This window comes from Pelobates fuscus, chromosome 5 (genome assembly GCF_036172605.1).
Source record: "Pelobates fuscus isolate aPelFus1 chromosome 5, aPelFus1.pri, whole genome shotgun sequence".
Classification (NCBI taxonomy): domain Eukaryota; kingdom Metazoa; phylum Chordata; class Amphibia; order Anura; family Pelobatidae; genus Pelobates; species Pelobates fuscus.
This window is the reverse complement of record NC_086321.1, coordinates 13,449,886-13,521,974: the sequence shown is the minus strand read 5'-3', so window position 1 is coordinate 13,521,974 and position 72,089 is coordinate 13,449,886. Positions and strand designations below refer to the sequence as shown.

Here is a 72,089-nt window from a genome sequence, read left to right as displayed (position 1 = left end):
CGACATGTCCCTGTCCGGTACTCCCCCCTCCATGAGATCGTTGAACAACGTCTCCAGATGAGGTGTAAGCTCTTCACGAAAAACTTTATAGTAGCCGCCTTCAAAGCCATCCGGGCCTGGGGCTTTATTGCCTTTCAACGTCGTAATTGCCGCGTCTATTTCGTCGTCCGTGATCCGCGCTCCCAGGACAGCAATGTCTCCGTCCCCCAGCTTCGGCATAGCCAAGCGATTCAAGAAAACTCTCGTTTCCTCAATCTCGTGATGTTGTTGAGTGCTGTCGCCGCCGTCAGAGTGGTTTTATAATTTAGAGTAATACTCTGTGAAAACCTTCGCGATATCGGTGGGGTCTGTGCGATACGTACCTGTGGCGTCTTTAATCCGTGTGATATGGGAGTGACCCTGTCTCTGGTGAAGAGATCTAGCTAGCAACGTGTCCATCTTATTGGACTTTTCATAGTACGTCCTCTTAGACCATACCACTGCCCTAGCCGTATCATCCACAAGTGTCTCGCGTACTGATGTGCGTAGTTTCTGCACGTCCACCAGCATACTGGCGGACGGGGCAGCTTTATGTTTCTCCTCAGCTTTTCCCAAAGCCTCTAGGAGGGATGACAATAGTTGCATTTTGCGTTTCTTCTTTAAAGTAGCTTCACGGATAAGTATGCCCCGTATGACCGCTTTATGAGCGGCCCATACCGTAGCCGGGCGGACGTCGGACACCGTATTCCGAACGAAGTATTCCGATAGTTCCTTGCGGACTGTCTCCACTACGACCGGATCTTGTAGCAATGAAGTATTCAGTTTCCAGGACCATGGGGACGCTGAACACAAGTTGTCCATTGTCAACGTGACTTCAGCATGGTCCGACCATGTGATGGATCCAATCGCGGAGTCCGAAACCCTGGACACCGCATGAGAGTTCACCAGGAACAGGTCGATCCTGGAGTAAGTGCCGTGGGGCGCAGAATAGTAAGTAAAGTCACGGTCATCAGGATGGTGGGCCCTCCAAACGTCCAATAGGCCCGTGCGCTGAATAAATGTGCGGAGCAGCTTATCTTGGCCCCCCCTACTGTGTGACCTTGGTATCCCGCTTCTGCTGCTGGACACGGGGCAGCATTAAGATCCCCTCCTACGACAATCATGCCATGGGGTAAACCATTAACAGTTTGGGCCATATTGTCCCAAAATGCAGCGGAAGGGTCATTGGGGGCATAAATATTTAGAAAGTGGATCGTGTGGGAATACAGACTCCCTGAAAGCAGTAAAAAGCGTCCAGCCGGATCCATTATCACATTTCCTAATCGAAAAGAGCATCTATGGTGGATAAGAACAGCTACTCCATTCTTTTTATTTAGGGCTCTCGCCTCAAATACAGTCCTGAACGTATGATCCCTCAAAGTGAACTTCGCTGGTGCTGGCACATGTGTCTCCTGCAGGAATGCTATGTCCGGGTTCATGCGTTTAAGTTCCCGAAACATAAGGCGCCTTTTTCTTGGGGCATTAAGGCCCTTAACATTCAAGGATAGTAGTTTCAACGGCATTACGGTGGGCTAAAAGGCGAGCTCGTCTCCACAGGCAGACCCGCCAGGGGTCGACCCATATAAAGCATATGAGGCACAGCGACAACCCCTCCCAAAGGGATGTGAGCAGGGAAGGGGAGAGAGGAAGGGGGAAGACTGGGGAAGGTAGAATAGAGGGGAAAAAGAAGAAGAGAACAATAGAATAATATAAAGAACAATTGCCTGGTCTTACCCATCGCCAGGACAGGACGGGGTATATGTTGAAGCTCCTCCAGAGCGCCAAAAGGGCGCCGGAAATGCCTAAACATAGACCAACTAAGCAAAGCACTGGGGTGCCAAGCGAACCTATATTAGAGACAAAAATCGAATAAAGGGGCACGAAAATCCCCATAAAGGCAGGGGAAGTCGGACGGGCCGCAGGGAATGGGATCCTGAGGGCCTTGCATCCCGCTCCCCCGGCTCACGATAGCGAGCTATTGGGGGAGGCATCTTTATGGTAAAACTGCAAGGCCTCAACAAAGAGGGGGAAGCAACATAGGATGCCAAGGAGGAAGGCTACCATAGCAGGCCCAGTTGCAAGAGGGCACAGCCAGTAAATACACGGGTAATATGCAAGGGGCCACATAGCGCGATAACATGACCTGAGCTAAACATGTCAAACGTCAATATTAGCATGAATAATAGCATGAATAATAAGATTGGCTACATATGTTAAGTGCACAAACGGATACAACCAGTCCAGTTTAAACCATTATCCCCTGTTGCACAGTGTCTTGTGGCCGCTGAGGGCATTCTCAAGCATACGGGGGGGGGGGGGGGACACTAGCATTATTAAGAAGCCTAAGGCCAAAACCACTGGGGGTCTGCCTGCCCCCCAATAAAACCCTTTTTGCAACAATACCGTCAGCTGGGAAGCTATTATGTAGGGGAGTGTCAGGATCGGGACAGGGATCCAACACGCAGAGTACAAACAGTAGCCAGATACGTATACCGGACCTTAGAATGGCCGGACTAACGTAAGTAGTACTGAGAGAATAGTCAAAGACAAGCCGAGGTCGAGGGTAACAGAAGGCAGGAGAGCGAGAGACAAGCCAAATCAAGGATACAGAGGTAAGCAGAGCAGAATAAGCAAGCCGGGTCAAAACCAAAGGGAATAAGCAGAACACAAGCACTGAGTGACTAGAACAAGCCAGAACCACGACAGGGCAATGAGCTGACGAGAGAAGCTCCGTTAAATACCCTGTTCCGGAAAGTAACCACGCCTCTGAGGCGTCCTGATTGGTCCTGCAGCATTTGACTGACAGGTCGTTCCGGTAGTCTCCTGACGACTTCCGGACGTGATGCTGTAAAAGGCAGTCACTCCCACGCGGCCGGCTTTGCACGACCGGATAGACCGCGAGGAAGGAAGCCATCAGACCGTCCGGATGAAGGAACTGCTAAGTCTCTACCTCTTTCGGAGGTAGAGACCACAGGTACCCTGACAGGGAGGTAGGAGCATAAACAGCTTTCTTCCCCGCAAGCGTAGACTTGGACCCCGTATTACAGAACGGACAGGAGAACACAGCATGCACAGTTTCCCACATAAGATCCCCCGCCGCCCCGGGTCCCAACCCCTCCCGGCGAAACACCCCACCGCCACACAGTGAGCATACAACACAATCGGTACCCGGTATAAATATATTTGCAATTTACATTCCGAGGGTGCCAGGTGACTGCCTGGAGCCCAGCCCGCCGCCCACCGCCCGCCGCCTGTTACCGATCCCGCACCCCAACACAAACACTATCAAAACGAACATGAGTCCCCAACCTCGAGGAGCCTAACAATAAAATTATAAACAAAAGGGTATGGGGGCATAACAAGCCAACAGTCTATGGAGTCTGCGGATGAGGGTCAGCCCAAGGAAGCTAGCGCGGGAGCCAAGGTGAGGCCCAGGGACATTAAGCAACCCTAACCCACCCCAGGAGAGCCGAGCCCACCCTCGAGACCGGAAACCCGCTGACCCACAGGAGCTTTATCGAGGATCCCGACATACTGGGCCCCAAAAAAGAAAACATAGGAAGCGGGGCTCCAGCACCACCCTCCCAAACAATTTTATCCCACCCGTGAGGCCTTACCAGCCGGTACAACAGCCAGCCAGCCTGGAATTTCAACGGGAGATCCGCCCTCCTCAGTCATCTGCCGCATACCACTCACGGGGGAGAGCGGCGAGGACCTCCGCCGACGCCCCCGGAACCGCAAAATCATCAGGAGTTTGGATCCCAAATTCGCTAAGAAATTTTGTCGGATCGCCATCCGGGAAGAGAAGCTTCGTGCGGCCATCTTTAACCCCTTAAGGACCAAACTTCTGGAATAAAAGGGAATCATGACATGTCACACATGTCATGTGACCTTAAGGGGTTAAAGGCCATCAGCCGAAAGGGGTGCCCCCAGGCATACCTTATGGAATGGTGCTGCAACAGTTCCGTAATCGGGCGCCAGTCACGCCGCCTCTGCAGGGTCAGCGGGGTGAGGTCCTGGAAAAGAGCAAGGCTTACCCCCTTGTGAACGATCGGGCGGTCTCTGCCATACTTCATCAGAGCCTCCTTCGTTTGGTAGGAAAGAAATTTAATTATCACGTCCCTGGGACGCCGGTCATCCGTCCTCCTAGCCCGGATTCACCTATGCGCCCGTTCGATATGCCACAGATGATCCGGGATGTCGGGGAGCAGCGGTTTAAAGATCCCCAGTACGACTTCTCCTAGAGACCCTTCCCCCTCTTGCTCCGGTAAGCCTCGGAGGCGGACGTTATTTCGTCGCGATCTATTACCGAGGTCATCAATTGCCGATTCTGCGGTAAGTAGTTGGGAGGTTAGACGATTGATTTGGATGGCGGCAGCATTGTGGGCCACGACCGTGGATTCCACCCGGTGCTCGAGCGCTGCTGTCCGCACCCCCAAGGCCTGGATTTCGGCCTTCACTTCTGCCGTGTTGCGGGTAATCTCAGTGGCCAGGTACTCACGGACTTCCGCCAATTTAGCCAGGATTTGGCCGGTATCGGAGTCCGAAGAACCCATGGCCACGCCGCTCGCTGGGCTCGAGGGTGAACGGGGCGCACCATGACTGTCCCGTCCGCCATCTTGTGTGCCTGAACGCACTGCTCGAGAGGCCGCGAACATATCGGTCACCGTAACACCTGTTTCCGTCACTCTTTTCGTTCGTTTTCTCGAGGCTTTCTTATCCATCTTGCTTCCCCCACCGAATTCAGATGTTTTTAGGGATTTGTCTCCGCTTTTGTTGGCTGTTGGCACCGCGGTCGCAGCAGAGCTTTACCCGGACACGTCCAGCTCGTTCGGCCACAAACCACGCCCCCAATGTTTTTAATTTTAAAACTTTTTTTTCGAGTCTTTGGGGTGTGTGAATTCCCTAATTCCTACACGCTCCACATACCCCACAGCCGTAAAAGCCCATGGGTTCGTTAACAGTTTTTGTGTTCGTGTAGTTGTTTGTAAGGCTGGTGCGTAAATTCGGTACCCCTCCCTCCCCCCGATAAAGTATTCTCGGTTTATCTGGTAAACGTGCATTCGGTGTGCCATCGTTCTTTACAATGGGCCAGTGTTTCGAAATTACTAAACACATTTTATTATTATGTAATATTATACTGATAGTTATTATTATCATGTTATATTATACTGATAGTTATTATTATTATTTTATCTCCAGGGTATCTATCAGTGTTACTGAATCTTCATTCCCTGTAATATATAATTATAGTTATTAACCCCTTAAGACTGCAGGACGTTCTATGCCGTCCTTATTTTGGTGGCTCTGATGTAGAATTATTAAAAACCTGTATTGAACCTGTGTTGAATTTTTGTACTAACTCCATTTTAACCCACATTACCTGACAGAATCCTCCATTTCAAATTACATTACATGACAGAATTTCCTAACAGCATTTAGTGTAATGAATAGAGACTGTATTTTCTATATACAGACATGACTAACCCCGGAATTATTGAAATTTCCTGTAACATGCAACAAAGTATAACCAAGGCCATAGCCAAGGCCGTGAGAAGCTGGCCTAATGAAATGTTCTATTCATAAAAGAACCCTGCACCTGACCACGAGTCTGACATCACTAACTACCCAAAATGACGCTCAAGCCCCCCTTCCCACCGAGTAAGCCTCGTGCTGGGCAAGATGGCGCTTGAGCCATCTGTCCACACCCGTGTCCAGAACAATACCACCTCCCGGTGGGAGGACACCTAGCTAACCACTTAATTTTAGAGCCAATTAATAATATTGATGGGTGGACATTGACATAGCCACTTAACATTTAATCCAATTAATGATGTTTATGTACTGATATCTCAATAATCAATGATGATGTAATTTCGCTCTTATAAGGGTCTGCAAGCCCGCTTTTCTTCAGATGCCATTACATTTTCTCGAAGTTATTTTAACCTGAACTCCGTGTGTCAGTGTGAATTTACTTCTGCGTATACGCAATTTAATCATCTCAGATTTGGACAGGAACAGATAGATTTTTAAACATATTTGTTTATTTCTAAATTAATCTACATCAATTTGGCGCCCAACGTGGGGCACCGGGCTATGGCCTCTGGCCGGTAAGCCGTCCTAAGGAAGACGCTGTTGGACGGAGGAATCCGGGGGGAAGGAAAGGAGATTGATCACCTCCCTGTACACGGTAGAGACTACTGCAGAGTTTATCCGGTATGTTCCAGCCCCTTTGATTGACCCGTCCACGTGTCTGTGACTGCTACCGGGAGGACATCAAAGACAGGTAATATCTTGCCCGGTGTCTTGTTGTTACCCACCTGTTTACCTGCATTTAGTCTATCTGTTGCCTGGGAGTGTTTGTACTGGCTTGTTTAGCTTAAGTGCCCGGGTGGAGTGTTTGACTGTGTGTCCCTTTTGGGATAAAGGGGGGTGGACCTGTGGTGTTTGCCTGGGGGTCCTCTGTTGCCTGTTTACCCCTTTTAGGAGCCACGTGGCTGTGGCTGTAGGGAAAAAGGGGGGTGGACCTGTGGAAGTTTTCCTGGGGGTCTTCTTTGCCTGTTTACCTCTTTTAGGAGCCTCGTGGCTGTGGCTGTAGGGAAAAAGAGGGTGTTGGATCTGTGGAGGTTGTGTAGACTCATAGCTTCCTGGGGGTCCTTCTGGTGTCACTTTGATAGCCTAGCTAGCCTCATTGTGCACATAGCTCTGCTTGCAGAGAGGTGGTACCCTCCAGCTTCGAGCGCTGAGGCTGGTGGCATTCCAATTGTTATTTGTGGTGCGTGGATTCGGGCAGGAATTGCTGTCTCCATCACCACGGGGTAGTGAGACTTATGAGTGGGTTCATAGGGGCGCTACGAGGGTGAGGATAGTGGTGGCCACACTTAGTGGACTGCTGTAACGAGGGAGGCATATGGATTTCGGACCGGTGTTAGCTGTTATCCTTGGCCGCTGGTAGTGAGACTTGAGGAAGTCATTCTCCGAGCGGGGACACTACGAGATTGAGGGAGGTGACTTTGGTCACATGAGTAAAGGAAAGGGATTACTGTTGATTTTATTTGAACTGTGATGCATGCACTGTATTTCAATTGTATTGTTGTTTTTGTTTAATTGGGAGTCATTCAAACTCCTGTGTCTGTCTCTAAAATTTCACCTTACTTTTACTTTTACTCTACTTCCTGTATTATTTACACCATGGTTCGTCAACCTGGTCCCTACCGCCCACTAGTGGGCGTTTCAGGATTCCAGGTGGGCGGTAGGGATTTCCAGGTTGATCGGGCGGGTGCGAGCCGGCGGTACCCGTGCGACTGGGTACCGCCGTGACCATTTGCGGCTCCGGCCCGCCCGGTAAACCGCCGGGGCCGCCTTCCAAAGTGTCCATCGGGTGGCCCATGCTGTCAGGGCCACCCGATGGATGCGGATTGTAAGGGGGCCCGGTCAGCGCTGGGCGCTTTAACAGCGCGACCGGGCCCCCTGTGATGACATCAGAGCTGGGAGGAAGTGATTCCCCGGTCACTCCTCCCAGCTAAAACTGAGAGCCGCGCGGGAGGAAGGAGGAGGAGGGAGTCAGAGTGGGAACTCTGACTCCCATCCACCTGAGCCACCACTGGACCCCAGGGAAAGTCACCCTCCTGCACCTTAAAGGTAGGAAACAGGAGGGTGACTTAAATATAATGTGTGTGTGTGTGTGTGTCTTTGTAGGTATGTCTTGTGTGTGTCTGTCTGTATGTGTCTTTGTATGTATGTCTTGTGTGTGTATGTGTCTGTCTGTGTATATGTGTGTGTGTCTTTGTATGTATGTCTTGTGTGTGTGTATGTGTCTGTCTGTGTATATGTGTGTGTGTCTTTGTATGTATGTCTTGTGTGTGTGTATGTGTCTGTCTGTGTATATATGTGTGTGTGCGTGTGTCTCTGTATGTATGTGTGTCTTGTCTTTGTATGTATGTCTTGTGTGTGTGTCTGTCTGTGTATATGTGTGTGTGTGTGTGTGTGTCTTTGTATGTATGTCTTGTGTGTGTGTATGTGTCTGTCTGTGTATATATTTGTGTGTGTGTGTCTGTATGTGTGTCTTGTCTTTGTATGTATGTGTCATTGTATGTGTGTCTTGTGTCTGCATGTGTGTGTGTCTATGTATGTCTGCATGTGTGTGTGCATGTCTGTGTGTCTGTTTGTATGTATGTGTCTTGTGTGTATGTGTGCCTGTCTGTGTCTTTGTGTGTGTATGTATGTGTGTCTTGTGTGTCTGTATATGTGCCTGTCTGTGTCTGTATGTATGTCTTGTGTGTGTCGTATGTGTGTCTGTATGTGTCTTGTGTGTGTATGTGTCTGTCTGTATGTATGTGTGTCTTGTCTTTGTATGTATGTGTCATTGTTTGTGTGTCTGCATGTGTGTGTGTCTATGTATGTCTTATGTGTGTGTGCATGTCTGTTTGTATGTGTGCCTGTTAGTTTGTATGTATATGCTGCGAGACTAAATATTTGATATCTGGTTCGATTTTCGTAAGGAACAAAAGAAGGTCTCTTTCAGTGATATTCAGACGACTTCTCTGTTTGCGCATAATATGATTTCTCATTTGTGCGTCAGCTCATCTCCTCTCCCTCCTCAATTCCCCTCCCCACCTTTTTTCCCCCTTTTTTCTATTTTTTAACCATCCTTATAGCAATGCCCAGTAGGAAGGCTGAGCTAGGTAGCCCACTTACTATAGTCCACTATAACATACAGACACACACATACAGACACACACACACAGGACACACACACACAGGACACACACACACAGGACACACACACACAAGACACACACACACAAGACACACACACAAGACACACACACACACAGGACACACACACACAGGACACACATACAAAGACATAGACAGGCACACATACGTGTGTGTGTGTGTATGTGTGCCTGTCTGTGTCTTTGTATGTGTGCCTGTCTGTGTCTTTGTGTGTGTGTCCTGTGTGTGTGTCTGTATGTTACAGTGGACTATAGTAAGTGGGCTACCTAGCTCAGCCTTCCTACTGGGCATTGCTATAAGGACGGTTAAAAAATAGAAAAAAAGGGGAATAAAAGGTGGGGAGGGGAATTGAGGAGGGAGAGGAGATGAGCTGACGCACAAATGAGAAATCATATTATGCGCAAACAGAGAAGTCGTCTGAATATCACTGAAAGAGACCTTTGTTTGTTCCTTACGAAAATCGAACCAGATATCAAATATTTAGTCTCGCAGCATCAACCTCAAGGATCTCATTAATCACTAGTAAAGGTAATTTCAATTTACCTTATAAACCTGCATTAAGTAGAAATAAAAAGATAAATGTACGTACATTTATTTTTTTAAAAAACACCCCCCTTTCTTAAAAATATTCTGCATTTGCGCGAAAACTGGTGGGCGGTAAGGAAATTTTTTCAACCAAAAAGATGCATTAGTGGGCGGTAGGTAGAAAAAGGTTGACTACCACTGATTTACACTATCCACTCCTATTTCTCTTGTGAGAGAAGTGATTGGTCACACACTTCTCACCCCGCTCCAATCCGTGACTACCACCTCGGGTAGGCGGATTCAGTGACTAGTCTACGTTTTGGGAAGACGCACTTGAGGGGGACCCACCCTTCTTGAGTGGCAGTCGAGCATTGTAGACATTCTGTTTCATTTTCCTTTCCCTATATCTGGGACGCCTTTTATAGGGGGATATGGGACAGGAATTGAGTAAGCCCAGTAAGGGCTGGCTAGCGTGTGATTTAGTTGAAGATAGAGAGGGTGAAGAAATGGTTAAAGGAGTTGAAAAGATTGCTAAAGTGTGTAAAATTGCTGTGCCTTCATGTGGTAGATTGCAGCCAGAAAGCTGGCGTAGATTACTGACAGAGAAGAAAGGCAAACTTACAGATAATGATTTATTGCGTACTGCTGAAGCATGGTACAGAGTAGCGAAGGCTATTCAGCAGGAAGGTTGGGTTGAGGAAGAAATAAATCACAAAGGTGTAAAATTGTTTGTGTACCATAATAATTGTGTTGCTGGGGCATTCCCTCAGCCAGCGCCCCAAAATGGCGCCCAGGGGATGTCCATCCCCAAGGTTCAGTCAGCAATAAGTGACAGCCAGCTGACCATGTTCCCCGCTCCCAATCCTCCCAACACCCATTCCGTGATTTCCCCTGTTTGTCCGGTCCTGAATTCTGATGGATCATTATTTTCCCCATCATCATCCCTAACATTCCCATCATCCTCATCCATCCCTGCACTACCTTCTCTGCCTAATCCAAGCATTTCATCTGCCATTCCTTCTCTACACTCTCTCTCCGTCAATAATCCTACCCTCCCGTCTGCATCCACCCAGTTTACTAACCCCTCCTCTCTTGCTATTGTCAATCCTACTACACCCGCTCCGGCTCCTCCTACTACACCTGCCTCTGCTAATCCCTCTCCGCTCTCTCCCCTTCCCACTCCGCCCACAGCCCAGGTTCCCACCCCTTCAGTTTCTTATCCGTATCCCGGATGTCCCACCTCCTTCCCTAATCCCTGCCCAACTAACCCACCCTCCCCAGGTTCCGCCCAAAACCCTACCCAGTTGTCTTGGCCCTACCCCTTCCCTTACCCCTTGGCCCTGCCCTATTCAAACCAAGCCTACTTCCTTTCCCAAGCCACTCCCCAGACCCCGGTCATGCCCAGTCCGGCACAGTCTGCCCCGGATGTGCCCACATCCAACATTGCCGCCAATTCTTCCCTTAACCCTAACGCAGCTTCCTTCCACGCCTCCAATATGGCGGCCCCCAGTCATCCAGCACCCTTAATGCCGGTACTTCCCGGTGATTACTCACCCCAAGCTTATAATCCACTGGCCACTCCAGCTTCTGGGATTCCCTCATTTCCCCCCGGTTCTGACACCTCAAGTGGCCCCATTACTCAGAGGGATCCCAGAGCTCACAGGATGCCACGGGGCCCCCACCCCGCCGTTCCCTCGATGATCCTTTCGGACATACAGGCAGGGGGGATCGGGCCCCTCCTAAATATGTAGCTTTTAATCCTACTCAGGCTAGTGCCCTGATGAAATCACTCCCTGACCCAGAAAAGCAACCTATGCCTTTTTACCGAGGGATAGTTCAGATTCAAAAGACTTATTCCGCAGCATGGCGTGATTTACTGAGCATTTGTGCTATTAAAGCCGGGGGTGCATATTGGCCCAGCATGGCCCGCCACCTCAGTACAGACCTGCTCATAAGTGACATTGATTACCCCTCCGGAGTAACTTTTTGTAACCAAATAAAAGAATGGGCTAAGGACAAACTTGCAGATCAGGCTGCCGGCCTTACTGATATTGTGCAAGACAAAGGAGAATCAGTGGAAAGGTTTCATGCAAGACTGTTTCAATTGTTTACAGATTTGGGATTTGATCTTACAGACAAGATCCATTCTCAAATGCTGTCTGGTGCATTTGTCCAAGGTGTTAAAGACTCCATACGCAAGGGAATCATTGCTGCACGCCCTGAATATAAGGTAGTCCCTCTGGATACCTTACTTCTAGTTGCTAGGGGTCTGGAATCTGCCCAGACTCCTAGAAGGCCCAATTCAGCTCCTCTCATGGTGTCCCGCACCGGACCTGTCCCTAAAGGCACCAAACCCGAGGATGGATATTGTTTCAATTGCAAAGCCAAAGGACATTTCAAAAATGACTGCCCTGAACCAAAAAAGGTGTCCAAGCCTGCCCCTAGCCCCAAGGCCTCAAAAACAGTTCCAATAGTTGAGGAACCTGATGATTAGGAAATTGGTAAGCCTGTGTCATTAACCCCTGTAATGGCAGTGTCTTCAGGGGATAAGTGGCCACTTGCCACTGTGACTCTACCAATTGAAGGACAACCTACTACATTTCTTGTTGACACAGGTGCAGCCCGAAGTGTTCTACGAGAACAAGACCTGCCAGACCCATCATTTCTGTCAAATATTGATGTCTCTTGTGTTGGAGTGGATGGCCAACCAAGACACAGTCCTTTAAAAACCCCATTACGAGTTGGCAACTACCCTAGCTTGCTTGCTCGTTTTGTGGTATCCTCCACATGCCCAATTAACCTGTTAGGCGCTGATGTCCTTTCACGCCTGCAGGCATCTATCATCTTCACTCCAGATGGACAAGTAGAACTGTCTACTCCTCTATCTGAATCAGATACCTCGGCCTTGTGCTCCCTGCCTCTGATGCTGCATTTAGAAGAACCCCGTGGGGAAGCAAAGGAACAGAGGTCCAATTTTCCAGATGCACTAAAGACAAAGGTACCTGCAAAATTATGGTCCTCAGGCCCAGAGGACATAGGTCACCTAAAGGTTCCACCTGTGGTGGTAAAGCTCATTCCAGGAGCAAAGTTACCAAGAAAACCACAATATCCTTTAAAACCAGCTCAAGCTGCAGCTATTTCAATTCAAATCAAAGCACTCTTGGAGAAGGGTGCTCTTGTGAAATGTGAATCAAAATGCAACACCCCATTATTTCCTGTGAAGAAGAAAACTCCAAAAGGTGAACCAGAGAAGTATAGAATGGTTCAGGATCTCCGTGCAGTCAATGAAGCAACAGTCCTGGACACCCCTATTGTGCCTAACCCACACACTCTGCTCTCTGGGGTCCCACCTTCAGCAAAATACTTCACAGTCATTGATTTGGCCAATGCCTTCTTCAGTGTACCATTGGATCCAATTTGCCAATACCTGTTTGCTTTCACACATGAAATGCAACAGTACACATGGACTGTCATGCCCCAAGGGGCACAAAACTCTCCAAGTCAGTTTGCAAAGGCCATGTGCTCTATCCTTGATCCATGGCAAGCAGACCATCCAAAAGTTGTCCTGCTCCAGTATGTGGATGATCTACTGCTCTGTGTAGATGACATACCTACAACTGAAGAATGTTCAATTAGTCCAGGACCAGGATATGCCTTCTGTACCATGTGGTATAAGCCAAACAGCACTCCTGAGCCTTGCTACGAAGATGAGCTTTATCACCTAGTGGAGGTGAAACTCACTGCTCAAGACTTTTACTGTGACTCTGAAGGCAACAGCATGGCCTTGATTCAATTACCTTCAGAACTCAAATACTTGTACCGTCATTGGGATACTGCCATTCCACATGTCCCTGTCACCAAGCTGAAAACAAAATCATGGAATGATCTTGGGCCCATGGCAAAATTATGGGCCACCATGGATGAATCACAGCTACAGGAAAATGGCATTGTCAAATACCCAACAACTGACCATCTTGAAGCATGGCCACGCCACTTCCTGGAAAATGAATTTCAAGATCTGGTCATAGTGAATGATTATGACCCAGAGACACCTCATGACTGTTTTGAACAGATGAAAATGGAGACAATACACTTACCAACTGTACATGAGAATCCATTAACAAATCCTGATTTCACCCTGTTTGTGGACGGTTCAAGGTATGCTGATGAAGAAGGAAAATACCACACAGGATATGCCGTAAACCACAACAGATGAAGTTATCAAATCATCATCTTTACCACCAGCAATGTCTGCACAAGAAGCTGAATTGCAAGCCCTGACTTCAGCATGCAAAATATCCGAAGGAAAACGTGCCAACATCTACACAGATTCAAGATACGCTCTGGGTGTGGCACATGACTTCGGCCTAATTTGGAAAACAAGAGGATTTCTTACCACTGCCGGTACGCCAGTCAAACACAGCTCTGCAATCAAGGAACTAATGGATGCCCTCCTACTCCCTGAAGAAGTGGCCATCTTGAAAGTGAAGGCACATGGGAAGTTGGATACAGATGAAGCAAGGGGCAACCATTTGGCTGATCAGGCTGCTAAGCAAGCAGCAAGAAAATTGCAGGAAGTGGATGAAGAAGTGTCCGGACAAGAAGAAATTCCTATTTTTGCCTTGCAGACCCTTCCTACTGACCTAAGAATCTTACGGGAACAGCAAGCTACAACTACCCCCGAAGAAATACAGAAGTGGAAGAAGAAAGGAGCAGTCCTAAAGGATGGAGTATATTACAACAACTTTAGATTCTGCATTCCCAAGAATTTATATCCAGCAGTTGTCCAATGGGCACATGGACCTGCACATCTGTCAAAAGACTTAATGGCCGCCCTAATACAAAAGTATTATGAGGCACTTGGAATCACAACATTGATTAACAGCTTCTGTAGGGCCTGTGTCATTTGTGCAAAATGCAACCCAGGAAAACCAACCAAGGTGCCCTTGAAACACCTGGCTAAGCCCATGTACCCATTCCAGAGAATTCAGATTGACCACATACAAATGCCCAAGAGTGGGCCTCATGAATATGCACTAGTAATAGTGGACATGTTCTCAGGTTGGCCAGAAGCCTACCCAGTGGCCAATATCACTGCAAAAACAACTGCAAGACACCTACTTACAGATATTGTATGTAGATTTGGACTTCCAGAAGTCATTGAAAGTGACCAGGGCCCAGCCTTTACAGCAACAGTGACTAAAGAAATTTGGGCTGCTCTGGGGGTGACCCTAGCCTTTCACACCCCTTACCACCCACAAAGTAGTGGCAAAGTGGAACGCATGAATGGCACCCTAAAAGCCAGAATGCTAAAAATGTCACAGGAAACAAAGATGCCCTGGCCAGAAAGCCTGTCAATAGCTTTATTCAGCGTTAGGCACACACCTAGAGGGAAGCACTCATTATCCCCATATGAGATTCTATTTGGGACTGCACCCAGACTAGGTTGTTATTACCCGCAACAGTTGCAGCTTCAAACTGATGTTTTAGTAGACTATGTAACTGAACTTGCAAATGCCTTAAACAAAATACATGCCCAAGTTTTCTCTTCAATTCCAGATCCCGAATCTGATACGGGTACCCACAACCTGCTTCACGGAGATTGGGTTCTGGTCAAGAAATTTGTGCGGAAACACACCCTGGAACCAAGATTTGACGGGCCATTCCAAGTTCTCCTGATCACTGCAACCTCCGTCAAATTGGCCGGCTTCCCATTGCAAAAAGACTCCTGCCCCAGAGGAAGCAGATACCGCACAACCATGTACTTCTGGTACATCCTCTCCTTAATTAGCTTAATTAAGGCCCAGCAAGTAGCCATCACCAAAGATGCCAGTGGGTATACCTTCTGGTACAATTCTTCATGTACCCGTGTGGCTACTTATACTTTTGATTACTGTGACATTGTAGATTGCCCATTCCCTACATCACAGATTCAAAATATCTATAGTGATATTCCTCATTCAAAGGACCCCTATGTTTGTGTAGTTGACAAACAATGGGGGCACAATTGTAACCATTGGGGGGCGGCGGGATGGAATGCCGGGCCTGCCTGGGGTTACAAACCAAAAAGTGACTTATCCAAAGTAGATGACCATGGCAGATCCCTCCTCCAAAGAATGACCCTAAGGAAGCCTAGAGGAGGCACACCCATGAAATTAATCCTAAATATTGAGCATCCCAGTCCAACAGATGCAGATCAGTATGTAATGGGAATGTATTGGAAGAAAGGTTCCTATAACAAGTTAGGGCACTTCTACCTTAAAGATATGTGCCACTCTCCAGAGTGGCAAGGGGCCACCCATATGGTCTCAAATCCATTAAAACCACACATCCAGTCCTTTAAAGACATGATGGCCATTGCAAACCAAACCTTTGAAGATACCATGGCCGCTGAAACAGGTTTTAATGATGTTAATCTATGGTTGGAATGGATGAAATATAATGCCAACAAACATAACAGAACCGCATGCTATGTGTGTGGTGGTGCCCGGCCTCACCTCGGCACCGTACCTTTAACCTTACCAGTAGATATAGAAGAATGTGTTTTGAGTCTTTTTGCCTACCACTACAATTTCAATAGGTCCCTCTGCAAAGCATGGACAGTGGAATATCCTCTCTTAGCCAAGGATGTCAAACCCCCAGATGGTGTTACAGTTTATAAAGGTAACTACACTTGTTATGCTAATTATGATGGAATTGGTAAATTCTTGGGTAATTTCTCCAAAGGGTATTGTGCCACCTACAGAACTGTCTCCATGAACCTGCTGCAATTCCATACTAGGTCATTGGGGGATATTTACTGGTTGTGTGGGGATTTACAGCTAAGATCCAGGATGGACAAGGAATGGTGGGGGGAGTGTACTCTGGCTAAAGCCATCATGCCTATACATATTATCTCTGACACACACCAGCCAAGGTTAAGCGTGAAGCCCCAGTAAAAGGCAGTTTTGACCCTCACATTTATATTGATGCCATTGGGGTGCCTAGGGGGGTGCCCAATGAATTTAAAGCAAGAGATGAAGTTGCTGCAGGATTTGAATCACTTTTTACCATGGTTACTGCAAACAAGAATTTGAATTGGATAAATTACATTTATTACAACCAACAACGCTTTGTTAATTACACCAGGGATGCCCTCCAGGGATTGGCCGAACAGCTGCAGGCTACATCTCAAATGTCCTTCCAGAATAGAATGGCCTTAGACATGATTCTAGACGAAAAAGGGGGTGTATGTAAAATTTTGCCCGACACCATGACATGTTGTACTTACATCCCAGAAAACACAGGCCCTAATGGTAAAGTCACCTTAGCCATAGAAAAATTAAATGAGCTCTCTGAAGAGTTAAAAAGAAATTCTGGGATAAAATATCCCTGGGAAAGATGGTTTGGTTGGATGACAGGATGGCAAAAAGCTTTAATGCATATTGGTATGGCAATACTAATTTCTCTTTTTATCTTTGCTCTTCTCGTTTGTTGTGTCCTCCCTTGTCTGAGAAAATTCCTACAGAAGACTGTAGACCAAGCAACACCAACTTTTGCACATCTGGCAGTTGATGACCAAGATTTTCAAGATCTCAACTCACCCTGTATACCGCTGCAAACTATCCCTTTTGTTGATAAAGTGCAAGAGTTCTAGGAAGGGACCAGCTTAGGGACAGCATCCGTCAGTAATGGGTAAAGTCCCCGTGCGGAGAAGTGGTGGATAAGCCACCATGGGCCACCCATGGGAGTGAAGTGTTTGAGAGCCATGCTGACGGATGAGTTAGCCTACTAGGGTCAGATTAAGGGACAGAATTGCACTTTGCATTAACACCTAGCTAGCGGCCACGGGGTTTCTGTGCTTTTGGGCTAACAGGTCTTCTGGTATTAACAAATAAAGTTTATCTTTTTAGAATCTAACATTTCATAGGGGGGACTGATGTAGAATTATTAAAAACCTGTATTGAACCTGTGTTGAATTTTTGTACTAACTCCATTTTAACCCACATTACCTGACAGAATCCTCCATTTCAAATTACATTACATGACAGAATTTCCTAACAGCATTTAGTGTAATGAATAGAGACTGTATTTTCTATAAAGACATGACTAACCCCGGAATTATTGAAATTTCCTGTAACATGCAACAAAGTATAACCAAGGCCATAGCCAAGGCCGTGAGAAGCTGGCCTAATGAAATGTTCTATTCATAAAAGAACCCTGCACCTGACCACGAGTCTGACATCACTAACTACCCAAAATGACGCTCAAGCCCCCCTTCCCACCGAGTAAGCCTCGTGCTGGGCAAGATGGCGCTTGAGCCATCTGTCCACACCCGTGTCCAGAACAATACCACCTCCCGGTGGGAGGACACCTAGCTAACCACTTAATTCTAGAGCCAATTAATAATATTGATGGGTGGACATTGACATAGCCACTTAACATTTAATCCAATTAATGATGTTTATGTACTGATATCTCAATAATCAATGATGATGTAATTTCGCTCTTATAAGGGTCTGCGAGCCCGCTTTTCTTCAGATGCCATTAAATTTTCTCGAAGTTATTTTAACCTAAACTCCGTGTGTCAGTGTGAATTTACTTCTGCGTATACGCAATTTAATCATCTCAGATTCGGACAGGAACAGATAGATTTTTAAACATATTTGTTTATTTCTAAATTAATCTACATCAGCTCTAAACGCCCCAGGACGGCATAGAACGTCCTGCGATCTTTTGTACTTACCCGGTCGCCGGCGATCCCACGCCGGCGATCGTGGTATGGGGGACTTACCTGGGAGCCCAGGGAGTCCCCCTCTGTCCTCTTCGGCCCCCCAGGGCCATGTGATCGCGAGGTCCTTGCGAGGACCCCGCGATCATATGGACGGCATAGCCGTCCATGTCAATGCCAGCAGGGGGAGTGCCTGTAATGACAGGTACTCCCCCTGCTGTCTGAAAAATAAATGAAACATGTTAAATAAGTGTAAAATTAAATAATATATACTTAGATCATATATATATTTATTATATATATATGATCTAAGTATATATATACACATACACATATACACATAAATATACATACAATGTCTACGTGTATTTTAATATTAATATATACATAATTATATATATATATATATATTAATATCAAAATACACGTACAATGATATTGATTAAATATATATATATATAATTTTCATTATATATATATTTATATATAATAAAAAATAAATAAATATATAAATATGTTAAAAAATAAAATTACAAAAATAATAAAAAATAAATAGATAAAAAATATATAAACATGCGTCATTTCGTTCTAACTGTATTTTAAAATTAATATATATATATTGATATCAAAATACATGTAGAACGAAATAATATATATATCTATATACATAAGTATATACGTATATATCACTATATATTTATATACCTATATATAAATAAAAATAATAAAAAAATGATATACATATATATATATATATATACACATATATATATACACACATATATATAATAATTCTACGTATATATTTATGTAATAATTTTACATAATTAGGTCATTTCATTAATTACAATTTGCAGGACCTGCCTGACAACCCAGGCCGAAAGTTCAGGGAATTACATTTTCTAGCACTATATTTAACCCTGTAACTTTCCAAGACACCATAAAACCTGTACATGGGGGGAACTGTTTTACTTGGAAGACTTCGCTGAACACAAATATTAGTGTTTCAAAACAGTAAAATATATTACAACGACGATATCGTCAGTGACAGTGACATTTTTAGCATTTTTCACACACAAATGGCACTTACACTGACGATATAATTGTTGTGATACGTTTTACTGTTTTGAAACACTAATATTTGTGTTCAGCGAAGTCTCCTGAGTATAACAGTACCCCTCATTTACATGTTTTATGGTGTTTTCAAAAGTTACAGAGTCAAATATAAGGTTTGCGTTTCAGTTTTTTCACATTAAAATTCGCCAGGTTGCCTTTGAGACCGTATGGTAGCCCAGGAATGAAAATTATCCCCATGATGGCATACCATTTGCAATAGTAGACAACCCAGGGTATTGCAAATAGGGTATGTTCAGTTTTTTTTTGTAGCCACTTAGTCACAAACACTGGCCAAAATTTGCGTTCAAATTAGTTTTTTGCATTTTCAAATATTAACACTAACTTTGGCCAGTGTTTGTGACCAAGTTGCTACTAAAAAAAGACTGGACATACCCCATTTGCAATACCTTGGGTTGTCTACTTTTGCAAATGGTATGCCATCATGGGGGTAATTCTTATTCCTGGGCTCCCATACGGTCTCAAAGGCAACGTAACCAATCTGGCGAATTTTAATGTGAAAAAACGGAAATATGTAACACGCTATATTTGACCCTGTAACTTCCCAAAACACCATAATACCTGTACATAGGGGGTACTGTTTTACACGTGAGACTTTGCTGAATACAAATATGTGTATTTTATTGCAGTAAAAGCAAACAGTATTATTACATTCACAGTTAAAATGTCACGTAGAACTAAAACAATTTAAAAAAATCTTATTTTCTCCCATTTTTTAATATATTTTTTTATATTAAATTATGTTCCATACCTAAATATTTGATATTAAATTAAAGCCCTGTTTCCCCTGAATAAAATGATATATAATAACGGTGGGTGCATTTAAAATGAAAGAGGTGAATTACGGTTGGACAGACATATAGCGCAAATTCCAGGTTTTATTTACATTTTGTTTTGTTCACAACTTGTACATTTGGCTCAGACCTTAAGGGGTTAATACCATGTTATAATATATTTATAGTTATTATTATTATGTTATAATATATTCATAGTTATTATTATTATTTTATCGGATTATAACTCGGTGTTTAGTCTGTCACAGAATGCGCGCTCCCGCCGTGTTGAGGATGGGGGGAGATGGGGGTGCGCGCTCCCGCCGTGTTGAGGATGGGGGGAAATGGGGTGCGCGCTCCCGCCGTGTTGACTCCGCAGCGGGGGCGCGCATCTCCCTGACACGTGCGCATGTTTACGTTTCTGTCGCGGGCGGTGACGTCACTAAGCTCCGCCCACTCCCGCCGCCGGTACCGGCCTCGCGCTGCCTTTCACCGCCGCCGTCGAGTCGGCCAGTGCGTGGCGCCTGCAGGAGGGGTAGCGCAGCCCGTGAGAGGAGGTAGGGAGCGCCGAGCGGCCGTGACGGAGGAGGAGGGGGCGGGGCCAAGCGGCCGGTGACGGAGGAGGAGGGGCGGGGCCAAGCGGCCGGTGACTATCAACAAAGCGCGTCACGTGACATTCCCCATAACAACAATAGGGGCCATTGGGAGAGACAGCGCGAGACAGAGAGAGATCCGTCCGAGACCCCGAGCACTGACACGGGATCCCTCCGCCAGCCAGGACCCCGAGCACTGACACGGGATCCCTCCGCCGGCCGGACTCGCAGCATGGCGGACTCCCTGGAGGACTCGCTGGAGGCGGACTGGGTGGCCGTGCGGCCTAACGTGTTCGAGGAGAAGGAGCGGCGGAAATTCGTCTTCATCGTGGCCTGGAACGAGGTGGAGGGCAAGTTCGCCATCACCTGCCACAACCGCACCGCGCAGCGCCAGCGGAGCGCAGAGCAAGGGGCCCCGCGGAGCCCGGCCAGGGGCCACAGCAAGGAGACCACTCAGAGCCCCAGCAAGGAACCCAGGCAGTCCAGGAGTCCCAGCAAAGATGGGGGGCCCCACCAGGCCCCCAGGGACAAGGCTGGCCCCCACCAGGCCCCCAGGGACAAGGCTGGCCCCCACCAGGCCCCCAGGGACAAGGCTGGCCCCCACCAGGCCCCCAGGGACAAGGCTGGCCCCCACCAGGCCCCCAGGGACAAGGCTGGCCCCCACCAGGCCCCCAGGGACAAGGCTGGCCCCCACCAGGCCCCCAGGGACAAGGCTGGTGGCCGTAGCCCCTCGCGGGAGGAGTCAGCCGAGGAGGAATGCAGCTGGGCCGGCCTCTTCTCGTTCCAGGACCTGCGCGCGGTGCACCAGCAGCTGAGCTCGGTGAGCGCGGAGCTTGGGCCCCATCTCCCCACCTTCCCCGAGGAGCCGTCTGGCATGTGGTCCGTGCTGTTTGGGGCCCCTGAGATGAGTGAAGAAGAGGTGGAGATGCTCTGTGGCCAACTGCAGCTCTACCTGGGCCATGCCCTAGACACCTGCGGCTGGAAGATCCTCTCCCAGGTCCTGTTCACGGAGAGTGACGACCCTGACGAGTACTACGAAAGCCTGAGTGAGCTTCGGCATAAAGGCTACGAGGAGGTCCTGCACAGGGCCCGGCGGAGGTTACAAGAGGTGAGCTACTGATGGGCATCCTATGGCACAGGTGACGCAGCATGGGACATATTGTCCTCGTCCCCTGCGTAAATAACATTTAGTCGATTTATTAACTAATGTGTGAAATTTAGCAGCTTTAAATTTATTTCAAATTTTACGCTAAAATAGCAGGACTGAAACCGTATGAGGCTCAGGGAATTTGTTCCAAATAGAGATATTTTTAGTATACATCTTTTAAAATTCACTGTGAATTCCAAACAATTAACGTTAGATTTATTCACTAAAGTGTTAGGAGTACAAAGTAACGTTTTAGGTCAAAATAGTTAAAAACCAATTAATTTTCTGTGTCCTAAAAGGTGAAATGCGCTTAGTTCTTGACAGTTGACACAGCGGCTCTGTTCTTTATAAAATTAATTGACTGGGTTGTAATTTCGCTGAAATTGTAATGCAGTCAATAGATCTAAGACAAAGTAGGGGTTACTTTGTCTTGTGGTATATTCCCTATGGCTGACGATACTTGACCAAAAACAGAGCTGCTGTTGTCAAGTTTTGTCATTTCCCCCAGCCGTTACTAGTGTCAAACTGATAGGGCACTGACACTTGGGTCCTAGCGGGTACCACTCCAGCAGGCGACACCAGCAAAGTGAGCTGATGCAATGAGCCATCAAACTAAGCCCATGTAGGACTGTGCTCCTAACCTGAGAGAATTCGTTGATTGTGGTCCTGCTTTGCTCTAAGCAGTAACATCTGGATTTTTCAGCTGACTGTAGTTATCTGCTTATAGTGTTCCTTTAAATGCAAAATTTTGGACCCAATGATCCGATTGAAGTTTTATTCCAGTTCAGCCATTTTTGGCCTTTGATATCCATTGTCAATTTTTAACAGTTCTTTGCTTGTTGAAGGAAACCTCTTACAGGAACAGTTTGGGCACCATAACAACTTGAAAATAATTTGTTGTGGTACCAGAAGATCCGTTGCACTGGCTAGGGAGAGCGGTCAGCTGACACTCTACACCAATTGGCGGCGCTCCTGCCACTCTCCCAGGCTTGCGCTCTGAAGATTTTGTGTGTATGTGTGTATGTGTGTATGTATGTATGTATGTATGTATGTGTATATATATATATATATATATATATATATATATATATATATATATTATACCATACCAATGGAAAAGAGTGCACTCGGGAGGACTTCGTACAAAAAATATATTCAATTTATTTCACAATTGTGCCAATGTTCAAAGACTATCAAGTCGACGTTTCAGTCCCCATAGGACTTTTATCAAGATCAAGGTCCTACGGGGACTGAAACGTCGACTTGATCATCTTTGAACATTGGCACAATTGTAAAATAAATTGAATATATTTTTCGTACGAAGTTCTCCCGAGTGCACTCTTTTCCATTGGTTTATATTGACGGCTGAGGCAGCACCGAGGCAAACACAAGACCGGGACATTTGAAGTTTGTGTGTGTATGTGTGTATAAAGAGATTTCTCGTGTAATTATGTCCTGGGTCCACGAACACTGCATAGTTACTGTAGGGTACAATATAATGTTAATAATATTAAGAAATACACCTATATAAATTTAACACAGATCAGGTAAGAAATCTAATCACCAATGATTGATTATAGGTTATATGGTGGCTGGGTTGCAAAAATTTGAATAGTGAATAAATCCAAACTGAGTTCTTCCAATTCAGCAATTTTGCCCTAAAACCTGCATTGTCTTGGGAGTTCTCAGTATTTCCCAGCTAAGCGAATAACCCAGAAAACTAATGAAACTCATTCTGCATAAATCATGGACTCATGTTACAGTCTTGACTTCTTGTTATATTGTAAAGTTTTGTATTGATATTTACCAAATAGCCAAAAAATGCCACGGCCTGCCAATGTCACCCAGCGTCCTCTCCACTGTATCATTCTGGGGCAAGGTACAGAGAATGCTGGGTAAGATTCACCTGACCTAATGTTTCTACAGACTAAGCTCTCGAACTTTGTTCAGAATATGGCTCTGCTGTTTGCTCAGTGTGTGACAATCCCATCTTAACGGTAGTTGGAAAGCCAAACCCCATGCAGTTCTGAAGACGGGGCTGTTTCCTGATGCCTCTCTAAGTCATCATATTAGAAATAGCTATATGAAGGTCCTCTAAGACAAGTAATTGCTATCACCATGCCCATCGACCTTATCCAGCCTGGGACCTCCATTAAAAACCATACATGGCATAACTGTGGCATGGACTTGCTATTCCTGGATGCCTCAATCATGAGGCCTATAAAGCCTGTAACACGCTTTAGGTAAGATGTGACAACCAATCCCGAGGTTCCTATGCAGTGACTGACAGTTGATGCCCAGCTGCAGCAATCCATGCTGGGATCAGTGGGCTTTTGTTGCCCCCAACATTAGAGAGGTCATCCAGCATTAGTGATTGATTGTCCCTGGGAGCTATCACAGTACTCTGCCTGGGGCCTGTGTATTAAGGGCTTAGAAAAGGTATCAAAGTTTGATAATGTTCCACTCAGAGAATGTCACTGTATAAAATGGTGCTTTGGGAAACCAGCATAGAGCCCCCTTCGCTCCAAATAGCAAAAGTATAAATGTAGAATATTTCTGTAGTCAGGACAAAATACAAACCTAGAGTTCCAATATTAGAACACTCAAGACTTGTGACATTTATTATTAAAGCTCAGTGTGTGTGTGTGTGTGTGTGTGTGTGTTTTTCTGTTTTCTGTAGTTTGAGGTGTTTTCAAATGGATGTTACTGCAGCAATTCGATCTATATAAAATAGTGGAACTTGGTTCAGTTAACATTCGGTTGATATGGAATAGCGTGAACGCTCTGAGAACTGACCAATATTAATGTAGCAAAATTTGCTAAAGCAGTGTCCGCTGTTAGTGAATAGACTCCCCAGTCATAGTTGAGATGGCAGGATAGGATCAATTAATCAATTCATCGCACTCCATCCTGGAAACCAGCACTGAACTGCCTTTCTGCTCACTTGTCGGTTTATTTCCACTATTTACAAAGTTAGAATGTTTGTTGGGAAACCGTAATGCTAAATTAAAGTGATAATGGGTGCCACCAGTATATGAGTGTGTGTGTGTGTGTGTATATATATATACTCTCACAGTCCCGATAGGTTTAACTTGATGTTAATGTAACTGCTCTCCTGGGTAGGCTATGAAGACAGACCGGTTGATAAAATAGATATCATTTGATATAATCTATTTTAGTCTTTCATTACTAGCTATGCTGAAAACCTGCTTGCCACTACAGATCTATACCAAGCGCTAGATTTGCTTCATGTTCACAGAATATAATGTCACTTTGTGAACACTGTTTGGGATATCTGTGTGTGTGTATACATTCTGTAATGTGCCTCACTCTGTGAACCTACGATTTAACCCATGTACCAGTCCTACACCCTAATAATCTGCCATTTACCACTCCTCCGGAGACCAGCTCTGTTATTTCTTACCTTCCTTCATTTCTTAAACATCGAACATTTAGTTGTACACATTTTATGTAAATGGTTTTGTTTTTTTGTCTTTTTAATATCCGAATGTGTATGTGGAATGTTTGGAGTGCATATGGGAGCATCTCTATCCTGAAACAGACCAGTTGAAATGTGTATATTTAGTTTTAATTTATAGTGACGGTTTTCTTTTTATGATAGTGTTTACTCTTCAACTCTCGCGTTACTCCTATGTAATTATCTGGCAAAGCATAGAAACGTAGAAAAATAGAATGTGACGGCAGATAAGAACCATTCGGCCCATCTAGTCTGCCCAATTTTCTAAATACTTTCATTAGTCCCTGGCCTTATCTTATAGTTAGGATAGCCTTATGCCTATCTCACGCATGCTTAAACTCCTTTACTGTGTTAACCTCTACCACTTCAGCCGGAAGGCTATTCCATGCATCCACTACCCTCTCAGTAAAGTAATACTTCCTGATATTATTTTTAAACCTTTGTCCCTCTAATTTAAAACTATGTCCTCTTGTTGTGGTAGTTTTTCTTCTTTTATATATAGTCTCCTCCTTTACTGTGTTGATTCCCTTTATGTATTTAAATGTTTCTATCATATCCCCCCTGTCTCGTCTTTCCTCCAGGCTATACATGTTAAGATCCTTTAACCTTTCCTGGTAAGTTTTATCCTGCAATCCATGAACCAGTTTAGTAGCCCTTCTTTGAACTCTCTCTAAGGTATCAATATCCTTCTGAAGATATGGTCTCCAGTACTGCGTACAATACTCCAAGTGAGGTCTCACCAGTGTTCTGTACAATGGCATGAGCACTTCCCTCTTTCTACTGCCAATACCTCTCCCTATACAACCAAGCATTCTGCTAGCATTTCCTGCTGCTCTATTACATTGTCTGCCTACCTTCAAGTCATGAGAAATAATCACCCCTAAATCCCTTTCCTCAGATGTTGAGGTTAGGACTCTATCAAATATTCTGTACTCTGCCCTTGGGTTTTTACGTCCAAGATGCATTCTCTTGCACTTATCCACATTAAATGTCAGTTGCCACAACTCTGACCATTTTTCTAGTTTACCTAAATCATTTGCCATTTGGCTTATCCCTCCTGGAACATCAACCCTGTTACATATCTTAGTATCATCCGCAAAAAGACACACCTTACCATCAAAACCTTCTGTAATATCACTAATAAAAATATTAAAGAGAATGAATCCAAGTACAGATCCCTGAGGTACCCCACTGGTGACAAGCCCAAGCTTTGAATATACTCCATTATACTTTGACTTATTTGTCTTTACGTTTGACAGTTGAAATAGAACCTCTTCCTCTGTAAACTCACGTGTAATAAATGACTAATTTATCCTTTTTCTTAACTGAGGTCCCTTTCCTTCATTTTCATCTGTAAATACCGAACAAAAATATTCATTGAGGCAGTCAGCTAGACCTTTATCCTCATCTACATACCTTCCTTTTGTTTTTAATCCAACTAATCCTTGTTTTACTTTTCTTTTCTCATTTATGTATCTAAAAAAAGTTTTGTCCCCCTTTTTTTTTTACTAACTTTGCTATTTTCTCTTCTGTGTGAGATTTGGAAGCTCTTATAACTTGCTTAGCCTCTTTCTGCCTAATCTTATAGGCCATTCTGTCTTCCTCACTCTGTTTTTTTTTTTTTATAATTACTAAATGCTAACTTTTTGTTTTTTACTATTTTGGCCACATCTGCGGAGTACCACAGTGGTTTCTTGAATTTTTTGCTTTTACTGACAAGCCTAATGCAATTTTCTGTTGCCTTCAGTAGTGCAGCTTTTAAATAATCCCATTTCTTTTGGACTCCATTTAAGTTGCTCCAATCTGTTTGGGGTTGGTAAAGGAAAGGGCTTCCTCAATATTTACCAGGAATTCAAAACAATGTTTCCCAGACCCACAAACTCGTGGTAAACACACTTTGGAGTGTTTGCAGGAGTTGGACTGAATCCCTGCTTGGAATGTGTTTTTACAGTGCAGTTGCCATGCTCCAGATTTTGAATTTTATATCTGCACGTTGCAAGCATTGAGTGTTTGCAGGGGGAGAATATAATTTATCAGGAGAAAAACAAAGGGACCTCTCCCTGAAAATGACATGGCGTACCACAATATTGAGGACTATGTCCCACAGTAAAGGGCACTCCCCATCAAGGCATAATTGAATCTGTCTATATGCACACACTGACTTTCACACCCCTCTGGCTGGTATTTTTTTTTATTTTTATATTTTTGTGTGCCTATTTCTCATTCTCTGTCTCTCTGTCGATTTTTCTTCATTCGGGGCTTGAAATTTTAGGTGCAATGTTAATTTGCCACTGACTTGCTACTCTCTGGTAGCTATGTGTTTTATATGCTAGTTGCATCTGTGTCACTGAACTAATACAGCTAAAATGCCTACTCAAACAATTAATGCTCCAAAAATGGGGTGGGGAAAAAAATATATATATACATATTTATATTTTCTCCTTCTTTGGTTTCACTTGATGTGCCTAGATTTGTATTTTTCCATTTTTGTTATTATTAAAAGCACATTAAAAAGTTTGAAAGGGCATTTGTATAATACAGGGATAGGCAACTTCTGGCATTTAGAGTTTTTATTTTTATTTTTTAAACTCATTCCACTTGATATAAAAGCTGTGATGGACGGTTCAGTCCGAGTTTTTCCAGATTGCACCTTAGTTGGACTTTTTCCTCCAAAATCTGACTTACAAAATAAGCATTTGGCGACCATCTAATTGTCATTATGATGTCATTGAGGAAGGCATCCCAGCATGGTAGGGCTCCAATTACAGTATGTGCTCCGAGAGGACACATGGCATTCTTTTCAAAATCCTCTATTCTCCAAAGCAAGGAGGTTTATTTAGTGAAACACATTGTTCCATTTCTAACGACCTTCCTCTATAATTAACCATGTGTCCTATCTAAACCCCTGAAGCTGAATTGTCCGGCAGGACGTGCTATTTGTGACTGCTGCAGTCGCTAGTCTTCATTGTCTGCTTAGGTGAACCTGATATAACTGATTCACCTTAACAGGTAACCGCTCCTACAGGTTCTAAAGCAATGAATATATAAAAATACTTTTTATTCAGTTTCTGGGCACCACTTGAGCTTAAGAATTAAATTTAGTATGGGAACTGCCCTGGACAAAGGCCTATCTTTCAGCCTCCAGGAATATTTGTTTAAGCCTTTGATCAGATTGTCAACAAATTGGTACCCAGGATAGCAAGCTGCAGGTAGCTGTGTGAGAGATGAGACCCATGATGTTGTTCAGCAGTATAGGAGGAATGCCAGAATGTACGTGTGTGCAACTTTAAGAAACAAGGTATCCACACTTGTATTTGGCACGTCTTAGGAAGGTAGAAGTGCCAGCATCCCCTGTAATTGGTGGAAGTAAATGTGTGTTTTTTTTTTTTATTTTTTAAAGGGAAATTGAACCACATCTGCCTCTGACCGCTACACTCCCAAAACCAATGTATCAGCTGAGGCAGCAGTTCCACTCCTCTTATCTGAATCAGTCCTATTAACTGTTGCTGAGCCATGTTTAAATCCATGCTGGGATATGTTCAGCTCACATTGAACCTAATAATTGGAGCATTCTGATAGGCTGAGAACTGCTGTTCTCAGAGCTCATGGCAGAAGCTGCAAATCTTGGGGATTTTCTGCAAGTTACTAAATCATGGTTTAGTATTATTATTTATATAGCACCAACATATTCCACAGCGCTTCACAATTCTAAAATGGGGATGCTTGACAAGTAATTTCCATATGGAATATAACAGACTAGGTGAAAAAGGCCTTGCTCAAATGAGCTGACAATCTGTGAGCTACCCCTCCCCCCCCAATGAATAAATGCTTGCATTCACTGGGGGTCTACCTTAAAATAGCATTTGCAAGCCCTTTTTCACCCGAGGAGTCTTTCAGTCTCTTCACAGGAAAATAACCAATCAGAGGGTTCTCACTGAGTGCGTGCGAGTTGCGTGCGTCTGGTTTGAGAAGACACCGAAGGTCAGAGGGCTGGGGGGATGAAGGTAGAGCCTGCCTGCCACTTCAGTTAAACCAGGGGAGCGAATGGAAGAGGATGCAAACCTCCCTCCTTGACAGCCGTACTTTAATTATAAAATTGACGATTTCTCATAGACTTTTAGAAACTGTGATTACAATTGGCTACTTAGCTGGGTGTGGAGTGGTTTTACATTGCAGGGTTAAAAATAAAGGAGGACTGCATCTGTTATTGAGATGGTCCTTTAATGACCTTCAGCCAAAGTGAATTGATGGTATCCCTTGACTCTGGGGTGAAGGGATACATTGTCCACATAGGCCCATACTTCTCTTCTAAGTTGCTGGCAGATTCTAACCAGGGTTTTTATACTGTATTTTGGTAAAGTAACCCATGCCCTGCTGGATGTGTCGGTTCCCCCCCCCCCTTAGCAAAGTTATTCCTCTGTTGACGTCACTCTCCCTTGCCTGGGGAAAGGAGAACTGACCAGGGGAAGGTATGGGGTGGCATGGCAGTGGGCCCTGCTGCCATTGGCTGCCAAGTGCCGGCATGCTGTGTGTTAGTGGCAGTTGCCAATTTTGCAGAGAACTAACATTGGTCACCTGGAACTCTTGTTCAGGACTAGCTAATGCTGCTGCTGGAGTTACACATCTGGCAGGAGACAGGTTAATCTCGGTCTGCACATTCAGAATTCAGGCACCATGACCACTTCAAATCAATGAATCCCTTTTAGCTCTGATGTCTGACCATGTCACTGTATTTGTGAATTCATTCCCTCTAATAGTCAGCAAAAAGTATCCTTGAACTTTGTATCCTAACACAGCTGGAGTGTTTACCTATATCAGTGGTAATTAGATTATTGCTGGCTAATCACATGCCCTTTTATTTCCTTGTTGCCAAATATTTGAGTTTACGTTTACACAACTAGCAGGTACAGCAAACAAAACCGGATGACTTGTTTATCTGTCCCAGATTAGTGTTTTGCTGGCATCTGTTGAAGATACTTCATGTCAGGGAAAAAAAAATCTATTTTGAAATTGTATGTTCTGCGCCTGTCAATCAACTGAGGAATGTGCATTGTGAAATATACAAGACAAGCCTATTCTAGAGTAAGACATGATCTGCAGGTAAAACTCCAAAACCCAAAATGCTGCTGTCTAACAAAAGACAGGTGCAGGAATGTGTCCGGCTGTCTGCCACACTGTTTGAATACACAAGCAGTGTATGAATTGCTGCTATTGTTTGACGTAGCCATATGTTTCCTCAATCATTGTTACCTGCTCAAGGCTGTAATTGTACATGCTGAGGAGTCTGTAATATGTGAGTCTGCAGCCATTGCAGCTGCTGGCTTGCAGCAACACACCGTCTCTCAGAGCTGATCTTATATTCAGTGTTTGTATTGTAGCCCTCTAGAGAGAGCCGCAAACTGGTACTCATTCTAGGAGGACTGGGAATCCGGGCCTGTTTCTCAATCCAGGCCTGCTTTAGTGTCTGCGTGGGAAAATACAAGCCACAGGATTTCGTAGACTTTGAATTGCAGTGAATTGAAATCAGAATGGCAAAAATAACTGATCTAGAAAAATTCTCCCAACTCCCCCATAGTCACAGCTTGCTATTCAGAATTTGCTGGAGTTAAGTGGATTAGCAGTTTACGTTAAGGGGTTTATTTGTCACTTTTATCTTCAGTGGAGATTTTATGTCTCTGTCATTGTCTCTCTTTTACCAAGAGTTATTAAAGTGGGAATTGCCAGAAAAAGTAAATTGGAAACCTTTTTAGTTTAGTAAATCTGGCATAGAATTTCAAATTCACACTTTCTCTGTCTAACTTCATTTTAATTTCTGCTGAGGTAACCAGTTAATAAAATGTTAATGTGTTGCTGTATTGCTCAATGTACTGTACATTGTCATTATTGGTTAGCATTTGAGATCCGTCAGGTTCACAACCCATCGTCTAACAACTTTGTTTGTGCTCTGGGACATTTCCTGTAAATTGGCCCATAGTAGGGATTCATTCGAGATCTACTCTAAACCTGTAAATTTCAATTTAGGCATTCTCCCCATGACGCAGATTATTGAAATGTTATCAAAATGTTCTAGAAAGTTTTTTTTTTTAATATTTTAATATTTTTTTAATATTTGTTCTCCAACCCATTCATGTATTAGATTGTTCTAAAAAGTGGCTTTAGTTCGCCTAATTGCACCATTTTAACAGAAATACCTATTGTAGAAAAGAACACCAAAGTTAGTGGCAGAAAAGGTGACTGATCGGTCCCTTGTGTTGCCAATAAAATTGTATATATTTCAACTGATTTAGGGTTAGGGTATAAAAGATGCAACAGATGGGGAAAGCCTGACAGAATGAATAAATGTTTAAAAAAAAATAAAGGTGCCGAACGGTCCGCTACACTTTGATAGACCTCCCTCCTAGTCTGCGGCATTTTCTAAACTAGAAGAAAATGGCAAACTGTAGACCGAATTGGTGATTTATTGTACTTCTTCCCTCTGCTTTGCTATTGAGGCCGTTTTTTCTGTTGGTTTCTGGTTTTGGAAATAAACCATGCGTGATAAACATTTTTATATACCGGTAGTCATAATTTTTGTGTTATGCCTGAAATTTCCCATCCTTTTTCTCCCTTTCATGTAGCTTCTGGAAAAGCACAAAACCAGTGAGAACGTGGTGGAGCTCCTGGAGCTGTACGAGATGGAGGATGAAGCTTACAGCAATGTGGTGGAAGCCACCACCGAACTCTACCAATACCTGCTTCAACCTTTCAGAGATATGCGAGAGCTAGCAATGCTCAGGAGGCAGCAGATTAAGGTATACTTTGTATCCATCAATGTAACAAATTATAGATATACAGGCATGGGAAAAGAAAGTACGCCTTGAATTCAATGGTTTGCATCATATCAGGAACTAATAACAATCATCTGTTCCTTATCAGATCTTAGTATTGTGTAAATACAGCAACACATGACATATTACACAGAGTCATGATTTATTTAAGAAAAATAAAGCAAAAATGGAGAAGCCATGTGTGAAAAACGAAGTATACCCTCACGGCATCCTTGGGAATTAAGAGGCTAAGTAGCAGACACGAGCTGCTAATCAAACCCTTGATTAATTGATCATCAGCAAGTGTAACCGTCTCTGTAGAAGGTGAAGTTTTAAAGAGGAAAGACATCAGCAATAATCTTAGAGAAGCAATTGCTGCTGCCAATCCAAGAAATGTAAAGTCCATGATTTTACAGTGAGAAAGAGATGATTGAAAAGTGGAAAACATTCAGTACTGTTGCCAATCTTCCCAGGAGTTGACGTCCCAGCAAATACATCCCAAGGGCAGACCATGCAATGCTCAGAGAAATTTGCAAAAAAATAATTGTTGCATCTCAGACTTTACAGGCTTCAGTTAGCATGTTAAAGTTTGTGACAGTGCAATTAGAAAAAGTCTGAACAAGTATGGTTTGTCTGGAAGGGTTGCCAGGAGAACGCCTCTTCTCTCTAAAAAGAACATGGCAGCACGGCTTAGGATTTCAAAGTTACATCTGAAACAAACCACAAGACTTCTGGAACTATGTCTTTTGGACAGACAAGACCAAAGTAGAGATGTTTGGCCTTAATCCACAGCGCCACGTTTGGCAAAAAACAGACCTCACATATCGGCACAAACGCCTCATATTAACTGTCAAGCACAGTGGCGTACACACGATCCATGGGGCCCCGGCGCTTACTCTGCACGGGCCGGGGCCGCAACACATGGCGGCGGGCACCTTGTCGCAGGGCTGCGACCCCTGCGACCGCGGTATGTGCGCCACTGCTTGCAGATGCATACACTTAAAGGACCACTCTAGGCCCTCAGATCACTTCAACTCAATGAAGTAGTCTGGGTGCCAGGTCCCTCTAGTCCCTCAAGATTTCAATAAAAAGTGGCACTTTTATAAATTAACCTAGTTATACTCTCTGGCTATCAGACAGCCAGTCCTGTTGTGTCCTGGTTTGGTAAGTAAATTGAAGCTAAACTCAAGAGGGAGCAATTGCCCAGAGCAGAGGCGGCTCTAGACTTTATGAGGTGTTAGACGAAACTCAAACATGAGGCCCCACTAACAACAAAGTGAAAAAAATAGCGTTGCAATACATGCACACTACCACATATACACATTGATGCACAGTTTACCTGTGTATGTGCCTGAGAGTGTGTCTGACAGAGAGTATCCTTGTGTATGTGAATGTATGTCTCTGTAAGCATGTTAGCGTTTTTGTCTGGGACTGTATGTGTAAGGGGAAGCTGCTTGAAGTGTGTTGTGTGTATGGGGGTCTGCCTGTGGCCTTTGTGCATTGTGCTTATGGCAAAGCTATGTTTCCTGACTGTGTGTGTGTGTATGATGAATGTCTTCCGCTGGTGACTGTGACAAGGTGAGTAAAGGGGTACCAGTGGCAGAGAGAGCGTGACAGGGCGAAGGGGGGTAAATGGACAGGGGGGTTTGTGAGAGAGAATGAGGGAGAGGGAGTATGACCTGGTTTGATGAGGGAGTATGACCTGGTTTGATGAGGGAGTATGACCTGGTTTGATGAGGGAGTATGACCTGGTTTGATGAGGGAGTATGACAGGGTAAGTGGAGGTAAGTGTGTCAGGGCAATTGTGGCATGGTAGTCCTAAACCGCCCAATTAGAGAGCCACCCTTGGCCCAGAGCACCTGCCTTGCAAAGACTTCTCATTGAGCTGCATTGGGAAGCCTGTGATTGGACAGACACAAAGTCTGGGTAGGATTAGAAGGGGGGGGGCTTGTAAAAATCTGCAGCTTCTGCAAATTGTTTGTTATACCCACAATGAAAACTATTTATCATTAAATGCATACATGTTTTCACTGGGCATATACTTGCTAAATAGTTTTATTAAAAAATATAATTTGTGTTTTGTTTCTTTAAGTAATTTACAAGCATATACTAGTTTAAAGGAACACTATAGTCACCTAAATTACTTTAGCTAAATAAAGCGGTTTTAGTGTATAGATCATTCCCCTGCAATTTCACTGCTCAATTCACTGTCATTTAGGAGTTAAATCACTTTGTTTCTGTTTACGCAGCCCTAGCCACACCTCCCCTGGCTATGATTGACCGAGCCTGCATGAAAAAAAATTGAACTTTAATCACATACAGGAGGCTCTTGCAGGGTCTAGCAAGCTATTAACATAGCCAGGGATAAGAAAATCTTAATTAAACAGAACTTGCAATAAAGAAAGCCTAAATAGGGCTCTCTTTACAGGAAGTGTTTATGGAAGGCTGTGCAAGTCAGATGCAGGGAGGTGTGACTAGGGTTCATAAACAAAGGGATTTAACTCCTAAATGGCAGAGGATTGAGCAGTGAGGCTGCAGGGGCATGTTCTATACACCAAAACTACTTCATTAAGCTAAAGTTGTTCAGGTGACTATAGTGTCCCTTTAACCCTGCAGCTAAAAACATAGCGGTTTCAGAGAAACTGTTTCGCTGAGGGTTAATCCAGCCTCTAGTTGCTGTCTCACTGACAGCAGCTAGAGGCGCTTCCGCATTTCTCACAGTGAGAAGACGCTGGACGTCCATAGGAAAGCATTGAGTAATGCTTTCCTATGGGCGGTTTGAAGGCTCTTGCCATGCATGCGCATTTGGAGCTGAGAGGCGTATCGGGGCGGAGAGATCCCCGGCGCTGGAGAAAGGTAAGTTCTGAAAGGTTCTCTCATTCTCACTCTCACTCTCACTCTCACTCTCACTCTCACTCTCACACTCACACTCACACTCACTCTCTCTCTCTCTCTCACACTCTCACTCTCACTCTCACTCTCACACTCACTCTCTCTCTCTCACTCACTCTCTCACTCTCTCTCTCTCTCACTCTCTCTCTCTCTCACTCTCTCTCTCTCTCACTCTCTCTCTCACTCTCTCTCTCACTCTCTCTCTCTCTCTCTCTCTCTCTCTCTCTCTCTCTCTCTCTCTCTCTCACACCCCCCCCCCCCTTTGGGAGTGCTGAGGGGATTTCCTGGGGTCCAGTGGTGCGGCTGGTCCTGCGGGGGCGCGAGGAAGCATTCTCCCCTTAGCGCTCTCTGCCCAGCTCCCTTGCGTGCCCCTTACTGATACAGGAACGGAGTCATATTCCGGCTCTGGCATCAGTGCGGTTCGCACGAGGGAGCTAAGCAGAGCGTGCTCGGGGGCGAATGCTCCCTCGCACGCTCACAGCACTGCCAGCCTCGGGGGGCCCTGAGGTGGCCAACTCCTGGGCCCCCCAGGAGAAGAGACTGGCAAACTGGCATACATACCCGGTCGCAGCTGCGACCCCCTGCGACCGCAGTATATAAACCAGCAGTCAAGCATTTTGGTGGGGTAATTTTTTTTTTATTTTTTTTTTATTTTTTTTTTTTTTATGCGGCCACAGGACCTGGGAACTTTGCAGTCATTGAGTCGACCATGAACTCTGTATACTAACGTATTCTAGAGTCAAATGTAAGGCCATCTGTCCGACAGGTAAAAAACTTGGTTGAAATTGGGTCATGCAACAGGACAATAATCCCAAGCACGTCAGCAAATCTACAACAGAACTGGTGAAAAAGAAAAGAATCAAGGCCTTACAATGGCCCAGGCAAAGTCCAGACCTCAACCCGATTGATCTGCTGTGACGGGACCTTGAGAGAGCTGAGCACAAACAAATACCAGCAAACCTCAATGAACTCAAGCAACGTTCTAAAGAAGACTGGTCCAAAATACTTCCACAATGATATGAGAGACTGATAAATTCATACAGAAAATTATTACTGCACGTTATTGCTGCTAAAGGTGGTTCTACAAGCTATTGAACGATAGGTGTAATTGGTTTTTCACACATGGCATCTCCATTTTGGCTTTATTTTTGTTAAATCACGATATGGTGTAATATGTCATGTGGTGTTTATTTGAGGTTGTATTTACCTATTCTTAAGACCTGATAAGAAACCGATGCTTGTTGTTATGTCCTGATATGCAAAACCACAGAATTCAAAGAGGGTGTACCTTTTTTATTTATTTTCCCCATGACTGGAATTTACACTATTGAAATCACCTGTAACGTATGTGAGCCTTTTTTATGTTTTCTCTATTCAATGCTCTGATTTTCTTTTAAAATTTATATTCAAGATTTAGTAAATGACCTAATAATCCAGTTCAGGCAAGGTCAAGGCAAACATTGCAATTTGAAGGAGAAATAGAAACATTGTTAATTTTTTGAATGCTGACTGCAAGTGCGAAGGACACAGCTTCTAATAACAATAAAAAGATGGAGGCGCTAACTCAGGAAATCGGTGTGTGGTTTAAAGGGACACTCCAGGCACTCCTAGGCCCAGACTCCTGCCTATTGGAGGGATCTGGCTGCCAACTTCCACTACCCTTGACAATGCACGTGTAATTATTGCAATATTTACTTTGCAGGGTTAAGGCTTCCTCTAGTGGCCGTTTATCAGACCGCCACTAGAGGGACTTCCATGTTCTTAGAACACGAAAAAGTGTGTTATATGACGCTGGACGTCCTCACACTATGCTTTCCTATGGGGGGAGTCTAATGCGCGTGCGCGGCCATTGCTGCGCATGAGCATTAGGTCTCCCCCGCTGGCTGACGTTGGCGGGGGAGAAGAGTAGGCGGAGCCTGACCAGCGCCAAGGGACATCCCCCTTCAGCAACTTTGGGTGGGGGGTTGGAGGGAGAGGGACACTGCAGTGCCAGGAAAACAGATATGTTTTCCTGGCACTGGAGAATCCCTTTAAGTAAATTTGGGAAGTGACCTTTAGAGTCCGTGCACATTTAGATAAAAGCCAAAAAGCCTAATCTGTTTCACACCCCAGAGGCTGCTTGCTCAGTTTGTAAAAATGGTGTACTACCATTTCTTTTTGATAAGCAGAGCCATCTTTAACGCGGGGCAACTGCCCCGGGCCCTTTCGTCCTAGGGGGGCCCAAATCAGCTGCCCCTTCAGCCCGCCAGCCGCCGTAGTGCATGCGGCCCGTGTGGAACTACCACTGCGGGGCCCATCGGGTGGCCTATGATCTAAGGGCCACCCGCTGGCAATGTATTTAGGGGGCCCGGTCAGCCCTGCGGCGCACGAAGAGTGCGACCGGGCCCCCCGTGATGTCACAATGCTGGGAGGAGGTCATTGCCTCCCACCATTCACTGAGCGCCGCATGTGAGTAGAAGTAGAGAAGTGAGTCAGAGCTCACTCATCATCCTGAGGCAGCCACTGGACCCCAGTGGAGTCACCCTCCTGCACCTAAAAGGTTGGACACAGGAGGGTGACTAAAAAAGTACAGTTTGTATATGTGTCTGTATCTGTGTCTATTTGTGTGTCTGTATGCCTATCTGTATCTGTTTGTACGTGTGTTTGTGTATCTAAATGTGTATCTGCATGTGGGTCCATGTTTGTCAGTGTATTTGTCTGTTTATCTGTACGTGTGCTAGTGTCTGTTTATCTGCATGTTTGTCAGTGAGTGAAATGTGTGTCTGTACCTGTGTATGTGTATCTCTATGTATGTCAGTGTCTGCATCTGTGTGTGTATTTTGTCTCAGTAAAAATTAGTGCGGCTAAGTGTGTGTGTGTGTGTATGTGTTTGTGGGTGGAGTGTGTGACTGCATGCTTGGCCCAGGGATCCAATAAGTATTAAAGACTGCCCTGTTGATAATCAGATTAAGATGTTACTCGTAAATATTTCACGTTTTTAATTTCTTGTAAAGTAACCTTTTTTTCTTCTTGAGTGGAAACCAACATAATCCTTAATAATCAAAACAGGCTGGGGTTTTTAAGGTACACAGTTCCTCAGGTTAGAGAGGTTGGTGTGAGCGTTACTCTGTATGCCCCAAAAGGCTAGCTACGTGACCACGCAAGGTTTCTAATCAACTGGCTGTTGGATTTTGTATTGCTTGAAACTGTGTACTTCAATCTTTTCTAATTGTATAGAAGTTGTGTGAACTATGCAATAAAAAAAAACAAAGCTCAAATAAGCTTGTTGATAGGAGAACCTTTAAGACACGTAATGCTTTCAGATGATTTATGTATAGCTCCAGGTATCAAATAACTGAAATATCCAGTAACAAGAGATTTAAGTTACAGATGATTGTTTTCAGAATTAATAGGTAGTCAGAGGAAATTGGCAAAGGCATTCCGTAAGCCAGCCATCTTCTTAAACAAGAAAACATTTCCAAGGTGCGTAACGGAGTCAATGAGCCGTAGTTTATCTGAGCATCTCGTGGAGGTGTGATCTCTCCATGTACTAGGAGATAATCTGCAGATAAGGAGTTGTGTGTTGGCTACATAGCTCTGCAGCTAGCTGCTTAACTGTATCCGTGAAATGAGAACAACCAGCGGAAACCTAGATAAACACATCCACACAAGCCAACGTTGTAGGTCTAAAGAATCTCATTAGACACGGCACAACAAGACAAATACAGCCTGACTCAGCGCAGCTAAATAATATCATAAATAATCAAATTCTGCAATGCTTTACAATCGTAGAATGGGGATAATTGCTAAGTAGATGAGTTGCAAACTATTTACAGAGACCAGAAGGTGAAGAAGGACCTGCTCCAAAGAGCCTACTGTCTATTACTTGCTGTTTTCTTACAATTACTTTAGAAAAATACACACTTTCCACTAATTTTATTGTCCAACTTATACAATATACCTAACCTTACTACACCCCCTCCCAGTTATTCCCTATGGATGCCATTAGTGCACTCCAGATATTTGGATACTACATCTCCCAAATCACTTTGTTTATGTAGCCCTAGCTGCACCTCCCTGCATGTGACACACCACTTTCCTTAAAGGGACACTCCAGGCACCCAGACCACTTCTGCTCATTGGAGTGGTCTAGGTGCCAACTCCCACTACTCCTAACCCTGCAAGTGTAATTATTGCAGTTTTTTTATCAACTGCAATAATTACCTTGCAGGGTTAACTCCACCTCTAGTGGCTGTCTATTAGACCGCCACTAGAGGGAACTTCCTGCTCTATAGCACAGGTTTTGTGAGGACCTCCAGCGTCGCTCAAATCCCCATAGGAAAGCATTGAAATTCGTTTTCAATGCTTTCCTATGGGGAGACGTAATGCGCATGCGCGGCATTGCCGCGCATGCGCATTAGGTCTCCTCGGCCGGTGGGCGGGATCAGTCTCGCCCACCGGCCGACGGAAGAACAGGGAGGAGCGTCGCGGAGGAGTCGTCAGCGGCGAGGGACATCGCCGCTGCCTCAGGTAAGTGACTGAAGGGGTTTTCACCCCTTCAGTAACCGGGGATTGGTGGGTGGGAGGGAGAGAGAGGAACCCTCCAGTGCCAGGAAAACAGTTTTCCTGGCACTGGAGTTTCCCTTTAACACTTCCTGTAAAGTGAGATCTAATGTTTATGCTTGCTTTATTGCACAATCTGTTTCATCTAGAATTTCTCTTGTCCTGCTCTGTGTGTGATTAAAGTTCAATTTACAGAGCAGGATATAAAAACTTCTAAAGCAATTTCACATGTGAAAATGAAATTTTTGTGGCTTTTAAAAGCATCTGTCGCCTTCTGGGATAATTTGCAACACCCTCCATGGTGATTGCTCCACTAGCAGTGAACCTGTCCCTGGTGACCATCACCATTTTGTTCTTGCCAGTTCTCTTCAGCTCCTGGTATTCCAGCTGCCCAGAGCCCTTTGTTGGCGTTGTACTCTCATGCATATGCGAGAGTGCTATACTGAGGCCTATAAAAGATCCTGTGAGACAGAAGGATCCTCCATAGTTACTGCTGTGGGTTTGACCTATTCCTTCCTATACACCAAGAAGAACCTCGTATCCCATAAACCACTGCCCAGCAAGTATTTATGGCATATGTAGTTTATCACTTGAATGGAACTGCTCTCTAAATCACATAACCTGACACACTATTGTTCACGCTATGGTTCACATGTGTACCATTTGTGGCTTTACTCTCTGTTTGGAAGGAAAAATCAGAGACCAGCTTTCGTGCATGGCACCTTGTATGCACAACTCGGACAGAATTGATATAAGAAAATGTTAATTCCGGACTAACTGACTGGAGGTGGAGTTACACTCTGAATGCATGTCAAGATTAAACGTTGCATAGACAGTCCTTTGGCAGACGGAAGTTATCGTTCATAGCGTATCCATTCAATATATAATCAGTTTTAGTTTTACCTCTAATATTTGCATGTTTTTGGTTTACAATGCTTTGGTTTACAACGCTCACTGTTTCCACATTCTACTCTTGCTAGGCAAAACCGTTTTATCTTGAAAGAAAATATTTCCACCCTACTTCAATTAAAACCTTGTATTTGGTTTCATGCCTTCTGGGTATTGCCTATAATTATGTAGATATTTGGTCATCTCCTACTAGTAGCTTTACTCTGCATACGCTCACTGCTTGGGATTGATCAAAGGATATATACATGGCAATTACTTAACTTGTATATAGCCACTCCTCCACCCCCCATTTCCTTGAAATAACTGTAACTTTACTCCATAGGCCCTATCCCCCAACATGCCCGCAGCAAGCCTCTTCCAGTTCGCCGCAGCTGGTCCCACCTCCATGGCTGAGATTATCAATCTTTATGATCTCAGCTAAGCCAATGCATGCACAGCACATGTGCCATCTCCTCATAGAGTTGCATTAAATTAATGAATCTCTAGGAGGAACATTCAGCGCTTCCAAATTCTGTTACTAACTTACTGAAAAGCCTGCAGGGACAGGCTATAGACACCAGAACATCTACATCAAGCTGACAATAGTGTCCTTTTAAGAATTGCATTTTTGTCGTTGAAAATGACTGTCTCCTAACTTTTTTAGCTGGCTCCTAGGTTCCAATGAAATTTGGCAAGCCCTGTTATACTGTAATGTTTTTTCCCCAATTGTACAGCGCTGTGGAATATGTTGGCGCTCTATCAATTCCAATAATAATAATCCACCTCCTGACCCCTTCCTTTTTTAATGCCTTATTTAAAATTATTTTATTGCTTTTTTGTCTTGTTTTTTTTTTTTTTTTTAATTCTTTATTTTATTGTGCAAGGATTAACATACATGCATGCAGTGCCACGACAGCATTAGCAAGCGTAATAGAACAGTGTTATACATGTGTGACATTTGAGATCACTGCACATTTTATAAATTTTATGGGTCAAGAGTAATACAGATATATTCAATGGTAGCTACCTAAACAGGCTAGTACTAATCCGCATATATGATTATTACAGTATGGGTTTAACCCCTTAAGGACCAAGCTTCTGGAATAAAAGGGAATCATGACATGTCATACATGTCATGTGTCCTTAAGGGGTTAAGCAGCTGGAAATAGTAGGTATTCATCTCAAGCTAGGTATATGTTGCATAAGCTTAATCCAAACCACCAATTCTGCTATGCTAACCACATTTTACAAGGGTTAAATAGGCATATATAGTGCTGTGCATGAAATCAAAACATAAAAATGATTATTGCAAGTTTGGCTAGGATAGTCACTGGGTCAGTCCTGTGGATGAGATCAGATAAAGTCCCGAGTGGAACATATTCGAGTTGGGCTGTGCAGTAGGGGACCAGTGTGGATTTGTGTGGTCCATACCCTGTGCTGGCAGGTTGTTTGCGCCTCAGAAGGGGATCCGGGATGGAGGTGCAGCCATTGCAGTCGTTTCCAGGGCATTTAAGGTGGGCCCAGTGGAATGCTGATGCCCTCCTCAAGTATAAGGGTTTTCTTTTTCGGCCCAATATCTGTGCTGTAGGCATCCCTTTGGTCTGCTCAATGTGGTCAGCCTGCACTTCTCTGGGGCAGGTGTCTGTAGAAGTCGGATGGCGTTGGATGGCTGCCTCTGCAGCAGGCTCCATTTTACTGGCAGGTCGCACATGTGGCAGGCGTGCGGCAGCCATCTTGAGGGATGCCGCCGGAGAGTGTGCTGTTGCAGAATGCTAGCTTGCGGCCCTGCTTGGAGTGATGGTAGTTGCTTGGGCAGACCGGGATAACCCCCCCGGTCCAGAGGGGGGGGACGCCAGACACCGGCAGGAGACCCGGGAGAGCGTCCGTCTCGTCCCGGCTCAAGCTTCCACGCGCCTTTGGCCTTCGTCGGGCCACTGTAGGTGCCGGGCTGACTCCTAAAAGGTATCCCCTCGTAGCTCTCGATCAGGGGATCATTGTGATCTGCTTAGCGGGTGGGTGGGGGGTGTGAGCCCCCAGTTAGCCACGATTTTCCGGCCACAAAGCGGGAGCTCAGACGGAACATGTCTGATCCCGTCGGCGGTCCGGCCCCGCCCCGCCCCGCCCCCCCGTCTTGTTTTTTTTTTTTTTAATCAAGAATTTCCCCTGTTTCATTTGCAAGAACCCATAATTTGAATACATCTACCATTGTGTGTGAGCACTGTGGTTAAAGGATCACTATAGGATCAGAAACACAACCATGTATTCCTGACCCTATAGTGCAAAACCCACCATTTAGGTGGCTTGCCACCCACTTAGTCCCCTTTTAAAAGTTAATAAAACTCTCCCTATTGTCAGCGTCATGCTGGCCCTGCCCCTGCCCCCTTGGCTACCTGGCTCAGTGCTGCACAGTAGGCAGCAGTGCTGTTCAGCAGCATGGGGACGCTGAATTTTCCTTATAGAGATGAATTGATTCAATGCATCCCTATGAGGAGGAGGGGCTGATTGGGCAAAAAAAACTGTTGAAAAAACCTTATTAAAGATCTATAACTGTGAGCAGTATGCTTTAAAGGCAGTCCATGACGAAACATTCTCCTGTCCTTTTATTTCTTTTGTAATTGGCTACCATTTAAAGGCTGTTAATTGATGTCTGGCATAAGCCTCCCTCGCTGTCCGATGGTAAATGATGATGTGCCACCTTGTTCTCTCCATATGAGGCAGGACATGACCATAAAATGTTTTTAAAGTTAGGGTTTCTTTAACTGCCTATTTTCAATGCAGTTCATCATACATTGAACAACAATGTTAAGTAGCTTGAACGTCCACCTGTTTAGGAATTTTTTTTTGTTTTTTACAGCGCTATTTTATTTCTGTAAAAGTCTTAATTCCTTAAAGAAACAATTATAGTGCTAGGAAAACACTCATTTACTGATAGTATTGGTTCCCCCTCTGTCAAGATCTCCCCCCCCCCCCCCCCCACCGCCCTCCCTCCTCACGGTGCAGAAGGGGTTAAAATAAAGCTTCTGTCACTTACTTGGATCCAGAGCTGATGCCCCTCTGCGCTCGCTCAGGTCTGTCTTCTCTCCTCCCATAATGGCGTCAGCCAGTGAGGGAGACCTAATGTGCATGCGCTGTAGTGGCCGTGCTCACATTAGGATATCCCCATAGGAAATCATTAATACTTTCCTATTGGGTTTTGGGTGATGCTGGAAGTCCCAATGCACAGCATGAGGACTTCCAGCATCCGTTACGTGACCAAAAGTTGCCTAACAGCCCTGATGTCCCTGTAGTCCCTGTAGTGGCTGTCTGGTAGACAGCCACTAGAGGTGGAGTTAACCCTCAAAGGTAATTATTGACATTTCTTAAACTGCAATAATTGCTTGCTCTGAGATAAGGGACCTGGGACAGTGCACCCAGACCACTTGAACTGAAGTAGTCTGGGTGCCACTAGTGTCCCTTTAACAACGTTCACCAGACCACTTCAGCTCAAAGAAATGGTCTGGGTGCCAGGTCCCCCTAGTTTTAAACCTGCAGCTGAAAACATAGCAGTTTCAGAGAAACTGCTATGTTTACACTGCAGGGTTAAAGGAGCACTATAGGGTTAGGAACACAAACATGTATTCCTGACCCTATAGGGTTAAAACCACCATCTAGTCACCCTGGTCCCCTCATGCCTCTCTAAATATAGAAAAATCTTACATGTATTCAAGTCTGAAGCTGCTTATTTTGTCCCTGTTTCCTTTAGACCTGCCTGCTGACATCATCAGAAGTGGTAGCCTGATCCAGTCACAATGCTTCCCCATAGGATTGTCTGAGACTGACACAGAGGCAGATCAGGGGCAGAGCCAGCATGATTCAAACACAGCCCTGGCCAATCAGCATCTCCTCATAGAGATGAATTGAATCAATGAATCTCTATGAGGAAAGTTCAGTGTCTGCATGCAGAGGGAGGAGACACTGAATGTTTGGATGCATTTTAGGCAGCCATGACCCAGGAAGGATCTCTAACAGCCATCTGAGGAGTGGCCAGTGAAGGTATCACTAGGCTGTAATGTAAACACTGCATTTTCTCTGAAAAGACAGTGTTTACAGCAAAAAGCCTGAAGGTAATGATTCTACTCACCAGAACAAATTCAATAAGCTGCAGTTGTTCTGGTGACTTTAGTGTCCCTTTAATCCAGCCTCTAGTGGCTGTCTCCCTTACAGCCACTAGAGGCGCTTCCGCGATTTACACCTAGTAAATGGCACTTATTTGAAGCTGGACGTTCTCACAGAGTCCAGTGTCAAAAAAATCCCCATAGGAAAGCATTGAGTAATGCTTTATGAGCGAGTTTGTATGCGGACGTGCCTCTGGCTGCGCATTTGCATTCAGATCTACGCGGAAGCGGACGACGATGGGGAAGGAGAGGTCACTAGCGCCGAGGGAGCCCGGCGGTGGATTAAGGTAAGCAAATAAATGGTTAATTAGCCATTTATTTGCTACGGAAGGGTAGTGATGCGCCGAAAATGGGTCAAATTTGCCGAAATAAATTTTATTTTTGTAGGGCATAGTTTAACAGACATGCTTGCATTAACAATTCAGATGATTATATATCACAATGAAAGATCGGAATAATAACATGAAAAGTCAAGAATACTCCACTTGGGACAGGGGATGGGTGGAAAGAAAACTGGGAAAGGGGAGGGGGGTGGAAAGAACACTGGGAAATGGGAGGGGGGGGGGGGGGGAAAGAACACTATGGGATGAGGGGGGGGGGAAAGAACACTATGGGATGAGGGGGGGGGGGGGAAAGAACACTATGGGATGAGGGGGGGGGGAAAGAACACTATGGGATGAGGGGGGGGGAAAGAACACTATGGGATGAGGGGGGGGGAAAGAACACTATGGGATGGAGGGGGAAAGAACACTATGGGATGGAGGGGGAAAGAACACTATGGGATGAGGGAGGGGGAAAGAACACTATGGGATGAGGGAGGGGGAAAGAACACTATGGGATGAGGGGGGGGGAAGGAAGAGCACTATGGGATGAGGGGGGGGAAGGAAGAACACTATGGGACGAGGGGGGGAGGAAGAACACTATGGGACGAGGGGGGGAGGAAGAACACTATGGGACGAGGGGGGGAGGAAGAACACTATGGGACGAGGGGGGGAGGAAGAACACTATGGGACGAGGGGGGGGGAGGAAGAACACTATGGGACGAGGGGGGGGAGGAAGAACACTATGGGACGAGGGGGGGGAGGAAGAACACTATGGGACGGATGGGGGGAGGAAGAACACTATGGGACGGATGGGGGGAGGAAGAACACTATGGGACGGGAGGGGGGGAGGAAGAACACTATGGGACGGGAGGGGGGGAGGAAGAACACTATGGGACGGGAGGGGGGGAGGAAGAACACTATGGGACGGGAGGGGGGGAGGAAGAACACTATGGGACGGGAGGGGGGGAGGAAGAACACTATGGGACGGGAGGGGGGGAGGAAGAACACTATGGGACGGGAGGGGGGGAGGAAGAACACTATGGGACGGGAGGGGGGGAGGAAGAACACTATGGGACGGGAGGGGGGGAGGAAGAACACTATGGGACGGGAGGGGGGGAGGAAGAACACTATGGGACGGGAGGGGGGGAGGAAGAACACTATGGGACGGGAGGGGGGGAGGAAGAACACTATGGGACGGGAGGGGGGGAGGAAGAACACTATGGGACGGGAGGGGGGGAGGAAGAACACTATGGGACGGGAGGGGGGGAGGAAGAACACTATGGGACGGGAGGGGGGGAGGAAGAACACTATGGGACGGGAGGGGGGGAGGAAGAACACTATGGGACGGGAGGGGGGGAGGAAGAACACTATGGGACGGGAGGGGGGGAGGAAGAACACTATGGGACGGGAGGGGGGGAGGAAGAACACTATGGGACGGGAGGGGGGGGAGGAAGAACACTATGGGACGGGAGGGGGGGGAGGAAGAACACTATGGGACGGGAGGGGGGGGAGGAAGAACACTATGGGACGGGAGGGGGGGGAGGAAGAACACTATGGGACGGGAGGGGGGGAGGAAGAACACTATGGGACGGGAGGGGGGGAGGAAGAACACTATGGGACGGGAGGGGGGGAGGAAGAACACTATGGGACGGGAGGGGGGGAGGAAGAACACTATGGGACGGGAGGGGGGGAGGAAGAACACTATGGGACGGGAGGGGGGGAGGAAGAACACTATGGGACGGGAGGGGGGGAGGAAGAACACTATGGGACAGGGGGGGATAGAGGAACATTAAGCGGGGGGACCACTAAAAGAGAAGGGAATTTTTTTTTATATTAGATTCATTAAATTCATTAAAAAGTTAATTTTAAAATTATAGGCAAAAAAAACTTTTTTTAAATCATGTGGGGGGGGGGGGAAGTCATTTTCGGTTTCAGTCCAGAATTTTCATTTCGATGCATCCCTAGACTAGGGCTCTATAGCGTTAAGGATACATATGTCTTCCTAAGACTATAATGTTCGTTTAAGCAAAAAAGTTATTTCTGACTTTAAAAAAAAAAAAACCCCTCAAAAAAACAATATACACTGATCAGCCGCAACATTAAAATCGCTGACAAGGGAAGTGATTAACATTGATTATATTGTTACAATGGTACCTGTCAAGGGGTGGGATATATTAGGCTGCAAGAGAACAGTCAGATCTGAGAGCCTTTGCCAAATAGGGATGGCTAGACGTCTGCGTCAGAGCATCTCCAAAAGGTTTGCAGTGGTTAATACCTACCAAAAGTGATGCAAAGTAGGACAACTACTGAACTGGCGTCAGTCATGTGAGCTAAAGACTCATTGGTGCAGGTGGGGAGTGAAGGCTAGTCCTCCTGGGCCAATCATACGGAAGAGCTACTGTAGCTCAAATTACTGTAAAACTTAATACTGGCCATGATAGACATGTATCAGCCAGTTTTTTTTTTTTTGCGTAAGGGGCTTCGTAGCTGCAAACCAGTCAGTGCGAATAATGACCCCTGTTCATAGTCGAAAGCCCTTTCGCTGGGGGCGTGAACATCAGAACTGAACTATGGAGAAATAGGTTTCCTGGTCTGATGAATCCCGTTTTCTTTAGATCAGTTGGATAGCCGTGTGTGTGTGCATTGTTTTCTTTTGAAAGGGATGGCAGCAGGCTGCACTATGGGAAGAAGTCAGGCCGGCGGAGGCAGTGTTATGCTCTGGGCAATGTTCTGCTGGGAAACCTTGGCTCCTGGCAATAAACTGAATGTTTATGTGCAGACCATCTACACCCTTTCATGATAGTGGTGTTTACTGATGGCAGTGGACTCTTTCAGCAGGGTAATGCACCCTACCACACTGCAAAATTGTTCAGGAATGGTTACCTCTCCCCCTCTCTATGCCCAAAACAGTTCCATGAAATCAATGCTAACAGTCGGTCAAGTTCAGTAGTTTCAAAAACGACCGAACGCAGTCAATAGTCATACCGTGGAGCTTGTTCCCCTCATCCAGACTAACGATTCCACTAAACAGTGCTCTTATAGGTGGTGTAGAATTCAAACGCAGGTGATGATGGAAGCCCAGCAATGTTAAGGAGTTTCCATGTCCGATTAGAGTTCCATGAACTCAGCGACCAAACACAGCTGTCTGCGTTCGCAGGAACAAGATGGCCGCCACTTCGTGGTCTTTCATACAAACTGCGGCCACCCATACGAACCATTAGAACACTGAGGTTAGAATCGTTAAGAGGCGATGATAGGGCTTAACAAGCTCCCAGGTGGTCCATGGTTTGTGCGAACAGCATAGGAAAATGGCACAAACTCTTAACAGGCTTTGGCCAGCAGGCCCCTCCAGGAACACATGGCAGAGGCATTTCTGCCACAATCCCAATCACACCAAACAAGGTAGCTACAGCCAGGCTTTCAGATATCACCGCATTTGTTCTGACACAAAAGACAGAGATCAGTACCTGAATACACTGTCAGAGTTAGGCAAAAGGGCTACAAGGAAAGGACAATATCTAAAAAAAATATAAAATTAAATCTGCACTCAAAACACCTCAGAAAAGGCTCCTACAATACAAATAAAAGGAAAACAAAACAAGAATCCCTCTAGTAGTTACATACAACCCAACTCTAGGAGTATGTAAAATTATTAAAGAGCTACAACATTTAATTTCAGAGAACCCCACACTCAAAAATATATTTCCTGACCTCCCCCATGCTAGCATTCAAACAACCGCCCAACCTGAGCCAGAGATTGATCCGCAGCAAATTGACCACAGAAGAGGAGCTCACACAGAATGGCACTGTACGATACAACAAATCACTCTGCAAACTGTGGCAATAACACAGCCAGACACAATAACAAATCATACAACATTAAGGGATCATATTCGTGCACATCTGCGAATGCGGTGTACATTGTACGACAAAGGTTGCTACATTGGAGAAACTTGCCTTAAGCTGCTACGAAGAATGAATCTACACAGACACTGAATCAAGAACCACAAGGAAAACGAATATTGTACCCCTGTTGGTCATCACTTCACCCAGACTGGTCACTCCATCCAGAACCTCAGGATTAAAGTTCTTAAAGGGAATTTCAAACACTCTCATGAACGAAAGACATTTTGAGATAAAAATGATCACACATGTCAACTCCAGAAATGAAGGACTTAATGTAGACTCTAGCTTTCTCACACACTACCAAAACGTTTTATAAACACACATCTTAGTGTCTTATAAAGTTCTTTTTTCAATATTCTCGTTTCACCTTTATTGTATTAATTTATATACAAACATATATGCAGCTGTATACTTGCATACCCCGCAATGCTGTTTTCTTGTTTAAAAAAAAAAAAAAAACTTTTTAACTAGCGTATTGACTCTTCTGTTTATTTACTATTTCTGGCTATTCTCAGCCAACCTGCGCAATTCACTTTCAGGCATATCTACTGCTATTTATGACGCCCCCTCCCTCCTCTTTCTCTAACATCAGTTGTTTTAAGTGTTAAATTCTTATCAGATTGATTTGTATTGCTTCAGACCTGAGGAAGAGAGGAAAACTCTCGAAAGCTTGTCTTTGAAATATTATGTTGGTCCAATAAAAAAAGGTATCCTTGCTTACTGCAATACTCTGGTATTTTGGCCACATATATATATATATATATATTATACAAAAAAAAAACAAGGAAAAAACGCTCTCCAGGGACTTAATATTACAACATATAAAACTTAGCTTTCATTTACATGATCCAATAAAATGTTGACGTTTCAGCAACTGAAAGCTTTCATCAGGACTATATATATATATTTATCTATAATGTATGTTGAAGAGAAGTAGTCCCAGAACATAACTTTGAGGGACACCACCTACCACCTTTGTCCAGCTTGAACGTTTACCATTAATAATAACGCTCTGTACTCTATCTTTGAGCTTATGTTCTACCGAAGAACAAGAATTTTAAGCCCTTAAGGACCAAACTTCTGGAACAAAAGGGAATCATGACATGTCATGTGTCCTTAAGGGGTTAATCTAGACAAATTTCTTATAGTTTAGTTGGATAGGAGGAGGGAAAGTAGAGGGGAGAGGCCTGACATTACATGGAAGAAGGAGGGAGGATAAGAGAGGCCAGTCATTACATGGAAGGAGTGAGGAGAAGAGAGGCCAGTCATTACATGGAAGGAGTGAGGAGAAGAGAGGCCAGTCATTACATGGAAGGAGGGAGGAGAAGAGAGGCCAGTCATTACATGGAAGGAGGGAGGAGAAGAGAGGCCAGTCATTACATGGAAGGAGGGAGAAGAGGTCAGTCATTACATAGAAGGAGGGAGGAGAAGAGAGGCCAGTCATTACATGGAAGGACGGAGGAGAAGAGAGGTCAGTCATTACATGGAAGGAGGGAGGAGAAGAGAGGCCAGTCATTACATGGAAGGAGGGAGGAGAAGAGGTCAGTCATTACATAGAAGGAGGGAGGAGAAGAGAGGCCAGTCATTACATGGAAGGACGGAGGAGAAGAGAGGTCAGTCATTACATGGAAGGAGGGAGGAGAAGAGGTCAGTCATTACATAGAAGGAGGGAGGAGAAGAGAGGCCAGTCATTACATGGAAGGAGGGAGGAGAAGAGAGGTCAGTCATTACATGGAAGGAGGGAGGAGAAGAGGTCAGTCATTACATAGAAGGAGGGAGGAGAAGAGAGGCCAGTCATTACATGGAAGGAGGGAGGAGAAGAGAGGCCAGTCATTACATGGAAGGAGTGAGGAGAAGAGGTCAGTCATTACATAGAAGGAGGGAGGAGAAGAGAGGCCAGTCATTACATGGAAGGAGTGAGGAGAAGAGAGGCCAGTCATTACATGGAAGGAGGGAGGAGAAGAGAGGCCAGTCATTACATAGGAGTGAGGAGAAGCGAGGCCAGTCATTACATGGAAGGAGGGGGGAGGAGAAGAGAGGCCAGTCATTACATGGAAGCAGGAAGGAGAAGAGAGGCCAGTCATTACATGGAAGCAGGAAGGAGAAGAGAGGTCAGTCATTACATGGAAGGAGGGAGGAGAAGGGAGGCCAGTCATTACATGGAAGGAGTGAGGAGAAGAGAGGCCAGTCATTACATGGAAGGAGGGAGGAGAAGAGAGGCCAGTCATTACATGGAAGGAGGGAGGAGAAGAGAGGCCAGTCATTACATGGAAGGAGGGAGGAGAAGAGAGGCCAGTCATTACATGGAAGGAGGGAGGAGAAGAGAGGCCAGTCATTACATGGAAGGAGGGAGGAGAAGAGAGGCCAGTCATTACATGGAAGGAGGGAGGAGAAGAGAGGCCAGTCATTACATGGAAGGAGGGAGGAGAAGAGAGGACAGTCATTACATGGAGGGAGGAGAAGAGAGGCCAGTCATTACATGGAAGGAGTGAGGAGAAGAGGTCAGTCATTACATGGAAGGAGTGAGGATAAGAGAGGCCAGTCATTACATGGAAGGAGGGAGGAGAAGAGAGGCCAGTCATTACATGGAAGGAGGGAGGAGAAGAGAGGCCAGTCATTACATGGAAGGAGTGAGGAGAAGAGAGGTCAGTCATTACATGGAAGGAGGGAGGAGAAGAGAGGTCAGTCATCACATGGAAGGAGGGAGGAGAAGAGAGGCCAGTCATTACATGGAAGGAGGGAGGAGAAGAGAGGTCAGTCATTACATGGAAGGAGGGAGGCGAAGAGAGGTCAGTCATTACATGGAAGGAGGGAGGAGAAGAGAGGCCAGTCATTACATGGAAGGAGGGAGGAGAAGAGAGGCCAGTCATTACATGGAAGGAGGGAGGAGAAGAGAGGCCAGTCATTACATGGAAGGAGTGAGGAGAAGAGAGGTCAGTCATTACATGGAAGGAGGGAGGAGAAGAGAGGCCAGTCATTACATGGAAGGACGGAGGAGAAGAGAGGCCAGTCATTACATGGAAGGAGTGAGGAGAAGAGAGGTCAGTCATTACATGGAAGGAGGGAGGAGAAGAGAGGCCAGTCATTACATGGAAGGAGGGAGGAGAAGAGAGGCCAGTCATTACATGGAAGGAGTGAGGAGAAGAGAGGCCAGTCATTACATGGAAGGAGGGAGGAGAAGAGAGGCCAGTCATTACATAGGAGTGAGGAGAAGCGAGGCCAGTCATTACATGGAAGGAGGGGGGAGGAGAAGAGAGGCCAGTCATTACATGGAAGCAGGAAGGAGAAGAGAGGCCAGTCATTACATGGAAGCAGGAAGGAGAAGAGAGGTCAGTCATTACATGGAAGGAGGGAGGAGAAGAGAGGCCAGTCATTACATGGAAGGAGTGAGGAGAAGAGAGGCCAGTCATTACATGGAAGGAGGGAGGAGAAGAGAGGCCAGTCATTACATGGAAGGAGGGAGGAGAAGAGAGGCCAGTCATTACATGGAAGGAGGGAGGAGAAGAGAGGCCAGTCATTACATGGAAGGAGGGAGGAGAAGAGAGGCCAGTCATTACATGGAAGGAGGGAGGAGAAGAGAGGCCAGTCATTACATGGAAGGAGTGAGGAGAAGAGAGGCCAGTCATTACATGGAGGGAGGAGAAGAGAGGCCAGTCATTACATGGAAGGAGTGAGGAGAAGAGGTCAGTCATTACATGGAAGGAGTGAGGATAAGAGAGGCCAGTCATTACATGGAAGGAGGGAGGAGAAGAGAGGCCAGTCATTACATGGAAGGAGGGAGGAGAAGAGAGGCCAGTCATTACATGGAAGGAGTGAGGAGAAGAGAGGTCAGTCATTACATGGAAGGAGGGAGGAGAAGAGAGGTCAGTCATTACATGGAAGGAGGGAGGAGAAGAGAGGTCAGTCATTACATGGAAGGAGGGAGGAGAAGAGAGGCCAGTCATTACATGGAAGGAGGGAGGAGAAGAGAGGTCAGTCATTACATGGAAGGAGGGAGGCGAAGAGAGGTCAGTCATTACATGGAAGGAGGGAGGAGAAGAGAGGCCAGTCATTACATGGAAGGAGGGAGGAGAAGAGAGGCCAGTCATTACATGGAAGGAGGGAGGAGAAGAGAGGCCAGTCATTACATGGAAGGAGTGAGGAGAAGAGAGGTCAGTCATTACATGGAAGGAGGGAGGAGAAGAGAGGCCAGTCATTACATGGAAGGACGGAGGAGAAGAGAGGCCAGTCATTACATGGAAGGAGTGAGGAGAAGAGAGGTCAGTCATTACATGGAAGGAGGGAGGAGAAGAGAGGCCAGTCATTACATGGAAGGAGGGAGGAGAAGAGAGGCCAGTCATTACATGGAAGGAGGGAGAAGAGAGGCCAGTCATTACATGGAAGGAGTGAGGAGAAGAGGTCAGTCAGTAAGGAGAAAGACTGGGGGTGAGTCCCTGGCTGTCTTACTCACATGTGCTGGAAGTGAAACTTGCCCCAGCACAAAAGAACAGATCTCTGTATGTGCAGCATTTCAGCAGCACTACAGCAGTAGTAGTCCCGGTGATTGGAGTAACACTCTAAGACGAAGTAGCAGTGACAGGGTTGCTTTAACCCCTTAAGGACCAAACTTCTGGAATAAAAGGGAATCATGACGTGTCACACACGTCACGTGTCCTTAAGGGGTTAAATTACTGTTGAACTATCGCACAGGTTTGGTTTTGGTTCAGAAGTTAAACAATTGCCTTGATTTTTGGAACTCACAATATAAGGTATTTGTGTCGTTGGTGATTTGCATATTAGATGGATTGCTTAATGTACATTAACGTGGATCAGAGTTACACTGGTCAGCATAAAACGCAGGGCTGTACAAAGAGCCCACAGAAGGAAAAAGCTAGCCTTACATTTCTCGTTCTATATAAGGGGATTGTTTTACATGTAAAATGGAATACACTAGAACCCCCTATTTTCATTCCGTACAAGTCTAGGCAGTTTGCTTTGTTAAGCTTGAATTCTAATCACACTCAATGTTTGCAGCTGTAACCCCATTTGTGAACCCACGTGTTTTAAAGTCAGTATAAAAGCACATGATAGGCACACAAAGTAGTTTATTCAAAACCAGAGATGTTCGTTATTCTATGCAAATCTGGTTATAGATCTCATACATTTGCAAATGAGACCTTTTTTTTTTTCCCTTATATACAAATATGGCATCTAATGTACATTGTGTAGACTCTTTTTTACAGTAAGAACTATGTCTGTAATCTTGTGACAGCTGAACGAAGAACCAGAGGTCTACCCTGTCACATACTTTGTGCACCTTCGCAAGTTGCACCACTAAATATTTCAATAACACGGATTGTGATTTCCAGGTGCTATGCCTTCCTGTGCCAGATGCTTGTAAAGAATAGCTCCTGGACAACCCTTAGCATCCGAAAAACCAACTGGAATCCTGTTTAAAGGGCAACTGTGGCCATAAAATAACATGTTCATCATTGTAAATACAAAATGCAGATTAATGCCTTTACCCCTTAAGGATGAAGGCAATTGTACAAGTTCTGCCCAAAACAAAGCCTGGAATTTGAGCTGCATGTCCATTTAGCCATAATTCCTCTTTCCTATTAAGTGCACCCACAATTTTTATATATTATTTTGTTCGGGAGAAACAGGGCTTTCATTTCACATACAGTATTAATTTATGAAACATAGTTTAACATTTTAAAAAAAGTGTGAGAATTTATTTTCCAAGTTCTGCATGGCAATTTTAACTGAAAGTCACAATACGGTTAGTTTTTATTGCAATGACATACACAAATTTGTGTTCAGCTATCCCCTGATCCAAAAGAGAGAGAGAAAAAAAAAAAACAGTTTGAAGTGCTTCCAATTTTGCAACAAACTAGGAAAAAAATCCTTCCTGTTCCCAAAATGGCAGTCAGATTTATCCTTGGATCAAGAAGTTATTACCCTACAAATTAAAATTTATATCCCTGAATATTGTTTTTGCAAGTATTCATCCAGTTGCTGTTTTAAAATCTGTACAGACTCTGATAAAACCACTTATTCAGCCACCGCATTCCACATGCTTATTGTTCTTTGCCGTAGACTAAATCTCTTTTATTCCAGTCTAAATGCGTGACCTCGTGTCCTAGTCCTGTTTATGAATTTCTAGATAATTATTTGTGGTATATACATATATATAGTTTATATTTGTATACATGACAATACCTTACTGGCCTCAGCAACTGCTAATTGAAATGGCACATTGTTGCTTAGTTTGTTGTCTATTACCAATTTTCAGATCCTTCTCACTGCTGTTTATGATGTAAGTTACTTGCGCATTCATTACCCCAAGGTGCATAACTATGCATGGTACTACGTTAAATTTCATCCAATCTATTTAAAGTGCTTAGAGCAAGAGAGTCGGTATTGCATGTTTCTGGGTTTATGGAATGAGGCCTAAGGATCAGAGATGGAGATGAGACACAGTTATATGAAGGTATTTACAGCTTGGAGGGGCAAAGGAAGGGGACAGAGAGGGGATGTGTAGAACAGACATATGGTGTATACAACAAAAAAGTTTACCAAACAAATTCTATCACCCCAAATATTAATAACTAAATAACATGAAATTAGTGGCAAACTACAGGTGAAATGGTGACATTGTTATGGTAACAAATAATATTACAGTGACAAAGGTAGAATAGATGAGATGCAGTATCTTCAAAGCTTCAGTCAATACCTAAAAGTTGCCGGTAGATTAAAATAAAGAGTCAGTATTGCATGTTTCTGGGTTTGTGGATTGAGGCCTAAGGGATTTTGTATTTAAATCCCTCTGCAGCAAAGTAATATCCTGCCCACATTGTATTACTTTACAGAGTTTTGTGTCATCTGCAAATATTGATACTTGACTTTCAATGTCTATTTCAAGCCCACTTATAAATATATTGATTAGAAGTGGTCCCAGAACAGAATCCTGAGCGACATCAATTACCACTTTTGTCAGCGTTACCATTACCATTAAAGGAACACTATAGTCTCCAGAACTGCAGCTTAATGTAGTTGTTCTGGTGTCTACTGCCTGTCCCTGCAGGCTTTTTAATGTAGGCACTAGACGGACACCTTTAGTGGCAATCACTCAGACCGCTACTAGAGGTGCTTCCTTGGTTAGTGCTGCACAATGTGCAGCACTGACGTTCAGCATCTCCAATCTCTGCATGGAGACACTGAATGCTCTTCATAGAGATGAACAGAGTCAGTGCATCTCTGTGAGGAGATGCAGATTGGTACAGCGCGGCATTAGCCTCACAATGCTTTCCCATATAATGCTTTGCTGTGGGAAGGCATTGGATTGGCTGTGATTGTCAATTCTGATGATCTCAGCCAAGGGGGCAGAGCCAGCCTCAGCAGACCCGCACAGCGCTGGAATAAGGGTAAGTTTTAACCTTTTTTACAAGGAGTATGGAGGGGCAGGCCAACTAACGGGTTTTCACACTATAGGATCAGGAAGTCTCATTTGTATTCCTGGCCCTATAATGTTCGTTTAGTGATAACATAACTCTCTTCCTCTAGACCCGGGATAGGCAATCTTCGGCACTCCAGTTTTTATGCTTTCCCAGTATAATGGCTGTAACAGCATTATGGGAGATGTAGTCCACAACATCTGGAGTGCCGAAGGTTGCCTACCCCTGCTCTAGACCAATTTCTTTTAGTTTGAACACTAGTATTGTGTGGAACCGTATCGAACGCCTTAGCAAACTCCAAGTAGATCACATCCACTGCACGCCGTGATCTATACTTCTACTTACTTCTTCATTGAATGCAATTAAGTTAGTTTGACATGGCCTATGTTTCTATAGTAGTGCATTTAAATTAACTACTGTCTCATCCCACCACCTCTTAGGTATATGTCTGGAAATCTGGGAACAGACCGTGTAAACCCTTTGCTGACAAATCCCTAAACTTCATATTGTGTAGTCTTAAAACACACACTGGCGCAGTTGTCAGTCAATGCTGTCATATCCATTTATCTGCAGGAGTCTGTTTAAACGCACGACCGTGCTGCGTTCATTAGCATGGTGTAATTTTAAAGAATATACTATAGAGAAAATGGTACATTTATTTTTCCATCTGCAGCTTTGTAACTGTCACAATTTAACCTAGTGAGGTTTATTACTTAAAAGGTTTTCATTTGTTTTATTTACTTTTGGAAAATAAAAATTGCATAGCCATATTTTGACTTTTTGTCTCTATTTTCAGATCTCCATAGAAAACGACTACTTAGGTCCCAGACGCATCGAGAGCCTTACAAAGGAAGATGCTGATTGGCAGAGAAAAGCTCATATGGCGGTGCTCTCTATTCAAGATCTAACCGTTAAATACTTTGAAATAACTGCTAAGGCACAGAAAGGTAATTATCGTGCTGCCTCTGTGTACTTAACATTGGTGCTCATTCTTTATTTTATTAGAAACTGGGAATAATATGAATGAAAAGATCTATCTGTCTTTCTCCCTCTCTCAGCATATACTATAACTAAACCTCCATTATTATTTACCTAGGTGAGGTGTGTGTGTGTTACAATGTTAAACAAAGTTAAACAAAAACCTGCACACCAGTCAAGCCATAAGACTTTTCACACAGACATCACGAATTTGTAGTGTTGTTACTACTGCAAAGGATTCTGGGTGGGCAGATGCAAATTAGTTTCACAAATAATACATTTTTTGCCTTATTCAATTTTAAACATGGATTCCTTTGTAAATTTTTAAAGGACCATTTCTGTACACAAGAATCATTGTAATAAGCTGTAGTGATTATGGTACTTGGACTGCCCCTTTGAACATGCCCACCACAAATGTTAAATGGATTTCATTAGTGAGGTGTTTTATTTAATATGTCTTCCCCAGGGTTTTTATATTTATGTTTTTTTTTTTTATTTGCATACTTTTGTAGCTGTCTTTGATCGGATGCGAACAGACCAGAAGAAATTTGGAAAGGGCGTCTGGGCGTCTGCTGTGGAGCGCATGGAGAAGCTTCAATATGGCGTCTCTAAAGAAACGCTGCAGCTAATGCGAGCAAAAGAAATCTGTTTAGAGCAAAAGAAACACGCACTGAAGGAAGAGGTAAACAAGCAGATATTTTACTATCTAATATTGGGGCTAATGATATGTGATGGTCCTTATATGTGCTAGATCTAGAGATTGTCATACATTTCCAAACTGCACTCGGTTGCTAGAAGCAGTCTCTTAAGTCTACATGTGCTTTATGAATAAAAGATCAGAATAGTCAGGTGTGTAGCAGTACAGAGTTACTGGCAGCCAAGCTACAAAGAGCTGTCACAATGTCAGCAAGCAGAAAATACTGTGGAAGAAAAAGCACTTTGTTGGTTTCCTCAAAAAACACAGGTTTTGGTGATGAGGTGATAAAATACTCCAAGATGGTACAAGAAAATACCCAGATCCTTTTTTCCTTCTGTATTTGTAACACATTTATAATAACTATAATACTAGCTAGTATTTATATAGCTCCTTTCTCCCGGTGTCTCAGGAATTAACCAAATCGGCAGCTGAATAGTATAGATGCTGTTGTTATTACCCAATTAATGTTACTCATTTTATTAGCCTAGGAAGGATGAAGGGCTGAGTTGATCCTGCCGGGATTTGAACCTGTGACCTTGCATTTTTGAACAGGCTTTGTAGTCAGGGAATTTACCAACTTATCTACCACACCAGTATGATATGTACTGATTACTGCTCAGAGGGAATAGCAGTGCGGGTGTTTAAACATCATACCATACTGCATTTCTTTGCATTATACCACTAATATGAAAATGTACTACCACCCATGGCTGGAGTCCCTCCTAGTTTTGTTGTTTTAGTTATATTGTCATTGTTGCCTGCTTTAGATCCATAATGGAAGGGGAAAACACTGTTTCTCCACCTAGTATGTAACTCGGCATATTCCTAATGCAAAGGGACTATTTTAATGATAGCTATTGAGAATCCTGCGTGTGAGTTTGGCCCCCATCATCACAAAAAGCCATTATCTGTTACATTTCACTAATTTTGATATTCAGCACAATTAAATCTTAGTAACTCACTTCATTATTATCTATGCATATAAAAGGTATTACATTATCTGTACATAACCCATGGAATGTGACTAGATTCTGTGCTCAGCTGTACGTCTGTCTGCAGAACAACTTTAACAGAAGATCACACAGCTCAGACATACAATATGTTACAATCTGCCGTTCAATGTGCGCTGGGGCATTTCTCTGCTGGCAACCATTTCCAGGTCTGCATATTATCATGCCGGCTTCATGCTCTTAATGTTCCAGACAAGCACTTGTTTGTTTTAATTTTAAAGCCAGGGGAGTCTGTTTTCCCCCTCTCCCGGTCCCGTGAGATAAACAGATTAAAAGAACAATGTTAACCATATATGGAGAGTCTCTGTGAAACTGGCTGTGAGCTTGTCGTGGTTTTGTGCTTTCAGATGCAGAGCTTACAGGGTGGAACGGAAGCCATCCAAGTCTTGGACCAGCTGGAGTCTGACTACTATGGCCACCAGCTCCAGCTGTACGAAGTGCAGTTTGAAATCCTAAAATGTGAGGAGCTGCTTCTAACAGCGCAGCTGGAAAGCATCAGAAGACAGATATCAGGTCCAGTCTGCGTGCCATCTACACACCCACTTTATTTCTTTCTTTTTTTATTATCATTTTTAGACAATTTGGACAAACATATTCTGACATCATACACTGATTTCAAACGTTTGTCCACTGACAAAGAAATGATCAGTCTATAATTTTAATGGTAGGTGTATTTTAACAGTGAGAGACAGTATAACAACAACAACAACAAAATCCAGAAATACACATGTCAAAAAAGTTATTAATTGATTTGCATGTCTTTGCAAGTATTTGATCCCCTATCAATCAGCAAGATTTCTGTCTCCCCGGTGTCTTTTATTCAGGTAACGAGCTGAAATTAGGAGCACTCTCTTAAAGGGAGTGCTCCTAATCTCAGTTTGTTACCTGTATAAAAGACACCTGTCCACAGAAGCCATCAATCCGATTCCAAACTCTCCACCATGGCCAAGACCAAAGAGCTGTCCAAGGATGTCAGGGACAAGATTGTAGATTTACACAAGGCTGGAATGGGCTACAGGACCATCTGCTAAGGGGACAGGACAACTGCACCGCATCAAAGGGACAATGAATGGGGCCATGTACCATCAAATCTTGGGTGAGAACCTCTTTCCCTCAGCCAGAGCATTGAAAATGGGTCGTGGATCGGTATTCCAGCATGACAGTGACCCAAAACACACAGCAAAGGCAACAAATGAGTAGTTTAAGAAGCACATTAAGGTCCTGGAGTGGCCTAGTCAGACTCCAGACCTTAATCCCATAGAAAATCTGTGGAGGGAGCTGAAGGTTTCAAGTTGCCAAACGTCTGCCTCGAAACCTTAATGACTTGGAGAGGATCTGCAAAGAGGAGTGGGACAAAATCCCCCGAGATGTGTGCAGACCTGGTGGCCGACTACAAGAAACGTCTGACCTCTGTGATTGCCAACAAGGATTTTGCCACCAAATGTCAAGTCGAAGGGGTCAAATACTTATTACACTCATTGACATCCAAATCAATGTATAACTTTTTTGAGATGCATTTTTCTGGATTATTTTTTTGTTATTCTGTCTGTCACTGTTAAAAAATACACCTATCATTAAAATTATAGACTGATCATTTCTTTGTCAGTGGGCAAACGTTCAATATCAGCAGGGGATCAAATACTTTTTTTCCTCACTGTATTTTCAAGTTGCTTCATAACCGTTTGATAGTAATACGGCTTGAAGAAATCCGTCATTCCAGTGTATTCTAACATTTATCCAGACTTAGTTATAGAACATCTATACAGGAATAACCAAAGATAACCATAGTACTAAAATAAGCTGTACCCCAAAGCTGTATCCGTCATAAGAGCATACAATACATCAACAATCAATTAATCAACAAATAAAACGAATAGAGAACGGGCCATTTCAGCGATGCCAAGGGATACAAAGGATTAGTATATAACGCTTTAATAGCCGTTAAATGTAGGTAGGAAGACCAAATCTTTGTAATGTTTTGCTAGTAGACCGTGTCAAATGCCTTCTCTGCATCGAGAGATCTATAAAAAAAAAAAAAAAACTAATGACCTGTCCTGTGACCCAATTATATCTCATCAGTTTATTTATTTATTGATTTATTTATTCCTTTCTTTACTTCTCTCCAAGTGTGTCCCTTTTTTCTCGGAATGTGTAAGCATTGGTGTACTGTATCCCCCAACCATCAAATGTGTTTAGAAATACATTCACATAATAGAAATACAGTTCTATTGTTTTCAATATTTTTATAAAATGTGGTTATGATGCTTCACAAATGCCTTGCGTTCACGAACAAGCTGCAGACTCCGTAACTTTGCTGCAAGTGTCTGAAAAAGTAACAATATAGGATAGCAACTCTTCTTCATAAAACCAGATATGCAGCTTTACGGGAGCCAAGATCATGCGCAAAGCATCAGCCATGGATAGGCCGCCGTCAGCCACCATCCATGTCATTGTGTGTTCCACAATCGCACAATAAGGTTTGGGGACCTGTGGACTTTAATTTTCCTTTCAGCTGTAATCAGACAAAACACTGCTGTGAATTTATTTTGCTTTATTTGTATCCATTGCCTTAGAACACTAAACAAATAAAGATTTAAAAGATAAAAAAAAAAATTAAAGCAGGAAGTACAGTTTACATCCTGCTCTATATACACAATTTGCAAGCTGTGCGGCAGCTCCCACTAGTGGCAGATTGTGTTTTCTAGATTCATTTGTTTATTACTTTTTGTGTGACTCAAGTGCACTGCTTACCAGATGAGATCACAGCATGGTAATAATCCTGGGGCGTTACTCTTGCATAATAAAAGCTAATTAACAGCATCTTGATTCAGGATGAGAATTGTGGCGACTTAAAGTCCCACTATAGGCACTCAGTCCACTTCAGCTCAATTAAGTGGTCTGGGTGCCAGGTCCCCCTAGTTTTAACCCTGCAGCTAAAAACATGTTTCAGAGAAACTGCTATGTTTACACTGCAGAGTTAATCCAGCCTCTAGTGGCTGTCACCCTGACAGATACTAGAGGCTGCTTCCGTGATTCTCAGTGTGAAAATCGCATTGAACACGGGCAGCGTGAGTTTAGATCCCCAGAGGAAAGCATTGAGTAATGCTTTCCTATGGGCGGTTTGAATGCGCGCTCGGCACTGGCCGCGCATGCACATTCGGCTCCACTCCGGAGCTGATGTCAGCAGGAGGGCGAGAGGTTACCAGCAACGAGGGAGCCCAGTGCTGGATTAAAGGGACCCTATAGTCACCTGAACAACTACAGCTTAATGTGGTTGTTCAGGTATGATCTATAGCTCCCTGCTGGCAATCTAATGTAAACACTGTATTTTCAGAGAAAATACAGTGTTTACATTGATTGATAGGAATACCTCCAGTGGCCGTCACTCAGACGGCCACCAGAGGGACTCCCTATCATGTAGGGCCATAAAAAGGCCCTGTACACGTCAGACGTATTAAAATACGTCTGACGTGTGCAGGAGAGAGAAGGCACTGTGTCCGCGCCTTCTCTCTCCTGCCTGTCAGAGAGGAGAGGGGGCGGGCAAAGACCGCGAGCTGAGCTGTCAGTCAGCGTCTGATTGCTCCCTGCTCGCGCCCACTTTTTTTGTCATTTTGACGAAATAGGGGGCGCGGCTTCACGAGGCTCCTGGCGCTGGAACCAGGTGAGTAAAATCCTCTGCCTGGAGAGTCCCTTTAAGGTAAGTGGCTGTAGGGGGGTGAACCTAATAACCCTATAGTGCCAGGAAAAGGGATTTATTTTCCTGGCACTATAGTGCTCCTTTAACAATGGATTAAAACAAATATGTGCTGGACAAATTGTTAGGGAAATGATTTCCCCCCCAAAAAACTAAGTGGCTTTCTGAAAGAGTTACTATAGGCATCAAAACAACTTTAGCTTGATGAAGCTGTTTTTGTGTATAGATCATACCACTGAAGCTTACTTCTCTGCAGTTTAGGAGTTAAATCATTTTAGTTTCTGTTTATGCAGCTCTAGCCACACCTCCCCTGGCAGTGACTGATACAGCCTGCATAGAAACAAAATAGTTTCATTATCAGATGTTAACTTGCTTTAGAAGTTTTTTCTTATCTCCAGCTCCGTAAATTGAACTTTAATCACACACAGCTAGAAGGCTGTTAAAGGTAGAGGAAAAACGTATTTAAAAATTATCAACAGAGCAGGATATAAGAAATTCTAAATTAAAATGACTGCAATAAAGACTACAATGTAAACAATATATCTTTCTTTACAGGAAGTGTTTAGGAAGGTTGTGCAAGTCACATGGGGGGTGGGGGCGTGACTCCTGAATGGCAGAGAATTTAAAAGTGAGACTGCAGGTCATTATCTATGCACCAATACTGCTTAATGAAGCTAATTGTTATTTGGTTTGGAGCCTTCAGTGTCCCTTTAAGTCTGTTTGAGGAGCAGTCTGCTTTTGCAGAAAGTCGGCCCCTGGTGATAGAAGGTTGGCAATTTCTTTGTCTTTAAAATCACTAAAGAATTGGTAAGATAGAATTACTCTTGTACAACTAAACTAATGAAAGGGAAAGGCCTCTTAATGTCTGCAAAGTATCTAACATCCTAGGGCACAATGATAGAAAATGAATGATAACCTTCTATCAGGTCATTGGGAGACAACAATGTTCATCTAAAAAACAGGTTTTTTAATGTATTTATTTTGTACCCACCTTCTATGGAGCTTCATTGGGTTTTTCAGGCATTGCATGAGGATTATGGCAAGTCTGTGTGCTGGGAGGTACATTATCTAGCACAATGTATGTATGTAACCGCAACAGCAATCCATTGCTGCAGAGAATGTGGTTTGGCAGGGACGCCTTTAACCCTTAATGCTTCTGATATTATTTTCATGTGGTGGAGAGTGAGTACTTAAACATTTATGTGTCTTGTAGAAGGCCAGAGGTAGAACGGTTGACTATGAACAACTGGTGCAGGGCCACCGTTAGGCCACCGACTAAAGTGGCGTTATTGGTGTTCTCACAAACTTTTGATTTTTTTTTTCTCAGAAAAAACAGATGAAGTGGTTTATTATGATACATATGAGAGTATGGAGGCGATGCTCGAGACGGAAGACATGGCCTCCTCTATTCATTTACAGAGGGAAGAATTGCGGAAACGGCAGCTGAAAGTCCGCCAGCTGGAAGCAAAGCGCGGCCGCATTTCCGCTAAGAAAGCCTACCTCAGGAACAAAAAGGTATGACCGTCATCAACGCAAGGAAACTGCAACATGGATGTAAAATGTAACGAAACACTGTAAGGGTTATTTCTCCTATAGCAATATTCCACGTTACAGACAATGCTTTCATGGGAGCAGTATGGCAGTTGTTAAATCGGTTTACTTTTGGATATGATCCGTGTCTGCAGATTCTTTAAATTACAGGAATAGAAATTAAATAGATTTGTCGTCAATTCTTACCTACTGTCTACATTGCTGAGTACAAATGGTCGGCGATTTCTGCTTTAAGGAATGAGTAGGATTGTATGGCGGGAGTGATCATATCAAGCTGCTTCTCTTTTTAGTACACATAATATTAGGATTATCAGTTCTATAATGGGTCTGATTTATAAATCTAGAAAAAAGGGGTACAGATAATACAGATTAAGGAACAACATGCACACACAGAAAATACAGATTTCTATTTTACAAAGCTACTCAATCCCTTATCTTGGCAAACATGGGGATTCAGCTACATATGGCCTTAATGTGCTAAGCCCACTTCTACATCACAGTACCCCAATTTCCGTGGGTCCCACTCTAATTTTAACATGGAAGATGAACACGCTGACTGCAATACTTACTGCTTCCGGACCGTTTAGGTGTAATTTCTTTAAGTGATTTATTTTAGAGAGTGAGAGAGTGTGTGCATGGGCGCCCACTGTTCCTTAACCTTTTAAGGACGGATGCAGTTGTCCAAATTCTGAATCAAAACAAAACCTAGAATTTGTGCTACGTTTGTTCAACTATAATTTACCTCTTTCATGTTAAATGCACGCATAGGACTTCCATTTCATTTCAAATATTCATATACGGAACATAATTTAATCGGAACAATGTGAGAAATTAAGAAATTTTATTTTTCAATTTCTGAATGGTGTTTTAAAAGCACTCATATTAGTGTTCAGCAATATCTTACGCGTACAGGTTTTATGGGGTTTTGGAAAGCTACATGGTCAAATATAGGGCTTATCCATTTTAGTGTTTGCACATTTAAATTTGGCAGATTGGTTTGCTGGGCCTATGTTGCATTTGAGACTGTATGGCAGCCCAGGAACAAAAACTACCCCAATTGTGGAATTCCTTTTGCAAAACTAGACAACCTTAGGTATTCAAAATATCCAGTCCTTTTACTAGCCACAGAAGGTGCACTTTCAATGATGATCGTACATTTTACTGCTCTAAAATACTCCTGTTTCTATTCATTGAAGTCTCACAAGAGACAGGTTTTATGGGGTTTTGGAAAATTACAGGGCAAAACACAGAACATGACTATTTCAGTCTTAATCTTTGGCAAAGTGATTTTCTGGGCATATGTCGCCTTTGAGACAGTATGGCAGCCTGGGTGATAACATTTGCACCATTATAACATACCATTTTCAAAAGTAGGCTACCCAGAGTTTGTGTATTTTGAGTTGTTTGGTCTAGGACTCCAGCCACCATTTTCTCACACACATGAATGCCATTGGCATGGTATGAGTTAGTGCAATAAAGCCTCAGTGTTTTTATTTTTTATCTTTTCAAGGATATAACAGCGCCCCCTGCTGGGTTTCCAGTTTTTTTTGGTAATTCACAGAGCCCAAAATATTTGATGATCTTTTTAACTTGGAAATTTGACAATGATTTTTTGGGCCTATGTCACCCTTGAGGTAGTGTTGCATCTCAGGAATGAATAATGACTCCCATGACGGCATATCGTTTTTATAATTAGGCATCCCAGGATATTTCAAATGGGGTATTTTGAGTTATCTAACGGCTTTATTATGGCTGAGCGTAACATTAATAGGGACAGGCCGAGGCCAGGGGGTCCAGAAATCAGAGTAGTCGGTATAACAAGACAATAAGTTGGTTCAGGACAAGCCGAGGTCAGGAATCTGGTATAACATAGTCACATACAGAACGTTCTGAATTAATAGTTTAACTCTGTATTACCCAAATATTATTGCAATGCTGGGTGTTTCTGATTTGTGTGTAATTAATTATAATTTTAGCTTCAAATCTATTTGTTATTCACCCCCTTAAAATGTTTATAATATTGTGTTGGTTTTCTTTCTAAGAGTTTCATTTTTTTCCAATCCCCTGTAGGAAATTTGCATTGCAAAACACGATGAGAAAGTCCAGCAGCGTTTTCCTGGTGACGGAGAATCTGTCCAACATGCTGTGCAATTAGTGAGTGTGATAGATAAATCTTACAGATTAGTGGATGTGTTCCTGTGTAGACAAATGTAAGCTGTGTCAGAAACGCTAAATTATGTGAAACACATCAAGGAGTGTTTTATTGTGGACTAATCTAATTGTAGTAAATCTCCTCCGTTGTTGCAGAGTTTATTAACACTAGGCATTGCTGTAATATCTCTTCAAGAGGAAGCTGTGTTTTTTATGTTAATGATGCGTGTATCAAAAACTCAGAAATGACTGGAATATACTGAATGCATTTATTTCAGAGCAAAGACCAGCAACAAGATGAAGATGAGCGAAAAAGCATTTGCTTTACTGAGGAGCGGCAAAAAACATTGGACAGACTCCGGACCTTTAAACAGGTATGTGCCGGCAAAAAAACAAAACACAACACATTCCTGGCATATAGACAACTTTCATACATTTTATAGTTTTTTGCCTAATTAATATATATATATATTTTATGCAAGCCTGATTATGTATAGGTTTTTACTTTAAATAAAAAAAATACTAATTCAGCATTCTACAGGTTAAATGTTTTGACAACTTTTCTGGGTTCCATTGGGCAACTGGGAGAGCAAAAAATGGGGTGCAAGAGAGTACTGAGAACAAGAGCTCAAGTAGCCTGCCCTTCGTGGGTCCCCGCTCAGATCTCGAACTGGTTTTAGCTCATCTTCTGCCATTTTAAAGAGAACCTTGGCCATATGAGACTGATATCACCAAAGGGTGGTCCAGATCGGAAATGCAGACTGGCTCTTTATAAATGAGAGATACAGCAACCCAAGATGATTGTTTTAGTCTTGTTAGGCTTTGTCAGTGATATGTAGCCAACTGCCATTGCTTGCCATGCTACTGGAAGCTTCTGCATTGAGATATGCCCAGCCGTACAGGCCCTCGCGCATTTGCTGAGAGCATTCTGGCGCGGCCTAGGTGAGTTGTCAAACCATTCTTGTTAAAATTCTTAAATGGTTTGACTACTTACTCTGGAGGGGGCACTGGGCTATAATAGTTCTGGTGTTTGGAGTATTTAAAGTGGAGCTATGATGTACATGCAAGTTGGGCAAAATTAACACAGTTTCAGGAGTTCCAGCTTCTCGATTGGCATCTTTGAGGGGCAGACCTATTGTTGTGTAGTGTTTTTTTTTTTTTTTTTGTATGTGTCCTTTTTACAAATCACAATGCTAAGCCACCCTAGAATTATACCTGTAATGTTGCTAGCTAACCATGACAACGATATTCCTTGTTTCTCCCTGTTCCGGGATCCTTTGTTTGCAACCCAGCAAAACTAGTGTGAAAACGTACAGTGTAGCAAGAGTGATATTTTATACAATAAAACATGCCATGATTCTTAATGAGGGGGGACTGGTGCTCACTGTTTCTGAAAAAAGAGCTTTAATTCTTTGTCAGACAAGTAACAATTTTTTCCTCCCATGTACAGCGCCATCCTGGGCAAGTGATACTTAAATCAACAAGACTGCGCTTGACCCACAGCAGAAGAAACACCTCTGCGCGCATTACGCCCTGCCTGGACGAGCCGCAGTCCTTCTCTGTTAGTATTCAGACTCAAGTCATATCTGATGTGGAAGGCCCAGAAGTTCTCCAGCCTACAGAGACCAAAAAGCCGGAGGGTTTAATACAACTTGAAGATAATTCATTACCTCCTCAACTCATTACCTCTGAACTGCCTCAGATGACGTCTCTGCCGTCTTTTTCCCATGAAAAGCTTGAAATAGATACTGTGCAGCCACATTCCCTCCCTGTGATCTCTCCTCCCCCTGCGCCACCGCTACCTCCTCCTCCACCTCTGAAAGAGGAGACTGCTCCTCTAGATATAAGAGTCATTCATGTAAAAAAAGAAACAGATGAATCTGCCGCCCTAAAGTCTGCAAATGTCCCGTTATCTCAGTTATTTGACAGCAATCAGCTTCTGAGTGCCAGAAAAAAGCTTAAAAAAACTGGAGCGCTAGAGGACATGCAGAAACGGCGAGGTACGGTGATCGCTTCACTTTCTACCTTTATATTTTTCACACAGATTGTTCTGATGATGATAATGATCTGAGCCGTGTTGACAGAAATATGCCACTTAACGCTGTACGAGTTCCAACCAAGTGATGGGTAAGGGATGATATATTTTGTTTGCTCTTTTTCAGTGAGTTCACCAATGGATGAAGTATTAGCTTCCCTGAAACGCGGTACTTTTCATCTGAAAAAGGTGGAGCAAAGAACTTTAGCCCCGTCCCCAGATGAGGATGACAGCAATAACATTTTGGCCCAAATTAGGAAAGGAGTTAAGCTGAAAAAGGTGGAGAAGGATGCACTACGAGAGTCTTTCACACTCTTGCCTGATGCTGACCCATTGACTCGCAGTATACATGAAGCACTCAGGCGGATTAAGGAAGCATCGCCTGAGTCCGAAGATGAAGAGGACAGTTTGCCTTGCACTGACTGGGAGAACTAGCAGGTAATATCACTTTAAATATCCCTATTGCCTTTTATTTCCATTAAAATAGGTACATCCTCATGGCATTACTCTCATTAAAAGTCCACTAAAGTCACCCAGATTACTTCATCTCAGTGCGGTGGTCTGGGTGCAGTATTCCAGTTGTTTTTAACCCTGCAATTTGAAAACATTTTGTAGAAGCTGTAGTCTTTACACGGCAGGGTTGACAGCCACTATATGCGCTACCTCTACCAGCTTTGAGTAAATCTCTGTCCTGGAATCCAGTGCTGCTGATAGAGTACCTAGTTACAATCCAGGAGGAGATCACGGAACAAGTCTGCTCCATGCTGACGTATTCAGAGGTGGAGCAGGTGGCTGCTGCAGAGTGAAACGCTGGAAACTAGGTGAGTAATTGTTAGTTACCTTAATTTTTTTTAACATTCTAAGGGGGTTGTGCAGAAAGGAACCTATATACAACACCCCACCCCCCCACCCCCCCAAAAAAGGCTTATTTTCAGGACTACATAATGCAAAAAAATGGTGAATAGTGAAGAAGGTTTTATAAGATGTTCAGCCATATAATTACTTTCATTCACTGCCACTCACGGTAAAGTTAACCTGCCGCCTAACACCATAGCCACTCAGTGTCGTGTTTATGGTGCTATGTGTCTATGGGCATCGTACCCGTTTCTGAAATGTCCCAGGTAGGTATTTTTCATGTTCCTGCAATAAATGAAATATCTTTTTGTCTCCATTTTATTCCGATATACCTGAAAGACACTGGATAAAATATCCCGCTAGAGAATGTTCTGTATGTTACTGTGCAGTAATTAATATGACATAACTCTTCATTTGCTTTGTGTCCTGTGTTTATGAACAGGTGCATCATTCAAACCATGGGGGCCGGACCAATTCTAAAGAAACCAAGGCTTTCTTTCTGCATGATGAAGGAAAAACCTTACAAATCAAGGAGGTCCCTCAGCCTCCTTCACATTCAATGCATCAACATGCATTGGTTTTATTTTTATTATTATTTTTAAATATAATCACTGAGGGAGAATACTAAATTTAACATTGGATTTTATCAGTTGAATGATTTTAGTTTTTTTTTTCTTTAAACATTACAAAAACTTTACTAATTAGTTTACTTTTAAAGTTGGAGTTTACGAAAGACCACATTCGTTACCATATGCACTGAATCAATCCATTCAGCTTGAAGAAAAATGAAAGAAAAAAAAGAACTCTGAAAGTTTGTATCAGACTCACCGGTCATTTTCCAGCATACCAGATCTGGTAACGTATGACACACACAAGTAGATCATGAATTGTTCACAAACAGGGATTCAAGGGAATGCAGCGAAATACATCTTCGAGGATAAAACCCAGAATGCGCTATAATAACAAGAACGGGATTATATCGTCACGTCTTCTTGGAACCAACTGGGTTAACATCCATTTGCTCGATCCCAGGCCAGTGAGGCCTTTTTTATATTCTCTCTAATAGACTAGCTGTAATTGCTCGCAGTCACTGTGTCCGCAGTGACTGACTCCATGCCATGTAATAAGGAGCAAGTAGCCTGGCATTTAACAATTTCCTATTGTATATTTATACACTTTATTTTGTGTTTTTTGCTTTTCTTGTTTTAATTATATGCAATTTTCACGAACTGCAGGTTTTCTGAAGGGAACTGTAATTATTATTATTTATACATTAATGTAGTATTTCACATTTTACAAAGGATGGATATACATGTATAAATCCAGAACTCCCATATATGTTTATACATAATACATGTGTTTTGTCGTTCTGACTCTGTGTACATATGTACATGCATACAGGGTGAGCCATATGTAATGACGTTGAATTTTATGGTATGTATTACCATCGACCATCAATAGACCATCACGCTTTTGGTGGGTTTCTGTATATTATTAGTTTGTGTTTTATGGGAGTTCTGGGTTTTGCACAACACTAATAGAAAGATGTGCATGTTACATTTTTCTTTCTTTTGTTATGACTAACCAGCCACTAAATAGATTTTATGTGAGTTTTTTACATGGACTGAAAGCTTAGCCATTGATCCGTGAGCCATTAGGTGCACTCCTGTGTGTATTTCCGTATAGTCTCGAAGACTGTGGTCCACTGTCCCAGGTATCTCCTGCTTCAAATCTTGCTTGTTATTCTCTGATTTGATTTTTGATCTAACATTTACTCATGACATTCAGGAGTTCCCGTGTTCAATGAAATTGATTTGATGTGCTCTTTGTTCATTGTGATTGTGGGAATCAAAGCACTCTGATCCACCAGGCTAGTGGATATATGACTTGACGCTGATCTAAATGATTAATTCCTTTCCAATTTCTTTTGAAAGCTGTTTGAATTGATTCCACTGCTCCAACCTTCTCCAAAGCCCGAGCATGAAAGTGATGTTATACATTCGTATTCTATGTTTTACACTACAAGTGATCTGTCTGTGGATTGCGAACAAGATGGTATTGAGTCAATCAAGCAACCTTTGTTTTTGCTGCTGGAATATGTGTGCAGTATATTAGTGTATTCTCCCGCGTCCAAGGTCATTTTCTTACTAATATTTCTCTTCTTTGACCTTTTGCGTGGGGAGTTTGGAAGCTTACCAAAACAAATCGGTTATGGTTTCCATATCAAATCACTATCCCAAATCAATGCAGTTAGATATACAGCCTTATTGTTACATCGTACATATCTTTACAGTTTGCTTTTGGCGTTTCCTGTCATTTGAGGGAGATGTTTAACTGATGCTTAGAATGAAATGTCACAAAGTATCTGCGGCTCTCAGTGTTTGGAGCCTTCGTATGTTAAGTGCATCATATAGTTTAATGATGTCCTATATTTTCATATTTCTCTTATCCTATGCAATCACGTTTGGTTTTTGTTGTTGTTTTTTTTTCCTAGACAAAAGAAAAGGTTAAGCTGGCACTGTACTTTGCATAGCTCTGATTTTAATCTCAGCCCTGTGAGCATTAACTCATTATCTGCTTTGTCACCGTGGTAAACAAACCGGTTAAAAGAACTGTGACTTGATATTATTGAGAAGTGGTGAGTTGATGTTATTAGAGGATTTTAAGGAGTTGGGAGATTTTTTTTTGCTCTGACGTAAATGAAATGATGTCTGTGTAAATGAACTCGCACAATATCTTTTTTTCCTCTTTTAACACCAAAGAATGTCTGGGTTTCACTAGTAGCGTCTTTATATAATATATGGCTTGAAATATCTAATCAAATTATATTTATGTACTGTAACTGTAGAATTGATGTTTGCTCTGCTGTGCAGGATATAACTAGCACACTTCCAATTCCTATTTATTTTTGCCTCTTGTAAAACTAATATTTATATATATATAAATCAGGGAAACCTCATGTGAGAATCCCCGGTTTGGTATTTCCTAAAACGAAGTAATTGATTGAATGAAATGTCATTAACCGTAAACAATGTGTGAGAAGATTACTGCAAT

At 43.8% G+C, this 72,089-nt stretch overlaps 1 protein-coding gene across 1 annotated transcript; it reads left to right on the top strand.

Annotated features, from left to right (window-relative positions):
* The first annotated feature begins 20,712 nt into the window (after positions 1 to 20,712).
* Positions 20,713 to 70,307, top strand: JMY (junction mediating and regulatory protein, p53 cofactor). Its single transcript, XM_063453584.1, has 11 exons — positions 20,713 to 21,600; positions 31,735 to 31,908; positions 56,861 to 57,011; positions 57,555 to 57,724; positions 59,097 to 59,262; positions 63,771 to 63,958; positions 66,065 to 66,148; positions 66,424 to 66,519; positions 67,596 to 68,145; positions 68,308 to 68,618; positions 69,478 to 70,307. Exons 1-10 carry the CDS (start codon positions 20,725 to 20,727, stop codon positions 68,613 to 68,615), a joined length of 2,763 nt encoding a protein of 920 aa, XP_063309654.1. The 5' UTR covers positions 20,713 to 20,724; the 3' UTR covers positions 68,616 to 68,618; positions 69,478 to 70,307.
* The last annotated feature ends 1,782 nt before the right edge of the window (positions 70,308 to 72,089 follow it).

Excerpts from the sequence above, each read along its gene's own strand:
- JMY (XM_063453584.1), top strand. The coding sequence starts at position 20,725 with ATGGCGGACTCCCTGGAGGACTCGCTGGAGGCGGACTGGGTGGCCGTG. Across the intron at positions 21,601-31,734 it reads CCCGGCGGAGGTTACAAGAG|CTTCTGGAAAAGCACAAAAC; the intron begins GTGAGCTACTGA and ends CCTTTCATGTAG. Across the intron at positions 57,725-59,096 it reads AACACGCACTGAAGGAAGAG|ATGCAGAGCTTACAGGGTGG; the intron begins GTAAACAAGCAG and ends TTGTGCTTTCAG.